Below are 53,404 nucleotides of genomic sequence, written 5' to 3'. Positions count from 1 at the left end.
TCTGAAATATATTATGTGTTATGATTTTATTTTTCATATTATTACTAAATTTGTATTGCAATATTAAAAATCATACTTACCATTATAACAGAGTGATTCTAAATAATTTATTAATATAATTACTAGCAATTAACACCAGCAATAGCTTGGTTTATTTTATAATGGAACACCCTGTATTTATTTATAAGAATCAGATGCACAATTTAATTTGTCTATCAAAAATTCGTATTATACTAATTTTACTTATCTCTTCAAGTTTCTCGTAGAAAAAATTGGCATTTCTTATAATTTAGAGCTCATTTATCAAGATACACCATGGAATATTGACATTTTAAGATATTTTTAAAGATGTAACAACATTCAGTTACAAATAAATCGTTAAAAGTATTACGTATTGTCGATTAGTTCGTTTCATTTTCATTAAAAAATTAAAAAAAAAAATACTGTTTTAAAAATTGTTAAAGAGTTAACGATAGCAGTAGTTCTAAGCTAAACTAACATTAATTGAAGTTTTGCGTTAATAAATAATTGCTAAAAAATGAATCCTTGTATTGTATCAGAACTCAGTGTGGTAAAAAGTAACACTCTACAATTTATATTTCATTTTTGGACGAATGCTTATTTATAACAATAGAGACGTTCATTTTCATAAATAATTATTATATTGATTTTCTGATTCTCATCTACATTTATTTAGATAATTTATTAACTAAACACAACTTAATATGCTAATTAAATTAATATTTGGGCGGAAATTTTTTTTTTTTTTTTAAAAAAATAAATTTTACAACTTTCTTAAGACCAATTGTGTAGTAAACCACCATTAAAAAATAAGTGCGGGCCAAGTAAATGACAACTAGGGCTTAACCTCGTCAAAATTACCACCGATTGTCAATCCTCAGCAGTCTTTGACACCGTTTTTTTTCGATAGTATTGATGCAATATTAACATTAACCTTTCTATAACCTTTCGGAATTCCCAGACTTGTGAATTTTTCAGGTTATAAACATTTTATAATAGGGACAAAATTTATAAATAAGTCGTAAAATTAGGTATGACAGTTTTAAAAATATAGTATTAGTAGTACGAAACTGACTATCACTATTTTGTTTGAATTTACAAGCTGTTGAATTCTTGGTATATACAGGGTGTTTTTTTTTTTTTTTCATTTTATGTTGTATAAAATAAAAGGTTTTTTTATACAAGGTTGTTTCAAAAAACATGTCATCTCTCGTGGGGATGATTCACGTAAAAATAGGATCTATTTTAAAATGATACAAACGAGGGGAAAGTAGAATAAATTAATATAAATTTTTTATATTTATATAATTTCTTAAAAAAAAAAAAAAAAAACAATTGAAATTTTGAGGGTAAAAGTTACTATTAAGTGTGGTAACATATTTTAATAAGTATAAAAATAAAACGAATGCGTCAAATATCTAAATTATGTTTATAAAAAAAATATTTTCCAAAAAAAAAACATGTTGCACCACTGACTTCTATTCACTTGATAGCAAAATTGTGTAAAGCCATTTTAATGCTGCAATAAAAAGTTGTGTCTTCATATTTTGTCAATTTCGATCTCCTTGAGATAAATGCAAATTTTATTAAATGCACAGATTAATAAAAATTATACAGGGTGAGTCTTAGAATTAGTGCAAATATTTTAGGGGTTAGTATATTTCGACCGAAGAACACGTTTATGAAGTTTTTTTGGGAAAAGAATGAAAATTTTGATTTTTTTTAGTTTTTGAGTTTAACAAACCAAATTTCTTGATAATTATGGCCCAACATAGGCAGTAAATTAAATTTACAAAAACCAGAAATGATCCAGTGGTTAAGTTAGGTTTGAAACACGGTAAAGAGAACATATGTTTCTTTTATCGAGGATCTTACCATGCCCTGAAAATATTTGACTTTTTAAAAAAAAAAAAAAAAAAAAAAAAAAAAAAATTATTTATTATTTAAATTTTATTTAAAACTTTAAACACTGATGTTCAGTGCTTTCTACAGCAAATTCAAAAAAATTAATGGATTTAAGTATAAAATAATTCGCAGAACTTTAAAACTATGCATTTTCCGCAGACTGATGAATCAATAAGCACTTATTTAAATATTGTTGCTATTGTAAATGAGGGCAATTTTTTTTAAAGGTTGTTATTAGACTTGGATTAATTCAAATTAATAAAATTGCGTCTCATTAAAGAGACCGTAATCAACAATAGGAATTACGGTCTACACAATGTTGAAAAAAAATCAGTGGCGCACATGTTTTTTGTAGTAAAATATTCCAGATATAACCATAGACTTAAAATAAAATATAGACTACACTATTTACATCTCAACGCGGTCAAACAATCTTTTTTGTACAAATGTTTACTTCTGGGTACAGTCGACCGAGCCTTCCTCATCCAGCCTATGTTGTCACGTCTTTAATATTTATCAATATTTTTTAAACCCCGAAACAAATGAAATAAAAATAATAAATTTAATAAAAGTAAGGTTTTAATTTCCATAGATTATTAAACAGTCTTATTATATAAATTTAAGTCGGATACTGTTTATTAAAAATAGGATAAGTTCTTTACAATATGGAAACACCGATTAGAGGCGAGGGAGCCTATTCATTCATTTATACCTTGTAGTACGCGTCGCACGTGTGAGGTAAAGCTTTTTTGCCGCTATGTCCCCGGCTGTATTAACGCATTTTCTTAGCTTTGTAGTCCTTAAGTGTTTTATTTTATTGACTTTTTCTGTTCAAGAACTATTAAATATGGTTCGCCAGTGGCAAATTTGCAAGAAATTTGACTTATATAATCCATTTAAGTCTTGAAATGACTTTCCACCGGTAGGCAACTCTCAAATTACCCATTGGGAATCAGTGGCGTTGTTGTTAGAAATGGCGCTTGATATAGATAATTATTTTTAGTAAAAATGTAAAATCTGAATTTTTCTTCTTAGCATTAACATTATTTAACTTAACTACATTGAAACAAAATCATAATTATAACCCTGTTTAATATTAATAATGTTATTAAAATATATTCCGGTTGATTCTAAAAAATTTATCTTTTCAGAATCTAAAATAACAGACAAGAATTTTTTAAAATGATTATTACATTATGAAACAATATTTTTTAATATACCGGGGTTCGTCTCAAAATGGCTCACCCCTATAACTTTTTTCTTTTTTAAAGATAAAAAAAAACAGATTGTATGGTTAGTAGGGGTATATGACATAAAATTAGGACTTTATTGACGTATCAATTGTTTTTGTCTCTTTCTTTTTTCACGAAATTGGTATTACATCTTTTGATTTTTAATGGCACCCTCGGTATATTGCTAGTTTATTCGCATAAAATATGACACTCTGAATAGATGACATATCATATGAAACTTTTGACTTTGTTCGCTAAAAACAAATCGTTATTTTTAAATTTCAATCCAGGGTGCCATAGTGTTGTTAAAACTAAAGTTTTAATCAAGGAGCCTGGAAAAATAGTTTTGATCATCTAATAGGTTCGTGTCTTGTCTAGGCCGGTTAAAAGAGGTACAAATCGTATTTTTAATCATACATATGTCAATTTTTCAAATGGAACAAGGGTGACTCATTAGCATTATTTGGAAAAAGCATTTTTTATGAATATATTTGATACCACACAATTTTGGTATTTCGAGTCAAATTGTCGTTATTTGAACGCGTGTTACAATTACAATTAAAACCATATGCGGAAAAATGTCAAAGTTGACATATGATATGTCACTTCTATTCAGAGTGTCATTTTCTATCGAATAAAGTAGGGAAATATACCGAGGTGCCCGTTTAAAAATTAAAAGTTTATAAAAAAAAAAAAAAAAAAAAACAGGAAGTGACCAAAAACAATTGAATGCGTCCAATCAATCCTAATTATGTCATATACTAACATACTAAATTCTTGTTTTTTTATTGAAAATATAAAAAAATTATGGGATGAGCCACTTTTGGGAGGCACCCGGTATAATAAGACTGTACCGAGTTAATAAATGAGTTTTCATTTTACCCCACTTCCTATCACCTTCCTTGCTTTAATGGAACAGATTTATTGTTTTCTTTTTTCTTTTCTAAAAAAAAAAAATTTAAACAAATTAAATAAGACATCACTTAACCAGGAAAAAAATTACAACAATTTTTTTTTTTTTTTCTCTCCCTGTCACCGATTCTATTATATCCATAGAATAGATCCTGTTTTGATTAATATTAGGGTTTGTAAATGTTTGACTAAATTTAATAAATTTATTATTTAATTTTCAAAATAATTACGGTAATTTCGATTATAAAATTTCTTCTATAACGTGTATTTTTATTATTTTTATTCCTTTTTGGACTCTAAAGACGTTTTTTCTAAACATTTATAAAACCTGTCCTAAATCTAAATAAAATAAAAAAAAAAATTAAAATTACTTAAATTCTCAGTCACTTTTGATTTAAAAATAAAAAAAAAAATATTTTTAATCGAGAAAATATATTTAATATAACTTTGAATATATCCATAAATTAATATTAAAAAAAAATACACCGACTATGATACGAGAGTTCAGGTGTACTTAAGAAACGAAAGACAGTGTTGTGTTTTTCGTCAGAGTCGTCAGGAACGACCGTTTTTACGGACAGAGACAACTTATCTATCGCTCGTGTCGCACTCGTTATAACCTAAAACAATTACACAACAATAACAAGACATTGCCTGACCGCATGTTCCAGCTATTTATGAATGAGATGCTCAGTCTATATTTTATTTTAAGTCTATGGATATAACCGATTTGCACGTCCCTGGTGAATCTGTCGACAATTTTCCAGCAATAAAATATGTCGGACTTATAGTAAATTTTACCCTGAAAATTTCATTAATTCACTAATAGCAATTGGAAGAAAATTATAATAAATCGAAAAAAAATATGAATCGGACCTTCGCTAATACATAAAATAAATCATATTTTTACGTGAGGAATCTCCCTACGAAATATGACACATATTTTTTGAATCACCCTGTATTAATTACCTATAAATATACTTACGTCTATTAAATAGTCATTCCAACGCCAGATCCTTCAGTTTATCCAAAAAGTTTTTCTTCAACACAGAACCCCGCATATTTTTCTCAATATTCAACCTATCTAACTCGAGATCTGCGCGATTTTTAAGCTTCTTAAGCCAATCACTTTCACTGACCTCCTCTTTGTCAGTTGAAGCTTCTGATGAGGACTGCACGCCACTGTCTTGTTGCTGTCCGTGACGGTGTTCTCCTCTTTGATGGGCCATACTTAGGCCATACCGGTACATCTTCGCCGGACAACCTTCCACGACACATAGGTACACACCAGGATTGCCAGGAGGGTTAAGCTGTAGTAGCTCGTATCGGTTTCTTTGATTATCCCATATGTACTTTGATGACATTATTTAAAAATTAAAGTAATACGAAGGGTAGAAAAAAATACTCGAACTATCGTTCGAACGACTGAAACCAACTAAAGTTCTAAAGGTCAGTATCTTAGTACCAGAGCAGGTACTTGTTCGCTAGACTATTATTTACAAGGGCTTTTCAGTAAAGGAGTTTTATAATACACTTGTTTGTCACGTTTTAACAGTGCAAATTTTAGTACTTTCGGGTCGCTCTCAGGGGTCGGGGGAAGCAGGTGTGTTGGCCAAAGGAAAATATATTATATTCAGAATCTGCCTAAGACTTATTCCAAACACACGTGCTTTTGATTAAGGCTTTATTAAGGTTTGCAGAACTCCAGCATTTGCCATAAAATAAAAAACAATAAAAAAAAAAAACCATATAAATTATACCGAGTGTTGCATCTTCGGACGGGACATAGGAAATCCAGTGTAAATTTTAATGGGGTCCAATTATTACCTTCCCTAAATTTTAGAGAATAATTCATTTAGGTTTATTGAAGAGCACAAAACCCATCACAAGATAACTTATGATATTTTTTGTTAGCCCGTTTACGAGTTATCGCCGATTTTCTTTTTTTAAATTTTCTCCTTTCTTATGGCCCGTATTTACTTATAGGCACCAGTCAAGGTAAAAGATAAACTGTCAAATAAAGAAAATAGAAAAAAAAAAAAAAAACTTTATTATTATTGAAAACTTCATTTCCTACATCGGAAACTTAAAGATGTATTTATAAAAACAAAATTAATATGAATAAAGTAAAAATAAAAAAACAAACAAGAAAAAAAAAAAAAAAATTTCCAATTTTTTCTATTTTTACCCATATTTTTAATACAAACGCAAAAATCATAGTTTGCCATGACAAAAACAAACTATTTATTACTTATCTTTAACAAGTAGCTTCATAATTATTTTAAAAAATAAAAAAAAAAAAAGTTTTTTAAAATTAATTAACTTTACTTTCAAATAAACTAAAATCGCAGTCGTGAATTTCTTGGTGTATTTCTATATTATGAAAAATTACACTTGGGGTGGATTTTCCGTCGGGGCGAATAGCGACAGATTAGGGTATTACTAAATTACTTAATTGTTGAAGACTATTGATATAGTGACTGACTATAATGTTTGACTGATTATAATTCATTTCGTAAAGCCCATATTACTCCTGCCGCCAAATCATCCCAATACACACTGAAGATGTTTTCTAGATAATCTACATCTATTCTTATAGTATTTAGCAAAGTACTATATAATATATAGTACTGAACCAAAAAATATGGTTTTCTTGGCTTGTTCGTGTATATCAGTCACATTGACTAATTCATTTCAGGAAAATATGTAACTATTATCTCTACCATTACCACCATACAACAAAATTCAAATTTTGTTCTTAACTTAACAGACATGAAATTTTGATAATTATTATTTTTTGTCATGGCATCTATGATGTTATAGCGTAACTGTATTAAAAATATGGGTAAAAATAGAAAAAATTGGAATAAATCGCAAACTATTAAAAATAGGTAAATGACATACTTAATAAAAGTTGAAGAGTTTTGTAAAATCTATCAGAAAAAATGATAATATATAGGGTGTACCATTTAAAAAATTTGAAATTTCTTAATTTTAAGTAGTCGAAATTCATAAATATATTTTGAACACTCTGTAGCATCTAACTAAAATATATTTACATAGATTTTTTTCTATATCTCTATAAAATTCTCCTACCAAATTTTAGTTGTCCAACTTCAGAAACAACGGCATCACTGACAATTTTTTATCACACTGCAATCTAACATTTGTTTAAACAAATTTAAATATTACAGAAACTTTTCATTTTAGGTATATACCATTATATATAAAAAAGTCATAAAATTTTACGCAGAATCTAAAAATGGAATAAAAAATAGGGTGTTGTATTTAAAAAAACATATGTTATATTCGCCACACTTTTTTGAAGCACCCTGTATACTCTATAATAATTTTAAAATATGTATCTTAACCGTCCCTATAACTTTTATATTTAATATTTTTTTCTAAACCTCGAAACAAATGAGATAATGGACTTTATCGTTGACTCACCCTGTACAGAATTGAACGCTCGACAAAAAGGTCTCTTACAATTTTTAGATAGACCTATAATCTTTCGAAAGTTAGTCACAGTTAAAGTTAACCACTCGGTAAATTGCTAAATTCTTTAACAAAATTATGATTATTTTTGGAAAATTTAATCTATTACCACCTATTACTGTAAAAATATACAATTATAATGGTGTTAAGGTTGAGAATTAAGAAATCTTCAAGTTTAATGAAGTTTAAACCATTTAAGTATAGATATACTTCAATCAGCTTAAATGGCTTTATACTGGCAGCTTAATAAACAATGTTTATTAAAATAAATCAGCTATACTTAAATCAGCTTTAAATGGTTTAAACTTCATTAGACTTGAAGATTTCTTAATTCCCAACCTTAACACCAATCGAATTGTATATTTTTACAGTAATAGATTAAATTTTTCAAAAATAATGATAATTTTGTCAAAAAAGTTGAAGAATTTAGGAATTTACTGAGTGGTTAACTTTATCGTGAATAACTTTTGAAGGAGTAGGTTTATCGAAAAATTGTAATTGAGACCTTTTTTGTAGAGCGTTCAATTCTGTACAAGAATTTGTGATTGTCATGACTGCGAGAGAACAAGATCGAGAGAAAAAGAAGTATTTGCAAAAAGTGGCAAATTCCCATGTAATTTAAATGGGAATTAATCGTCTTTGAGGCAAGGTTTATTGTGAATATTAAGGGCTTACAATGGTCTGTTATTTTTTTTAGACAATAAACTAAAACTTTAGAGGGCGTTTAAACTTTTTGAAAGAAAATTGATGAAATTTTCCAATAATTTCTTGTTTTTAAAGTATTATTAATTAGAATTATATTTAGAATGTATTCTTGTATTATACATATTCGTTTTTTGATAAATTCTTGCTAATAACGACTACAAATTATTAGTTATTATAATAGGTAATTTCTAGGTAACTCATAATTTATTTATTCTAATGGATATAATTATAAAAAAAATTACATAAAAATTAACACAGATAAAACAAAATAATTTGTATATGCTTAAAAATATTTTATTTATTAAAAGCGTAAATCTATTATAATTTTTAACAACTATTTAATCGAAAGTATTGTTATTATCTATATAAATACATACATAAGATAAGAATATACATGACCAGTTTAAAAATTGTATATTGTCTAAAATTAGAAAAATAAAATCATATCTACAAAACTTTTTATTTAAAAAAGAACAAATTCTCGTTTTATAAAAATAAAGTTCATTTATAATAAAAAAGCATTAAACAGAAAAATTATAATAGTTAATTTTTAAGTAACTTATCATTAATAACTAAAATTAAAAACTACAAGAAAATTAACACAAATAAAAGAAATAATACGTAGAAACTTAAAAACATTTTATTTATTAAAATTGCAAGTCTATTATAATTTTCAACAATAATTTTATTGTCGTTTTCTATTTAAATACATATATTAAAGTAAAAGTAAAAATATGCATAAACAGTCAAAAATTGTATAATCTCTACAATTAATTAAAAAATAATAATGCAAAAAATTAATAGACAATTAATTTAAAAAAAATAGACAATTAATTAAAAAACATAAGACAAAAAAATCACTAATAATAAATGGTACATCAAATGATAAAAAACTGTCTTTGAATCACTGGCCATCTTTTATCACAAAACCATTCTTTTAACTGTGATATAACTCTCTCTCTCTCTCTCTCTCTCTCTCTCTCTAACAGATCAAACACAATAATTAAACATACTTTTTCAACTTTCTCAAAAATATCCTGCGTAAAAATGTCTCCCTAAAGTGCCTTTTAGAATCCAGTTTTTTGACTTCGTTTTTCATGTTTTCCTTCAGTTTTTTTAATTTCTCTTCTTCCGGCTTAGCCTCTTTCTTCTTCTTCAGTTCTGCCAACAATGTCCCTCTTGGTGGCTGTTGTACTTTTGTTGATGGCTTTTTTCTTTTGTGATCATGTTTCCCAATTTGTTTGATTTCTTTCTTCTTGTTGACTACCAATTTCGTACGACAACAACAACTCTCCTCAGCACATATCCATACATGACCTCCATTGGTTTTTTTATACAAAAAACTATACCTATAATCTTGGTAAAGAACTTTCCTCCTCATTTTTATACCGTAGAGAACTTTAACTTAATGTGAACTTAACTTAAGAGCTCTAAATTCCTTTGCTGGCAAAGGCGATAGAGTAAGTGACACCGTAAGGTGTTGTGACACCTATTTATTGATATCTGCTCTTAAGGCGGGGCTAGGAAATTAATTATGGGGAGGGGGAGTTATTACAACCCTTAAATCCCACCCTCTATGACCAAGATGCTTACAGACTGAATCTTTGTACTTCGTTAGACATATTTTTAATATATTACTATTTATTAATCAGTGTTTTAAACTTTCTTGAAAGAAAATTTATGAGATTATCCAGTGATTTCTTATTTTCGGTGGGTATTATTAATATATATATAAGAATTATACACAGTATATCCCCGAATTGTCTTTACAAGAGGAAAAACTTTTTTATTATTGGCATTATGAGAAAAATTCCTTCTTTATTTTTATACTAAGAATATAATATAAAAATTAATCATTTGTAATGGTGATGATAAAGCAAAGCAAGAATTTCCATTAACATACAAACTGGATAAAATTTTCTCACATTTATGTCAGCATGAGAAAAAACAATATGGCGATATTATTATATAACTTGGTAATATTTGAGGGGTAGTTTCATCTCGTTGGAATTTGACTGAAAAAAATCCGTTTGTCAAAAATAAGCTTTTTACGTCAAGAAGTTTAAGCAGAATCGTGCATGGTTAATCAATTACCCAACTTTTTGGAACACCTTGTATGATTTTTTAAAAAAAATTCAAAATATGTCAAAAAACAAAATAAATTATGCGTGTCCAAGGGTTTTTCCGAAAGACTAACCGTTTTTTAAATAACAAATATTGTAATATTTGAGGGGCGTTTTCACCCTCTTGGAATTTGAGATTCGAAAAACCCCTCCTTATCGAACCTCTACACTCCACAGTCCATCCGTTTGCCAAAAATCAGTTTTAAACGTCAAGCAGTTTAAGCAGAATCGTGATTACTCAATGGTCATATTTTATGTAACACCCTGTATAATTTTTTTAAAAATCTTAAAATATGTAAAACAACAAAATAAAATATACGTGTTCAAGAGTGTTTCCGAAAAACTCACCGGTTTTTAAATAAAAAATATTCTAATATTTGAGGGGTGGTTTCACCCCCTTAGAATTCGAGTTTCGAAAAATCCCTTTTTATCGAACCTCTACACCCTAAAGTCAATCCGTTTTCCAAAAATCTGCTTTTTACGTCAAGCGCTTTAAGCAGAATCGTGATTAATCAATGACCAGATTTTTCGAAATTTTAAAAAAAAATTTAAAAAATCTTAAAATATGTAAAAAAAAGAAAATAAAATGTACGTGTTTAAGCGTTTTTTCGGAAACTTATATACTTATAAAAATGTTATTGTACATAAATTCTTTGTCCTTAAAGTTAGGTAACAAAAAAAATGGCAGACCCCCGACTATAAGTAAAATGAAAAAAGAACATAAAGGTTTTACTAGTCTATTAAGTATTAAAGAACATCTTTTATAATGACAAATAATGCAGTTAGGTAGAGGAACCATAAAGAAATATTTAATAATTACCATAATATATTTTTTGCATGCCTGAATAGAAGTTTGCATATTTTTATGGGGGTCAATAAAGATTTCTCAACGTATTAAAAAAATATTAGGTTGGAGGCAGGTATGTATTTATTGCTTTTTTTAAAGCTATGATGTCTATAAATTAAAAGATTTTATTTTACTTAAAAACTACAATCTGATTTACTAAAGATTATTGTCTTAAGTATTTCACGCTATTTGGTAATTTTGGTAGTTCGTGAAATCAGGAGTCCAAATCCGATTCTAATAATTCTAATTGCGGGAGGCAAATGCAGTTTTACCATGGCTAGTTTTATTTTTGTACTACTAACTTTAAAAGGAAACACAAAATATACGTAACTAGCGTGTACCCGCTACCTTCGTTCGCGTCGAATTAATCATTTGTTTAATTTTTTTTCATTAATCATCATAAAGCAAAGCAAGAATTTCCGTAGTTTCATCTCGTTGGAATTTGACTTTCGAAAAATCCGTTTTCCAAAAATAAGCTTTTTACGTCAAGCATTTTTTATTTTTTATTTTTTATATTGCAAAATAACAAAAAATAAAAAAAATACGTCAAGCAGTTTAAGCAGAATCGTGCTTAACCAATTATCCAAACACCCTGTATGATTTTTTAAAAAATATCAAATTATGTAAAAAACAAAATAAATTATGCGTGTCCAAAGCGTTTTTCCGAAAGACTAACCGTTTTTTAAATAACAAATATTGTAATATTTGAGGGGCGTTTTCACCCTCTTGGAATTTGAGATTCGAGAAACCCCTCCTTATTGAACCTCTACACTCCACAGTCAATCCGTTTGCCAAAAATCAGTTTTAAACGTCAAGCAGTTTATGCAGAATCGTGCTTACTCAATGGTCATATTTTATGAAACACCCATATAATTTTTTAAAAAATCTTAAAATATGTAAAACAACAAAATAAAATATACGTGTTTAAGAGTTTTTCCGAAAAACTCACCGGTTTTTAAATAAAAAATATTCTAATATTTGAGGGGTGGTTTCACCCCCTTAGAATTCGAGTTTCGAAAAATCCTTTCTTATCGAACCTCTACACTCTAAAGTCAATCCGTTTTCCAAAAATCAGCGTTTAACGTCAAGCGCTTTAAGCAGGATCGTGATTAATCAATGACCAGATTTTTCGAAACACCCTGTATACATTTTTAAAAAATCTTAAAATATGTAAAAAAAGAAAATAAAATATACGTGTTTAAGCGTTTTTTCGGAAACTTGACCGTTTTTTAAATAAAAAACATTGTAATATTGGAGGGGTGGTTTTCATCCTCGTGGAACCGGAATTTCGAAAAATCCCTTCTTATCGAATCTCTACACCCTAGAATCAACCTGGATGCCAAAATTGAGCTTCTTACGTTGAGTGGTTTGAACAGGATCGTGATTAATCAGTGAGTAAGTCACTTAAGTAATTTATATATTAGTATAGATTACACAAACCAAAATGCAAACACGCAAATATATCTCACTTTCCAGAACGCTTCTTATTTGACACAAACAATAACGATAGTAATATTTAAGCTTCATTGAGAACCTCGCAATTAGTGGAATAAATTATATTTCGTAAAATATATACGAAAAGAAAAAAAGAACAAAACATATACACTTTGATCTTTACTGCGGTTCTTGGCTGCAAATTGGGGCTTTGGGCTCCCGTTTGCTCCTTTTTTTTCCATCATTTATTTTCGTTTCTTCATCAATTTTCTTTATTTTTTTTTGCATCTCCTGGGTTGCACACGGTGCCTCGTTGCATCGTTTGCTTCCTGGTTTTTTGTGATTTGGGATCGGTTTCTTCGCTTCCTGAATCCTTACCGTACTGATGAAGCCTGAAGGCAGTTACATTAGTGTGCACTGGTGTAGGTGTGATTGTGTGGGTGTGTGAGTGTGCATATATATAATTGAATAATGTCGATTCGTCATGAGAAATTGAATCATGTGATTCGATTCACTAAAAATAATCGTAATGCCTATCTCTAGCACAGACGAAACATTAGTTAAGTCCTCTTTTTCTTTTGCAGATTTCGAGTGGTGTCAACCAGGGTGTTTTGAACGTGTCTCCCGAGAAAATCCAAGCCATCGACATGGACACGATCAATTCGCCAATCAAGTACTCGTTCGTCAGTGGCAGCCCGGAAACTTTTTCCGAATATTTTAAGATTAATCCGGATACAGGGGCGGTGCACCAAATTAAAGCGGTGGAGTCGTCGATTACCAAGAAATTTAGCATTATTATAAAGGTAAACAGTTTTATTGTTTTTATTTTATTTACAAGAAATAGAAACAGAAGAAGAAAAAAGTATATTTAACTTTGCTTATTTTTAATAGAATCCTATGATATATATCATGGCAAATAAACTTTTAGTCACGTTATTGAGCTTGACCGGTACAGCGTTGCCCACTTTTGCATATTTTCATTTAATGAAAATATTTTAGGAAACAAAAATAAATTAATTATAAATATACATATTAACAGTTATTATTTACATCAAGAAAACTCACCTCCTTAACAGCACTTAAGGGAAATGAAGGGCCATTACTACCGCTTTCCCGTTCAAAATATTCTAATAAGGTTGCGATAAGTTTTTTGCAACGACTATTAAGCTATCTTGTACACTTCGTACTAAAAGAGGTTCTAAAAAGAACAATGTTCGATTGCAAGGTTGTAAAGTTTTTAGTTCGTTACGTCTTTGTATATGATATATGATGTCTGGCGTATCATCACCGGGGAGTGATAACGTCCTTCCCTCTCGTTCAGGCCGAATAATTTATTTGACGCGCTTGGCGTAATTTTTACGTTCTCTAGTCTGCAACCCTTTTATGGTTTCACTGCTCTGTGGAGGCGCTGTCAACATCGCTCCAAGGCTTCCCTCTCCGCGTTTAACTTTGGGTTTGGCCTCGGCCATCTCAACAGTCCCTGATTAGAGAAATTGCAATTATTTAAATCTTGCTGTATAATTTGAATCAGCTGCTATTTCGAGGCACAGGTAAAGATGAGATATTATCTTTATTAGATTCGTTATTATTATTGAATATTTTTAGGGTAGAGTTTTGGATTGGCTCACCTCAACTCGTATTTGGTGTTTGCTGACACGTTGGTTTTATTTTGTCCTCCAGATTGTTAAATGGAAGAAAGGACAGTTTCTTTGTTTGTTATTGAACCCTCGGAGGTATTTCGAGGTACGTTTATTTTGTTTATTAGACCTTGTTTGGTTTTAAACAAGAGTTTCGTGTTTTTAGGGTCTTATGGTTGGATGTCCAAGGTGCAGGTGTCCCATATATATGTATTGATTCCAAGGTTATGGTCCAAGTTGCGGACATTATCTTTTGGTTGGATGTCCAAATTACGGACATTATTTTATGGTTGGATGTCCAAGGTACGGACATTATCCAAGGCCCTACTAGTGTTCCACGGTACGGGTAGTGTTCCTATGTACAGATGTCTTGTGGACGAGTGTCCTATGTAGGGATGGTTTATCCTATGTACAGAGTGCCCCAGCGTGGATGTGGCGTAGGCCCCATGCTGCTTTGTTTCTGTTTTTAAGCCTTGTTCACGTAGACGCGAATCGCCAAGAGATGCGAGCCCACCTCACGCTGCTACTCTTAAAAACAGGAACAAAGCAGCACGGGGCCTACGTCACATCCACGCTGGAGCACTCTGTACATAGGATAAACCATCCCTACATGGGACACTCGTCGACAGGACATCTGTACATAGGAACACTACCCGTACCTTGGAACACTACTAGGACCTTGGATAATGTCCGTACCTTGAACATCCAACCAAAAGATAATGTCCGTAACTTGGACCATAACCTTGGAATCAATATATATATGGGACACCTGCCCATACCTCGGACATCCAACCATAAGACCCTAAAAAGAATTTTGAAGAAACTCTTGTTTAAAACCAAACAAGGTCTAATAAACAAAATAAACCTACCTCGAAATACCTCCGAGGGCTCAATAATAAACAAAGAAACTCTGCTTTCTTCCATTTAACATTCTGGAGGACAAAATAAAACCAACGTGTCAGCAAACACCAAATATGAGTTGAGGTGGGCCAATCCAAAACTCTACCCTAAAAATATTCAATAATAATAACGAATCTAATAAAGATAATATCTCATCTTTACCTGTGCCCCAAAATAACAGCTGATTCAAATTATACAGCAAGATTTAAGTAATTGCAATTTCTCTAATCAGGGACTGTTCAGATGGCCGAGGCCAAACCCAAATTGAAGTTAAACGCGGAGAGGGAAACCTTGCAGCGATGTTGACAGCGCTTCCACAGAGCAGTGAAACCATAACAGAGTTGCAGACTAGAGAACGTAAAAATTACGCCAAGCGCATCAAATAAATTATTCGCCCGGAACGAGAGGGAAGGACGTTATCACTCCCCGGTAATGATACGCCAGACATCATATATCATATACAAAGACATGTAACGAACTAAAAACGTTACAAGGTCTGCTAGTAAACATTTTTAAGCTTAAAGTATCATACAATTCATATAAATCAAAAACTCGTTGATGTTTATTAGATTCAAAGAATTATTGATTTATTTTTAATGAAATATATAACTTTTCTATTGTTTAACAGGCTCAAGAAGTCTCAGAGGCGAAAAGATCAACGACAGCAAAACTGTTCATCACTGTCAAGCCTGTCGATGCTCATCCGCCTGAAATAGTTCTTTCCGCTAGAGAAGGTTACGTAAAAGAAAATTCTCCAATAGGAGAAGAAGTGTTTGATGGTAATGGCAAGCCGTTAGTTGTGACAGTTGAAGACAAAGATTTTGTAAGTAATAATACCACAATACACCAGAACACTTTGCTTTAACACTGGCTAGGATCTAGTACCAATAGGTTTTTTCGGAAGCCTGAATCGCCCTGTATAAATATAATAAATAATTGTTTATTTATTGTAGAGTGCCAACGATCCCAAACCACAATACACCTTTGAACTAACCAGTCCGTATTTCATTGTGGATAAAAACGGATACTTGGTGGTCAACGAGAACAATCTGGATAGAGATCCCCCCAATCCAGGAAAATTCAAATTCCAAATTGTCGCAAGAGAAAAGAACGGAGTGGCAGCTAGTGCCCCTGCCTCCGTCACTGTCAATTTGCTGGACGTCAATGACAATGCTCCTGTATTGCCTATTATTCCACCCGTATCAGTACCAGCAGGTAAGCCAGATAATTTTTCAGGTCTTTTATTTAATTTTACAATCTTATTAAGCACTCCATGTTCTCTTGAATTTTAAACTACACCGTTTAAAAATCATTTATACTCAATATAAAAATATATTACAACCTTCTTAGGGCCAACAGGCAGTAAGCGCCGTTGCAAAAAATAAAAAAGAGTACGGGCTAGGTAAATGACGTCTACGGCTTGACCTCGCCAAAATTATCATCCATTTTCATTCTCCAGCTGTCTTTGACACCGTTTTTTTTTCGACCGTACGGTATTATAGTAATCAAATTAAAAATATAACACATTTTTTTAAAGAAAATAATGAAACTAAAAGAAATAATAGTTATTTTTTATACAAGAAGATAAAATGGTATTTTATCGTCGAAAAGATTAGAAAATGAATGAATTTCGGGAGACGATAATGCAATTTTATCGTCGTGTATAAAACAATATTTTTTCCATAGCGAGTTACGTTTTAAAAAATATTCAGAAATTATTATTTCAAGGAATTTATTACGAGTAAAAAAAAATATTGTACTGGATTTGGCGTTGATTTCTATGTAATTTGACAAATAAAAATAAATAAAGCTGTCTCTTTAGTTGTCAGTTTTGAGTCAATATTTTTTAATTCTCTTTCGTGTCGATTGCTGATTGAATTGGAGCCAGAAATGGCTCAAAACGAAATAAGTAAATTACCAACAGATATTCAGGCTGAGGCGACAAAAGCAATATCCAAACTACTTCCATTTAAATCCCGAATAACTTATGAAAAGAAAAACAAAAATTTTCAAAAACGGAAGCAATTAAAAAACGTGCGAGAAGAAATAAAGTTTTTAACCTATCCTCGCTGTTAAAGTATCATTTAATCCACCCTTGCGGTTAAAGTACTATTTTATCTACTATTTTTGATAGATATATAAGGCACCAAAGATTTCTAAAATATGTTTATTCTTGAATAAATTTCTTAGGTGATGTGAAAAGAAAAGTTACCACAATCCATGCTACTGACAACGACGAAGACGAAAATGCAGAAATCAAGTACTCGATTTACCATGTTTCCAATAATGGAAACAATAAGTTTTCCATTGATGAAAATACTGGAGTTATTACTACCATCGGAAAACTAAATGCCGGAGATCAGTACAGTTTAACAGTGCAAGCTACAGATTCAGGTAATGTATCAAGAGATATAATAATAATAATAATAATAATGGAATAGAATTCGTAAAGCCTCTTAAGCATAAGAGGTTCAGCACGCCAAAATTGAACAATTGATCTTATGGTTTTAGTTATTATAATTTTTGTATTTTTAATTTTACAGGTGGTCTTTATAGCCAAGCCATAGTCGAAGTCACAGTGAGTCCAGGACCAAATACAGAAGCTCCGGTTTTCGAACAAGCAGTCTACGACATCGAAGTCAGTGAGGGTGCTACAATAAACTCCACGGTTGCCACACTTTTAGTAAGTTCTTCTTTCACTTTATAGCCAATATTTACATATCAAACTAAAACTGAAAACTATTATTGGTAATGATTCTAATAATGTAATCATTATAAAGAAAGAGATATCGACTATCTACTGTTTTGCATTTAATTATTGTAATGGATTGAATGAAAGTATGTTTTTTATTGACAGGCTGTTGATCCTGAAGGAGATCCCGTACTATATTCAATTGTTTCTGGAAACGATTTAAGACAATTCGCCATTGGCTCTAGATCAGGAGTAATATCCATTATTCGAATGCTAGACAGAGAAGATTTGAACAGATACCAATTGGTAAGTTATTAAACGTTATGCTCGCTGCGTTTAATGCTCGTTTCTGTTAGATAGTTGTACACCGTATAAAATATCTGCAATCACTCTTTACAAACAACCATAGAAATAAATATTCATTCTTTTTTCAGATTACTTCAGAAATCTGGCACTATTTCTTCTGAACTCATCTGAATAAAGCAATGAATATGTAATTCTATTTCGGATTTTGCGATTTGCGTTGTTTGTAATCGTACTTTAAGGTGTAAAGCTTTGTTCTAAAACTATGCAGCGTCACGGGCTACACGCCATAGAACCAATAAAATTTGGACTAAATTCAAACAGCTGTCAATTTTGACGTTAATTACTAAACAACGGTACTAAACTAACAACTATGATTCTTTCTGACACCGAGATTTAATAAGAAAAAATTATTGTATAAGTAACTGTGGAAATTAAAGATCCAACCCTAGATGCAACATGTTTCGAAAACGCTTAATTGGGTGGTTGGAAATTTTGACGCAAAATCCGGCAATATTGCATAAAAGAAATGTATCTACCCAAATGTTTTTCTATTTTTAATACATTTGATTTTTCATTAAGCTGTCTTGCCATCACTGTCTTACACGTTAAAATCTAGACCCGCTTCTACGATGACCAAATCTGTGTAACACAATATATTTTTAAATTCTAATATCTCGTAGACCAGGAGAGATTTGCTTTAGTAGTAGCCAAGAAACCACGAATTAGTGATGAAATAAAATCGAGTAATGAGTCCTCACTACCCAAGCAGCATTTGGACGTCGGGACAACGTTGTGTCACGCGACCAAACGTCGGGGCGCTACGTCGGCACAACCTCGTGCCAACCCTAGTCTGCACTAGTTTGGAGAATAATTTTTGGGTCGAAACGACGTTGGATACCGACATTGGCTAGAAGCCTAATTTAGTACAAACTGCAACGTTGTTTAAAATCCTAATTCACAGAAATACAAAACTAATATGGCGTCTAAGTCGCGTTTTATCCTAAATTGGGATAATTATAGTAAAAATATTATTTTTATGATTTAGGTAGAGACATATGTCAGATGGCAGTGAAGGAAGACAAAACAAAAGTATTTAAATGTGGAGGATGTTTGAAGATCATAATTATTGAAACACTTTAACCGACTCTGTAACTCGTTACCCAAGGCAAAAAAGTTAAACGCAAACAACTTTATTGATAAATGTATTGTTTCTACTTTGAAAAATACTAATGGGCCTTAAAATTAAAGAAGTTTTAAAAATTTTCTTGAATTTTTTTTTTAGTAAAATGAGAATAATTTATTCGCAGTCGAAAAAATTGTTTCCGCGTAATATTTAGGGTCAAATATTTCAAGTTAATGTATTCAAAAAGCAGGAATTGCTATTTTAGGAACGAAACATTTTCTTATTTAACAACATGGCGGTTTTCACTTTGTTGTTTTGGGAGATTAAGATGGAGTAGTTCGAGTAGTCGCATACTGGACTAATAAAGTCGCAGTTCGGCCTTAACAGGTAGTATACTAGTCGCAAGATTGCCTAATTTAGTCATCCTAGAATCTAGCTTGTGCCGCCTTCTATAATCTAAATAAACGAGGGAGTGGATAAACTATCGGTAATATATGTCGATGTACCTATATTTAAATTTAGTTTTATATGTACCTTTCTTATGTCCAATTTTAATGAAGTTTTTTTTATAAAACAAAAACAGCACTGAACTGTCTGACTGAACAGAACAATGAAGTGAAAATTTAAGATTTAAGGTTATGGTTCAATACAGTTGCAAAAAGGTAGTGACTCGACGTCCTACCAACGTAAGAATACGGAAATCTAAACAACGTTGGAATTAGTAAAACAGACGACGTTTGCATAACGTTGGAATAGGTCCTGAAACTGACGTCGGAAAACTCTATATTGTCCAACGTTGTAACTACGTTGTCCGAATCACCTAAAGATCACTTAAGCAAAAAAGGTTACAAGACAACGTTTATTCGACGTCGCAGAAGCTTCTACTTTGCTGTAGCACTAGTCCAACGTCGGCACAACGTTATAAAAACGTTTAAATTTATTTTAATACCCATGGTAGGGAGCTAACTATTTTTTGTAACTAATCCAACGTTGTGTTTAGTAAACATGTGGTCGCAAGTCGTGAAAATGCTACTTGAGATATTCTTGTGTGCAATAGGTTGGGAAACATTTATTTTGTATGTTCTCCATTTGTTAAGTCTCATTCAGAACCTCGAACTTAGTGAAATAAATTAGTGGTTTCAATTAGCAGAGAAGTTTGCTCCTCTAATTTCAAACTAGCATTCAGAGCTTCAAAATTAGTGGTAGTAATTTTACAGCTTCACTCAGAACCTCGACATTAGTGGTTTTAATTAGCGTAGAAGTTTGTTCCTTTAATTTTAATGTAACCATTCAGAACGTCAATTAGTGGTAGACATTTTCAATTACTTGATTCACTGAATCATTGAATTCACTTGAAAATTTGCGAAAAATATCATTTTGGCCTTTGATTATCTTCCGTCAAGAGAAATTGTGGTTAAAAATCAGAAATCACTAGTCAAAAGTTGATTGTTTTATAAGCTAAATATTAGGCTTTTTCTCTGGATACAACTGACTAATGCAAGCTGTTGCTAGGATATCCTATTAATTTTAATTGTGTTTTTTAGACATTGTGGATGATCGTAAACTAAAAAGTATAAAGTGTAATTGAAACCACTAATTTATTCCACTAATTGCGGGGTTTTGAGTGAAGCTTAAAGTATAATAATTATACTTTAAAGAAATTAGTGGTTTCGATTATTAAAACCACTAATTTGGAGGTTCTGAATGAAGTTTTACACAGAATATAGTGTCTGTTACCCAATTAGTTGCATAAATAAGTACTTTATTTTGTAGATTTCTCTTCCAGTGACAAAAAAACACAGACTTTTTAACAAACTATTAACGATGATAGTACAAAATGCTTGTATTGTTCTTTTACAGATGATAAAAGCGGAGGATACCGGCAAACTGTCCAGCACCGCCACCGTCAACATCAAAGTGACCGACATCAACGATAAGAACCCGGAGTTCGAGGGCGATCCCTACTTGTTCCGCGTCAGAGAGGGCCTGGAAAAAACGTCAGTCGGTTTCGTGAAGGCCGTGGACGCGGACGAGGGCATCAACGCCAGGATAACCTACTCTATTCCCACGGGACTACCGTTCAACATCGACAACGAGACGGGGGAGATCAGGACGAATCGGCCGCTGGATTACGAGACGCAAAAAGTAAGTGAATTTTTATTTAATAGCAGTAATTTGAAAAAAAAGACTATCGAAGGTGTCTAATATTATTTTTACACTCTCCAAAAAATCCTTTATGAGTATTTCGCCACTGCACTGCAAGAAAATCTACAAAATAAAATAGTTATTTTTTGTAAACACGTCTGGCGTTAAACCTAAACGGACACCGCTTGTCAGAAGTTATGTTTACAGTTATACAAATTTGCCTAACAAAGAGAAAAATATTTAACGTTTCGGAAAGTTTCTCTCTTTCCGTCGTCGGAAGCAAAAAAAATTACAAAGAATAAGAAAAAAACTATTTAAAATATTTAAATTCAGCTATTCGAGAACACTTTACTTTTTTAAAACAACGTAATAAGTTAGAATAATTATATTTCTTTCCTAACTAAGTGGTTTTATCGCTAAATTTAACTAAAGCTAAGTACAACACAAATCTTAAATACGTGGACTATTGTAACGACAAATACATCGTAAAAGACTATTTTGATAGCATTCTGAACGAGGATTCAAGTTAAACTTTTTAGAAAATAATTTAAAGAAAAAATGAACCTGCTCAGATGCTTGTTCCGAGTAAAATCCTAGAGCTCTATGATTTGCTTTTATAAACTCTGGCACAAGATGCAGAATTGCATGAATCGTTCCATATTGTACAATGCAAAAAAATGCACAATCATCTGCCATCTGAAATTAATTCCATTTCATCCTTTCCTGCATTTCGCAGAGCCTTGAGATCATACTTACAGGAGAAAGCCTTTTACGCGGTTAACGATTTTTTTATTAATATCTAGGGTTCTAAATTTAACACACATTCACTAAATTTAAGAAATGATTTGTTTTCTATCCATTTAAATTTAGTATTGACATTATATACAGTTGTTTATTTACATGTATGTTTATATTTTATTTATATTTAATTAAATAAATTTTTGACAATGTACAATTTCTAGTAAAATCCCTAGAGCTCTATGATTTGCTTTTTATAAACTCTGGCACGAGATGCAGAATTGCATGAATCTTTGGAGTTATCTTAATACCTAAGTTGAGTATTTCCAATCTAAATTGTTCGATGTCATGTTCAAAATGTTTGTTTAGTGCTTGAACAAAACAACTCGAAACTACTTGATTGAATGCAGAAAACACTGCAATATATTTATTTCCTAAAAAAATGTTTAGGTTTTTGCTTGTCAAAACTTTGAATAGGATTCTTTACCGGGCGATATCGTCTTCAAAATATCCACTTTCTTTAAAAGTTGTCTGGCGTTATTTCCGTTACATTTTCCATAATGATCTAGTTTCAATCCCGCTTTTTTTTATCCATTTTGTTGCAACATTGGTATTCTCCAATTCAAGACAATCAAATAGTTTTTGAACCACACCTAACAAAAGGTGAAGCTCAGGAGGGGGAATATACTTTAAGACAAGTGTTTCTTCGTCGCCAATGATTAAAGGTATGTTTATACAGTTTTCTAAAAAATAATTGCCCTTTTTTATATGGTTCATTGAACAACAGTTTAAAAAATACAAAAAAATATATCAAACAAAAACGCTTACTAAAATCTTTGGCTTTTGTTATATTTCCTCCAGATTGTTCCCATAAATTTATATTTTCTGTAATACTTTTTATAGTTCTGAATGGTCGTTTAATTTCCATTTCCTTTACATTTACATCATACCATGGGCAAGTGTGAGTGGATGAATTTGACTGAAGACCAAGGAGAATCATAATAAGCTTAAAGTCGGCGGCAAAAGTATAGGAACAAATTCCACATATGGACTGCAGATCTAACGTCTCAAAGAGGCTTTTAATGTTAGCATAAGATTCAGACAACTTTGGTCCTAAGCCAATTATGAATAGTTTATTAATTCCAGCACTTTTATATTTCTTGAAATATTCGAGATCATTTTCAGGGAGCACAAACTTTAAGTGATCCACCACCACTATCAATGCCAATTTTTACATGAAAATCTTCAGATAATTCTCTAATTTCCAAAATATATGATAGAAGACCAGATAAATCTGAGCAGTATACAAAAATTAATATTAACTGAATTAACATTTTTCCTTTAAATTATTTTCTAAAAAGTTTAACTTGAATTCTCGTTCAGAATGCTACCAAAATAGTCTTTTACGATGTATTTGTTGTTATAATAGTCCACGTATTTAAGATTTGTGTTGTACTTAGCTTTAGATAAATTTAGCGATAAAACCACTTAGTTAGGGAAGAATTATAATTATTCTAACTTATTAGTTAACATTTTTATGCAAAATAAAACATATAGCTGTAATATGATTTTTTTGACAAATTATTGTTTCAGTTTTTAGTCTCAAAATTCAAAGTCACGGTACGTCACTGGATCTATGGAAATGATTTGTTCGATGATTTTGAACGCATTATGGCCATTAAAAAATTACTAATTTTGGAATTTATATATTTTTTATTTTGAATCATATAAAAACCGAACAGTGTATACTTGAGTATTACACATGTTTTCTCTAATATCGTTAGTTTTGTTATCGTTATGAATGTTTATTAAAACCAGGACTGTATCGTTAGTCTTTAACGTTTTTTTCATTAATATGACTTTTCGACAATGGTCACCAAAACCATCTCGTCATATTAAAAAAATACATCAAAAAGTAATGATAATTGCAAAAACTGCGAATTGATCGTGATCAATTCATTTCGCTCTTAAAAATTAACCGAAGCGTATTGCAATATGTAATGCGAATATGTATTGCCATGAATCAAAAAACAAAATGCTCAGGAGTCATGGTTCTGTCCATAAAACTATATTTTAGGAAAATTTACAAACGAAATTATTGCACAGAGTGTTTAAAAGTTAGGGTAAAAAAATATCCTCGATAAACCCTGTATAATATGCCAAATACTAAAGTTTATAAAAAGTTGAGTTTACGAATAAAGGGTGATATAATTATATACAGTTTGCTGAAAAAATCATGAAAATAGGGCTAAAAATAACAAAAATATAACACTTTAAATTTGACTATATCTGAGTGTATAATCAAGTCGATATTATTATATTGTCAAGGTATATTAGTTTCTGTCAATTTTTAGATGTCATCTATTCGCATCTACCCTTGCTTTCGTGGTACAGACTTCACTGTATTTTTGTCACAATTCAAGAATATATGATTAGCACGTACTAATATCAAATCAACCTTTAAAATAAAAAGACTTAGGTTGACTGCAAGCGACGTTCCGTATTCCTGCTGTTAAAACATAACAGCTGATTTTTATAAATGGAAACCAGTTGTTGCTAGGATATTCTATTAATTCAATAGTGTTTTTTAGACATTGTGAATGATCGTAAACCACAATGTATGACGTGTAATTGAAACCGAGACCACTAATTGCGAGCTGAATGAAGCTTAATAATAGCAATATTTAAAAAAAATTAATGTCATTAACTGGGGGTCAGAGTGTTAAATAAGTACTCATTGATTCCTCATCAAAATTCACATCAGTACTTTTTAACCAGTAGTAGACTTAAAATAATTTTATTTTAAATCTATGGAAAGAAGCATTTTTGTTCTGATTTTGTTTTTGACTGTGTTTTTTGAACTGTAAAATTCACTTTTAAAGACTTTTTTCTCGTTCTAGGGATATCAGTTCGTGGTAACAGCAAAAGATGGCGCTCCTGATCCGAGAATCGCCACAGCGACTGTAGCGGTTGAAGTTGAAGATGTTGAAGATGAAGTCCCAGTTTTCAGAGACGAAAAATATGAGGCACTGATCCCGGAAAATATGGCTGATCATTACGTCACAACGGTCGAGGTTGGTACCTTAACAGATTTTTGAAAATTGGTTATTGTTGGAAATTATAAATTTAATTTTGAAATATACGGAAGTGGGGGGGGGACGTAGTACGAATATCATGACAGTTAATAATTGTCAGTTTTGGTTAACCGAGAGTTAGAAAAAAGGAATCTTAACCGATAGGATTTTTTGAACCGGTGATAGGATTTTTTGAAGATTTTAATTTTTACATAAAGGCACCTGCTTCATCTATCTTCGATGAAAGAATTCGATTTTTTTAATTTTGGCACTCTGTAGCTCAGAAAGCAAGTACTTTAGTTCCTATATTTGTATATACTTTCTTTCTTAAAAACAATTTAGGAATTACAACCTGAAATATTTTAGACTATTTACGAAACACCCTGTACGTTATCCTATTTTTCTAGGCTTTTGATCCGGATACCATCAAGAAAATAACCTACGTCATTCACCAAGGTCCAACGGACTTGTTCAGAATCGATGAGAAAACCGGCGCCATCTACACCACCAGGGGATTGGATTTCGAAAAGGATGACCGACACGTACTGATCATCGGCACTTTGGAAAACATGTCCAACGAGAAGAACAGTACGACAAAAGTTATCGTGGATGTGGAGGTTAGCTAGGAAATTTTATAAGTGTATTTAAGGAAGTTTGACTTAAATACTGTGTTTTTTGCAGGATCGAAATGATATACCTCCTGTTTTTACCATTATCCCACATCCGATTAGTTTAGAGGATGACGTAGCAATAGGAACGACAGTAACTACATTAGTGGCTACTGATTCGGATGGTACTGCTCCAGGAAATAAGGTAATAAGTAATGCACAATAAAAAAAAATTACGAAATTTCTCTGATATTTGTCTTTATTATGAATATTTAATCTGATCTCTTCCATACTTTATATATTTTTTCACATTTTTTAGCATTATTTCAATAAAAATATAAATTTCTCAAAGGCTTTGCAAATGCTACGGTTCAGAAAATCGGTTGCCAAAGTCGTACCACTAGGTTTGCTATATCGAATCTCTCATGTGAAATATTTCTAAAACATATCTACATATTCATACTTAAACTTATTAGAGTGGTTTTCAAGAATCACGTCAGGCTTCAACTTGTTAGTAAATATAATAAACTCATCTTCAGAACCATTATTTTTATCTTTTTTTCTCAACTACTACAAAGTTTGCGGGTCATTTTGTACCTCAAATCATCATCTCTTTAAACATTTATGTCTTTGATTCATTTAAAGCAATGGCTATACTTAACCAACACCCATACAGAGAAACTGTCTAGGCAACATCATTAAAAGTATTTAACGGTTTTTTTAGAAGTAAATTGATGTTTAACCATGTGATATATAAGAAAATCTCTTGTAGTTTGAGAAAAAAAAAACGTACTTCAATTACATTCCTTCAGGCCATACAAAATTACTTACCATAAAGAATCTTTGATGGAATTATTTCTACAAGTACTCGTGCTACTTGAAAAAAATCTTAGATATAGCTAGACAGACGTCTTAGGTATAGCAAGAGAGTCTAATAAGACAATTAGACTAAATATACCATAATATGCCTTAATCGGATATTGAAAAGGTACATTTTACGAACTGGTGACTTTCTCACCATCTATTGCGTAAATTAAATTTATATTATATATATTTACCTGTATTTCGTTTATTAGGTGAGATACGAAATCATTGGGCGTGGAAAGGCGATGAAATACTTCCAAATCGATCCAGACACCGGTACGCTGAAAGTAACGAACGATTTGAAGAAAGAAGTAGATACTGAGTATCAGGTAAGAAGATAATCAAGAACGTTGTCTATCAATTTAATTTTAAGATATATTATTTTTTCTGTCAATTTTTAGATGTCGTTTATCGGTTTCTATATTTTATTTTTCTTAATTCAAGAATGTATGATACTCACATACTAATATCAGATCAATCTCTAGATAAGAAGACTGAATGGAAGGAGTCTAATATTATTTATATATTCATGCATTAAGCAGAATCGACATCACCGCACCCATGGTTGACAATTTTATTTGACGTTTAAGTTGACACATTTGAAATTTTACTAACTGTACAACTGTACATGTCGGACTTTACTGATATTTAAAATAGATTATATATTCTACTACATATATATTTTCTGATTCTGATTGGGTCTGATTTTCCCTTCTAATACCGATCTCATGCCCTAAGTATTTATATATATGCACTTGTTCCAAAGGTATGTTATTAATGTTTAAATTTCCACTCAGTACTAGGTTTGTCATGTTGTATTGTGTCTTTGACAAGTTAATTTTCAAACCGACTTTTTCCGAAGCATCATTCAGCATATCCAGCATATTCTGTGCCTCCTGTATGTTGTCTGTTATTAAAATAATGTCATCTGCAAAACAGAGATGATTTATCAATTTGCCATCGATGTTAATTCCTGTTGAATCCCAGTTTATCATTTTTAACATACTTTCTAGCACAGCAACGAATAGTTTAGGGGACAGTGTGTCGCCTTGTCTTACCCCTCGATCGATATTGAATTTATCTGTGCATTGATTTGTCGATATTCTGACGTTTGCCGTGGCATTATCATATATATATATATATATATATATATATATATATATATATATATATATATATATATATATATATATATATATATATATATATATATATATATATATATATATATATATGTCTTATGATTGAGGAGTATCGATGATCGATGCGACTCTCACTTAGTGTCTCTAGAAGCTTCCGGTGGTCTACCGAATCGAAGGCCTTGTCGAAATCCACGAAGACAAGCATTAGTGGTCTATTATACTCAATGCATTTCTCGATAAGGATCTTGACTGTTAGAAGATGGTCATTTGTTCCGTAACCTGATCGGAAACCTGCTTGTTCGCTCGAAAGAAAAAAGTCTATTTTATTTGTCAAACGCTTGGTGAGTATTTTAGTAAATAATTTGTATACGTGGCTAAGAAGGCTAATGGGCCTATAGTTTTTAAGGTCTGTAACGTCACCTTTCTTGTGTACAATAATGATGGTTGCGTTGTTCCACTGTGATGGGGTTATTTCTTCTTCAATGCATTTTTAAATAGGACATTTAAAGCTTTGATGATTTCTGGTCCTCCTTCTTGGATTGACTCTATTACCAGTCCATCGTCGCCGGCAGCTCTATTGTTTTTCATATCTCTAAGGGCACTGATAATTTCTTCCTCGGTTATTTCTGGAATTTCTTCCGACCCCTGATTTATTACCTTTCGGATGTCGGTTCTGATCCCCTGCTGTTTTGATGTGTAAGTCTATGTTGGGTGTTACAGTCTATGTTGGGAGTTACACTCGGAAATAAAATACCCAATCATACCATACGAAATCGAACAGGAGTAAGAAAAAAAAATTAAAGTGTCAAAACGAATAACAATGTTAGGAAATAAATAAATAAATGTGGCAACTTGACATTTTTTACAGCAGAGCTACCACCTGAATCCTCAACATAAAATTTAAATTCCAGTTAGTTGTCCATGGTTGGCAACAATGAATTTAAAAATCGCGCCCTTGATTACGTAACTAAAAGTTTAATTGATATCAAATATAGCTATGACATCATGTAATTATTGAGTCAAAATGGTAGCCAAGTAAATTTAATGAAATATAAGGTTTATATTTCAACAGCACAACAACGAGAACTCGTTTAATAATTATATCGTTTTTTTTTAAATTATTCTTGTTTGTTAGGTTGATGTTCGAGCCTACGATTTAGGCGAGCCACAACTATCCTCCGTAATCACTGTTGAAGTATTTATTCAACACGTGGCAACAGTGGCTCCTGAAGTAGGACTTCGTTTTGCCGACACTTCCTATACCGTACAGTTACCAGAAAATGCCACAGTTGGAGAAAAAATCAAGACACTAACTATAGTCAATGCCAAAACGCACGGCACGAGTATTCCACTTAAATGTCAGATAATCAGTGGCAACAAAGAGGGTAAGTTTACAGTATATTTAATGAAAATTATTCTCCTTCGAAGAATCTATCAAAGTCAGCCTGAAGATTGTTGTTTTGTTTTCTTCGGTCATATGAACTTAAAGCAGAATTTCCCATACTTGTAGGGGTCAAGGCCTGTTACTTCTCTGTATATTATTTTATTTTATGTATAACACTACTTTGCTTTCAGCTCCATCTACATTTATGTACATACATTTGGGTATTTCTAATAATTCGTTGGCTTTTTCGTCAAATCTTGATTTACCGTTTAATAATAATATAGAATATTAAATTGTGATAAAAAATAATTAAGCAACTATAGGTCAACACAAAATCAAGGCCTGCTTCGATACAAAGATAAAAAACGTAATATTTCTCTCATTTATAGAAGTAAATACACATAACCTTATATCGTTAGAAAGGGTTAAACGCCAGCATTTTTATAAGTTTATAGCCAACTATGATTGCCATTTAAAAAAATATATTTTATATTATTTCTGACCAAAAGAGGAAGCATAGAAAAAAACTGACTACGCCACTGGATTGTGCTTAAAAAAGTGCCTTAAGAACGTTTTTACAGAATTTTATTATTCCGCGAAATACAAAAGTTATGAGCAATTTTCCAAATGGTACAAAATTAAAAAAGACCCCGTATCTCAGTCAGCAGTGAGAATATCAACAGGCGGTTTACGCCATTAAACGTGTCTCAGAAATCAAGCCCATGACATCTATATCGGTTTTGCTCTATCTAGTCAGGAAATAGGTTTTCTCTGTTAAAACAGACCAATTTCGACCACCCTGTACATCGTAATAGACTCCTAAGTGCCGCATAAGCATATATTGACCAGCTGAATACCTGGTTAGTCCATGCTGAAGGAATATTCTATGAGTCTAAATTCTTCGATCCATTTTCTTCATCTCAAATGGTTTGTGGTTGTGATAAAGAGGAATAATTATTTGGCCCCCCCGTTAAATAGTTATTAATCTGTTGGAAATAGTGATGTGTCGGTATTTGAGTAACGCGATTTTGGAGCGGTATTTTTTTGTAACGTCGTGTCGCGCTCCACAACGAATCAGGAACCTGTTATTGAAGAACGACGATCATAATGACGACAAAATTATAAATTATTTATATAATTTGCAAATAAATTATTTATAATCGCTCTTGAAGTTAGCTCGAACCGTAGTAACCGCATAGCGACGTGTTTAGCTCCAGCCGCGATTTCGTCGGTCGCCAACAGTTGTGTCTGGAATTGATATGTCCGTAGCGCTGCGCGATCTCGATCGGGACGTGTTCCACTCGCTCCAGCCGTCGCGCTCCTAGAATTGTAGTTCCGTGTCGCGAACAGAAGTTACTGCAGTAAGTGGGCATCGACGCTCGACCTCGGAGGCGACCTACTTCGCTCCAGCCGTCGCGCTCCTAGAGTTTTAGTTCCCTGTCGCGAACAGAAGCAACTGCTGTAACTGATTATCGACGCTCGACCTCGGCGGCCGCGGCGACGTACTTCGTTCCAGCAGTCGCTGGAGCGCTCCTAGGGTTCCGGTTTTGCCTGTCGCGATTTGGTCGGTTACTATTGGCGTTGGTGCTCCCGTCGCTACGTTACTTTCGAAATAGCGATTTTTGGTATGTACTAGGCATTGTATAAAATAGCGTTGTTAGAAAGATGAAAAGTAATAGCAAATAAAATAAAAATGTTACTTGCTTTTATACATTTATGTAAGTTTTATTGTTTATATCACGGGGGTGTCACTTGTATGGGAAAACAGGCAACAGTCAAATTTAAACGTGCCAGGATAAACGACAAAGAAAGCAACATCTGCCAGGCATTGGCTTTCTTTGACACTCACATTGCTTAAATCATGATACCGCGGCCATTTTGCCAACAAAGTCGGCCGGCTGTCCTGGCAAGTGATTTAAAACAATTTTGTTTTTTTACAATATTAAGTTACCATGTATTTAATGCGATTATTCAGTTAACTGGTAAGTCATAAATTACACACAAATTCTTTATTCGTAAATACAACTAAGATGTAAACGTATTTTTGTATTTTTAGATTTCAACTTTTGCAAAGACCCGCCGATAGAACTTGCCTGGCAGCGTACCTGTTTAACTAAACGTATTATTTCCTGATAATACATAATATCAAAACACGTAAGTACCTCTATAATTTATGATGAAAAATGATTTTGATTATGTTTTATGTTATTTAAATACTTTCTAACCTCAAATAATAGTAAGATCCTTGTTTATATCGCACAGCCCGTTCAAAACTGTATTGTCTTCAAAAAATGTTTACAAAACAAACAATTATTACAAAAACAATGCCCTTTTAATCTGATTTATACCTCAGAAGGATGCCAGTAAAATTTTATTAAATCAACATTATATTATTTGGCCATTAATATGCAAAAAGGAGCATATTGCCTTAACTTAAATTTTCTTTTACTTCTCTTGACAATGTTCTCTATATTCTCTATTTTGAATTAGTAAACTTTTGAACGGGATGTGCGATATATAAAATACATAATATATCCAAGGATTTGATCTGATAAAAGTATTTTTTGATGCATTTTTTTGGTTGTTTATGCACGTTGGCTTGGTTTATGTTTTATTCAGCTTATATTTATTTGGTATAATAGTTTTTTTTACCTTTGGAATGGCATGCATTGAGGCAAGATAGTGTTTCATTAAATCATTAAAGGAATTTAAATTACCACATATTTTTTGTGATATTAGTGTGTTATTATGATACAACTATTAGGTAGTTGTATCATAGTGCCTTATGCATGTTATTTACCTATTATATACTTATGTATTATCAGTAAATAGATGATAGCATACTACTAAAATGTATTTTTAATATTATATGTTTATCTTTCCAATTCACTAGTTATTTGCAAAATGTATTTTGAACTAATTTAAGTCATTAATTGATCATCTTTCTTTTTCAGATTCCGGGATATTCTTTTTCATTGTTAAATAAATATATATATTTCAATATTATTGTAATATAAATCGCAGCTCTAAAAAATAAATGATATTGTTTACTAAATGTGTAATTTATTTACTATGAATTTTCTCTGAAAATAATAAGTCTTTAATAATATCATTGATTTGCTGTGTAAAGTTAATAGACATATTTTTTAATACTTTAAATTATATTAAAGTAATAAAAAATATGTTTATTAACTTTAAACAGTAAATCAATGATACTGATAAAAATATTTTTTTTTAAATTTCCCCTCTTTTAAGCCCCGCCCCTCCGATTCCCCTCAATTTAGCTAGTACTGCCAGGCTGCACCAGGTGGCGTCTGTTTCCATTTTTTAACATGAAGGTAGCATTTCTTTAATGTACCTATTCTCTGGTTTATATCTATTTTTAAGGTCTAATGATGGCTGGAATTGCCGAAACCGCTCACCAATAAAGAATTTTTTTGACAGTGGTTTGGACTTTGTTCTTGATTAAATATATTATGTTGCAATACACATAAATATGAGCCGTTAAAGACAATACGTCATTCCTAGATATTTCTTTAAAAATTAAAATATAATGCTACTTCCCGCAATATAATGAACAAAAGCATTATAGCGATAGGTAATCAATTTCGCAAGCAACTAACTATAGTTAAACTAACTTATTTTATTTTTGTATTTCTCAGCATCGAAAATTTTAAAAAATATAGGGCCATTTTCTTGAAAGTAAACACCGCTCTCCATAGGCGTTCTATTAAGTTCATTATCTAAGTTCATGGCACGAATGGTAATGTAACAGCTGGTACAATTGTAAGAACCTGACAACACTGGATTAGATAACTAATGCCAGAAATACTGCATAAGCGAGGACCGCGGAAGGAAGTCGGAACCTCGATTACAAAATAGCGGTATTTTGTCGCGGTATTTTTCTGGGACGGTCGTTACTGTAACGCGACTCATGTGGAACCGGTATTCCCATTACTAGTTGGAAATAGAAAAATGAGTACTGGGTGTTGATGTAAAAATTCGAATTATAAAAATAGTTATTTTTTTAATTTAATTATAGTAAATTGTCTTTTTCAGGAAAATTTGTTCTCAATATTACCGAGGATCGCAACTGCGCCATCTATCTCAACAATTCCCTGGATTTCGAAACCCAAGAACAGTACATTTTCGACGTTGAAATCATGTCACTGCAGGGTTTCATCAACAAGGACTTCGCCGTCACCCAAATCACTATCAACGTCCAGGATGTCAACGACAACAAGCCAATGTTCATCTATCCTGTAGAAGTCGAGTCGAGGATGAATGACAAAAAGGTTAACCGAAGTAGAATCGATGATGTTGGTGATAATGACATTGAAACTGAATCAAACGGGGATAGATCCAAGATAAAGTATTACGCGGCCATTCCCATAGATTCAGCTATTAACTCGGCAGTGACTCAGATTAAAGCTGAGGACATGGATAGTGGAAAGTTTGGTAGAGTTGTGTATAATCTTGCAGGTGAGTAGGTAGCTAAGAAATAAGAAGTTATAGTTTTTCTAATAATATACAGGGTGTTTTATAAAACATGTGCCATCTCTCGTGGGGAGATTCCTCGCATAAAAATAAGATTTATTTTTTATATCAACATAGGTCCGATTCCGCTTTGTTTCGTAGTATTGTTTCGAGTACATTTAATAGATCTTTATTATTTGAAAAAATCTAGGTGGCTGTGATATACCTTTTGTTAATTTAACACAAATTAAAGGATGTAGAGTAAAATACACAAAGGTAATAAAAAGATACACGTTTAAAACATATTTTAATTATTACCGAATTAAAACTAGATATAAACCCATCATTATGTGACAAAAATTAGCTAGATGAAATCAAATGCGCAAAATGCTTCCTTGTCTGTTAACTGCATAAAATGATTGTCTTTTCAAAAGGATCTTTTCATTTTAAAAGGCATATGTGGAGTTCTACTTCGAAAAGCAGCTATATACAATCATTTCTCTCATGTTGTCAACAATAGTTGGTCGAGTTTTGTAAACACTGTCTTTAACATATCCCCGTAAAAAAGTCCGGACTAGATCAAATCAGGAGCATTTAAGTACGTTTAAGTATTCTAATAATTGGTGAATGTACACTGCAATCACTACTGCAATCACTTTTTGTTTGCATTTTCGGCAAATTTCTGAGATTTTTTTTAACTGACACAAAATGCTAGCTAGTTTTTAAAGTTGGACTGATTAGACAGATTTTACAGACAAGATTTTATCAAATAATAAAGATCCACTGAGACTAAATCATAAAAATGAAAATATCTAGGAAAATCTTTGTTTGAGGGATAGGCAACCTTAATAGTATTTTGAAGAGACATGAATTCCCCATTAAATATTGGAATAATATACTGGGTGTTCCATTTAAAATAAAACAGTAACTTGCTTTTAAAAGTGAGCAATGTTCAATATTAATTTTGTCTCACCCTGTATAACTTTTTGGATGAAGTTTTAATTTGATTTAATGTGCAAAATAGTTAATTTACCTATATAACCGGGTAAATTCCAATTTAGGTAGCTTTTATTGTAATTTACAAATTGTTCTTTATTCTTAGAAAATGTTAAATATGTCAAAAAGCTTACATTTTAGTCATAAAAACTCACTTTTATTTTTCTCCCAGAATCCGAAAATCATTTAATATATAGGGTGTTCCATTACAAGAAAACACAACTTTGATATGTAACTTTTTGGTGGGACACCCTGTAGAACTCTCTATATTTTTAAAAACTGCTCTAAATTAACCTACATATGCTCACAAAATTTCATTTCAATACAAACTGTCGTTCTCCTTAGAGCCTCCGCGTCGTATGAGAGGCGCCAACCTGTATATTTTTTAATAATATCTTACTTTTATTGTTGCATTCCATCCCTCACATTTTATTACAGGAAATTTCAGTGAAGATTTCTTCGCTATCGACCCATCCTCGGGAATAATCAGAACGAAGAAAACGTTCGACTACATCAACGAAGAGCAACTTCCATTTAAACTGACAGCTCTAGCTAGAGACAATCCTAATGCGACAAGTAACTATTTTCAAATCAGTACACCACTGATCGTCAACTTGATTACGCCACTGAACCGACTGATACTAGTGGTGGGGGATGCGACGCCCAGTGCCGTGCAGAAGAAACTTGACGATATTTTAAGGATCGTGCAGGACCAATCAGGATTAATTGCAGGTGAGACATTCAATCTATGTATTATACAGGGTCGCTTTTATGTATGGAAACGGTCGATTATTAGGTAAAATATAGGAGGTACCGCAAAAAGTTAAATACACAAGTTATAGGATTCTTAAATATCTATTAGCGAGTAATAAATTTAAGTATACAGGGTCGTTCATAAAGTCGTGCACATCAAATTTTCATTTTTTTTAATAGAACCCCCTGTATATTATTACAGGGGGTTCAAACCAACCGTTTCCGAGTTATTGACTTTTGAACATATCACTAAACCATTCGATTTAATTAATTTCGATGTGTTTGATTTGATTTAATGACGCCATTCTGCCGAAACTGTGATACTGTTGTAAAGGATTTTTAAATTCCTAGTAGCTACTAGTAAATTTAAGTATACAGGGTCGGGTCATAAAGTTGTGTCACATCAACCTTTATTTTTTTTTAATGAAACCCCCTGTATATTTTTGCATATTTCAATTTTTCCTCCAATTTTAAGCAATAATCGTAATACACAATAATGTACATAAATTGAAGAATTGAAATCTTAAACGAAAATTTTGTAATTTCCAGACTTGATATACTCTCATTATATACATCTATCCATGCTAACTTGAGAATTAGTATCAAATATTATTAAGTATCACAGTTTCGGCAGAATGGAATCGTTAAATGAAACTGAACATATCGAACTTCATTAAACCAAATTTTTAAGTGATATTTTCAAAAGTCAATAACTCGGAAACGGTTGGTTTGAGGTATATTGTGTGTATTTCGATTTTTGCTTAGAATTGAAGGAAGAACCGAAATATACAATAATATACAGAGGGTTCTATTTAAAAAAATGAAACTTTGATGTGCCACGACTTTATGAACGACCCTGTATACTTAAATGTATTACTCTCTAATAGATATTTAAAATCCCTATTACTTTTAGATTTAACTTTTTGCGGTACCTTTTATATTTTACCTAATAATCGACTGTTCCTATACATTTTAACGACCCTGTGTTCACATTAATGACTTTTTAAAATTAAGAAACTCTTTTTTAAAAAATTTCTTCACATTTTATTAAAATAATTTTGTTTCTACTTTATCGTCTACACTCACCGGCAAAAAAACCGGCCACTAAAAACTAGTCCCAAATTCAAAGTTGGTTTTCTCGCGAACCACTCATTAGATTTTGATGATTTTTTTTTTTAAATTGTAAATTAATTCCTTCTTAACGGATGCTTCGTCAGAAATTTTTATTCTCAATTTATTTTGAGCATATATATACAGGGCACAACAATAAGACGAAGTTTTATGCCCGAACTTTGTAACACCCTGTAGAGTGCAGCAGCTGTAGTAGCTATTGCTAAATCAAATCAAATTGCAGCCTCATCTTTTGTGAGCATTTTGTTTTTTTAATCACGACATTATCTCTAATAAATAAATAAATGCCTTTATTGTCAAAAAATTTTTCAATTTGTAGACAAAGGTAAACTAACAAACAAAGTAAAAAAAAACAAGGTACACAAACAAACAAACAAAAGATAATACAAAACATTATACAAATAATATTGTCAGTCTTATTGTTAAAATAAACATTTATAAATGTTTACAATGTCAAAGAACAAAAAAAATAAAAATAATATTCAAAAATATTTATCCAGTTTATAGCAAAATATCAATGACCTCTAAATAAATTAATTTCGATGTCATTAGTAAATATAGCAATAGCAAACATTGGACCAGTGTTTTCAAGATCAAATTCGATTTTCAATTCAAATATAATTCATTTACGGCGTAGAAAGCCTTGTCTAGTAAATAAGAGTTCAATGCTTTGCGAAATGAAAAAAATGATCTTATGGATTTGATTTCAAATGGCAGGTGATTGTGCATTTTTTTCGAGTTGTATAATATTGAACTTTTAACTAACTCTGAGCGTGGGGTAGGTAGATAAAGATCTTGCTCCGCGTTCCTGAGTGGATAAGTGTGAGATGGCCTTTCTTGAAAAGCTGATACATGTTTACGTATTAGGCAAACGGATTCAAATATAAATAAGGAAGGAAGAGTCAATATTCTTAATTCCTTAAAAAAGTCCCGGCAATGAGTTCTTGAAAATGCGGTCAAATTGAGTCGCACAACACATACCCCAGAAGGGCATACCTGAGGTGCGACTCGAAAAGTGCATAATAAACAGTTCTAGCCACTGACAAGTTAAACTCCTTAGAAACAGACCTTAATGCAAAACAAGCAGAGCTCAATTTTTTCGACAAAGCTTCGATATGTATGTCCCATTTCAAAGAATTGTCCACAACAAGCTCTAAGAATTTTACAGATTTTACGACGTCAATGGTGTTGTTGTTAAGTACAAAAGGCTGCAACGAGTTTTTATACGACAAAGCTTTAGTTTTAGAAATGTTGAGACTCAGGAGGTTCGAATCGCACCAAGATTTAATGGTGATTAAGTCATTTGATATAATCCTATGAAGTGCCGCGATGTCCTTGTTGCTCCAAGTGAAGCTAGTGTCGTCCGCAAAAAGACATATTTTGCCACTGATGTTTATGTTAGCAATGTCGTTAATAAAAAGGAGAAACAAAATAGGGCCTAGTACTGAGCCTTGTGGTACTCCACATTCTATTGGCTTGCTAGAAGACAACGTGGTATCCACCCTCACAAGTTGACTTCTGTTGCTCAGATACGACTTAAACCATTCGAGAGATGATCCCCTGAACCCATAGTGCTGCAGTTTATTAATTACTTATGATTTACACAATCGAACGCCTTAGAAAAATCACAGAAAATTGTTGCTGTAGAATGATGGTTGTTTAGGCTGGAGTAAACTTTATTAAGGAGGGAAAACATAGCGTCATTTGTGGACTTGTTGCTTAGAAATCCAAATTGGTATTCAGTAAGTATTTTGTACTTAAACAGAAAAGATACCAGCCTTCTTTTAACCAACCTTTCTATGATCTTAGATAGCGTTGGAAGGAGTGCAATTAGGCGATAGTTAGAAGCTTCATCTTTGTCTCCTCCTTTATGCAGAGGAATGATTATTGCCGTCTTAAGACATTTTGGAAAAATACCATTTTGGAACGACATGTTTATTAAAGTTGTTGGGTGATTCAGAGTGCTTTCTGGCAGATTCGAAAACATTTTTAAATTAGCCCGTCGGTCCCAGAAGAGGATTTATTTTTGATGGTATTAATTGTACTGCGAAGCTCTTCAAGAACTACGGGCGAAAAAAAGAAACTGTGTAAGTTTACATTATTATTAGAGAGATAAGAAAGTGGATCATTGTTGAAAGTGGATCTGTTTGTATTGGAACTACGCTGCTTTAAAACAAACGCCTCGAAAAAAGATTTAGTCCATTACTCAATATCCCAATTCACATGTAAACGCGCAAACTGAAGACGTGCTCGACGATGTCTTGGAAGTAGTTGAGGTGGCAGACAAGCTATTTTCTTTGAGTCTTCGTCGGATTGTTCTCTCACTGACTTGAGTTCTACGCACGGCTTGTAGCAGATGTTGATTCTGTAACGCTGTAATTCTACGATTTCATAAAGTGTTCAGAATAATAAAGCGGTCGTCAATTGCATTTGTCTTCCGTTTTCTTCCAAGAACCCACTTGCCTGGTAAAATTTCCCGTTTCCATATACCGATTCCAGGCATCCTGGACTGTTGTTCGAGGTATACCCAGGGTATCGGACACAACGTTTGACTTCGGCCATCCTCAATTAAAGCCACAATAGTAGCAACATCCGTCACAGATAATGGCATTTTTGAATTTGACAACCGTCGTTGTCATATTGCAAATATTCATAAATCCCTTTTCGTCTATATCGCCTTGATTATTTATAGATAAAACTTTCTGCCTGTGAAGCATTTTTCCGAGACGTTCGTTTTAAAGCAGCGTATCTCCAATAAAAACAGAGATAATGTAGTGATTAAAAAAACTAACTGCTCACAAAAGATGAGGCTACAATGTGGTTTGATTTAGCAATAGCTGCTACACCCAACAGCTGCTACACCCTACAGAGTGTTACAAAGTTCGGGCAAAAAACTTCGTCTTATTGTTGTGCCCTGTATGTGCTCAAAATAAATTCGGAATAGAAATTTCTGACGTAGCATCCGTTAAGAAGGAATTAATTTACAATTTAAAAAAAAATCATCAAAATCTAATGAGCGGTTCGCGAGTAATCCAACTTTGAAATTGGGACTAATTTTTAGCGGCCGAGTTTTTTTTTGCCGGTGAGTTTATTTTGTGAAATGTTTTCTTTCAAAAAATTTACAATGTAAATAATTCATGATTTTTATTTATTTTTTTCAATACAGGTGTTGAAAAATTAGGCTTCAGGGAGTTCATAGGAGCTAACGGAACCTTAGAGATAGACCAAGAAGGAACTGATATTTGGTTCTACGTCATTGATCCAGAAACTGACAAAATCCTACCCCGAAACCATTCATTGGTTAAAAGGTAAGATACCTGAGATATAGAACAAAATAGAATACTAATTAACCACAGTACACCAGAACACTTTACTGTAGCACTGAACTTATTATTTCGCTAACCATATTAGCATCATTATTAACAGATGATTAAAACTGGTATATTTCTAGTTTCATAAAAGACAAATTATTTGTTTAAAAATTGATATACTTTCTTTTTCAGGATGATACTGGATAAATCATCAATGGACAATATCACCTTCGACATAACAGCTCAAGTAAAGAACACGGCTTTCAACATTCACGAACCTCTTGTACTGTCCAAAATAAAATCGGCCTCAATAGCTTCCTTTAACGGGGAAGTTTTCCCATATGCTTTGATCATTATTGCCTGTATTATTTTTGTGTTGGGCAGTGTAGGAATTATTTACATATGCGTTTCCTGGTCCAGGTAAGACATTTGCTGTAATAGATGCTTTATTTTTAGTGCTTAATTTGTACACTCAGTTGCAAAAAAAACGCAATGAAAAAAATTTTGGTCAAATTTATAGTGTTATATTTTTGTTATTTTTAGCCCTGTTTTCATGATTTTTTTTAGCAAGCTGTATATAATTAGATCATCTTTAATTCGTAAACTCAGTTCTTCTATAAACTTTAGTATTAACACGTATTAAGCATATTATACAGGGTTAATCGAGGGGTTATTTTTTACCCTAACTTTAAAACACCCTGTGCAATAATTTTGTGTGTAAATTTTCCTAAAATTCAATTTTACGGTCTGAGCCTTACGGTCTGTCTCCTGGGCATTTTGTTTTTTGGATCATGTCAATACATGCCTTGGTTAATTTTTATGAGCAAAATGAACTAGCCACCAACAATTTGCAATTTTTTCAATTATTATTTCTTTTTTGAAGTTATTTTTCAATGTGACAAGGCGGCTTTGATGATTATTGTGAACTATATATTACTATAAACTGCACGTCATGTTCGATGTTTAGGAAATGCATGGCAGAAGAGTTAGAGGTCGCGAAGCAGTAGCAGCTTCATTAAATTAACTTCGCTTGGTCCTTAAAGAAGAACGGGAAAACATAACGCAATATGGTATATGCAGCCTCAATGACAGTGTGAAGTGAACGTATACAGGCAGTTATATGTTATGTTTCAGAATGCTCAGGAGTCATGGTTCTGACCGTAAAATTATATTTTAGGGAAATTTTTTAAAGTTAAGATAAAAAATAACTCCTCGGTTAACCCTGTATAATATGCCGAATACTAAAAGTTTATAAAAGACTTAGTTTAACGAATTAAAATTGATTTAATTATATTTAAAATTCATAAAAATAACAAAAACATAACACTTTAAATTTTTGACTAAAATTTTCTTCATTGCGTTTTTTGTGTCGGAATGTATCTCTCAATTTTTTTTAATGAACCACACTAATCATAATAAATTTTCACCGAAAGTTTTTTTTAACTTACCTAGAGCAACCTTTCAAATTTCATACCTGGTATATTATTTTAGATACAAGTCATTCAAGGACAATTACTCGAACGGACGACAGTATGTCATACCGGCCAGTCCGGCCAGGTACGACACCGTATATGTCGAACCAAACTTGAAAGAATATGAGACGCAAGTACTCCAAATGGTGGTACCTGTGGACGACCAAGAGGACTACAACGACCTGCAGATCGATTTCAGCAACAAGAACCACGCTTTCAGCTTGGAAAATGTCAGCTATATTGGGAAGGATACGAACTTGAAGAATTACGGTAAGCAAGATCTTAATTTCTGTTTAAAAAATGATAGGAGTATTTAGTTATGTTAATGTTTGGGGTGTTTCTAACTTTATTTTTGCTATACTGAGTGTTTTTCAAATGTAGTGGCAAACCCCTATAAAACTGTTTTATTTTTTCAGATAAAAAAATGGTAATTTGAGATTGTATATGACATAAATCAAGATTGATTGACGTATTTAGTTAGTTTTGATCAATTTCTGTTTCACGGGAAATGACTGCAATTTTTGTTTTTTAAATGACACCCTCTGTATTTTTTTACTTTTTTCCATAGCAAGATTGCCTTATATCTATCAAAAATAGTAGATAAAATAATACTTTAACCGCAAGGGTAGATTAAATGATACTTTAACAGCGAGGATAGGTTAAAAACTTTTTAAACAGTTATTTCTTCTCGCACGTTTCTTAATTAATCTTTTCGGTCGGCTATAAAATACCATTTTATCGTCTTGTATAAAAAATAACTATTATTTGATAGAAAATGACATTCTGACTAGAATTGCATATCAATGTCAACTTTTGATATTTTCGCTTAAAAACTGTATTTTAAATTTCAATTTAGAGTACCAAGATAATAAATACACGACAATCGAAATACCCAGTATGTGGTACCAAATTATTCGTAAAAAAAGCTTTTTCGAAATATGCTAATGAGCTACTCTTGTTCAATTTGAAAAATTCAGTTATGGTTAAAAATATGACTTGGACAACTTTTAACCGGCCAGAATAAGACACGAAAAAGATTAGAGATTCAAATATATTTTTCCAAGGCTCCTTGATTAAAAATTAGTAGTTATAACACAGCAATGGAACTCTAGATTGAAATTTAAAATAGTATATTTTTATAATTGAAAATGTTAAAAGTTGATATATGATACAGCATTTCTATTCCTATTCAGACTGTTATTTTTTATCGAATAAAGTAAAAGAACGCCGAGGGTACCAAGCTGACCTGCGCAAGTCCATTTGCTCAAATTAACTGAGAAAACATTAAAACATTTAGTGTTTTAACCAAACCAAACAACTTTTTAATATTTTGCTTTATTTTATAAGAAAAATCTAACGTAATAACAATGTCACAAATAGATACTATAACCTTCATAAGCTTTCATCTGTACGTGGACCTATGTTATATTTCAGATAAGGCGAGCCCAGTAAGTAGCGAGTCAGCCACGACAGCTAGAGCATCTAGCGTGGGCGATAACCATCTAATTAAAAATACTAACAATACTTTAAGGAGGGATAACATATACAGGTAACATTCATTCTAATTCAGCTTTCTTACTAATTACCATTTATAAATAACATCGATACTCTACCTCGAAACCATTCATTGGTTAAAAGGTAAGATAATACCAAAGGTATAGAATAAAATAAAACACTAATAATTCACAACAATACACCAAAACACTTTTACTATTACACTGGACGCGCGTTTCGCTAACCATGTTAGTATCATCGTAACAACAGATATTTCAGAAACGTCTAGGTTTACTTATTTTTAAATTACACTGAAATTTATGAAAAAAAGTCCTTTGTCTCGGGTATAGTAACCGACACGTCGCAGTGATGCAGAAGTTCCCAATAGTGGCAAAAAATCAAAATATCAGAAGTATTTTTTTTTAATTATAATTTCACTCATATACTTTCTAATAGTCCATATTTTCAGAATCGTGAAGATTTTTGAATAAAAACGGGCCCATTGTTAATCCCTGGTAAGAAATGTTCGAGCTTATAAGATTATTAGCTGAAGCTAAAATATTTTGATTAATTAAAATTAGTGCGTTCAACATTGATGATAAATTAGCTAAAAACTGATGGTACTCTGAGAAAGTACAATGTTTTCAACTGTTTTACCTCTTGGTAATTCTAGTTTTGACTTCCCTGGTACCATAAAAAAAATCAATAAAGACCTTGATATAATAATTATTAAGAACTGTTTAATTTAAAATCACATTTTAGGTAAGCTAATACAAAATGCTCCAAATTTTTAAAAAAAAATATGATGTAGATTACAATTATTAGCCTTTTTTCTTCATAACTACGAAGTTTCATGACCAGCATTAACCCACAAATACTCTTTAGGTTGCCTAACTCTCCCGAAAACCATGATTTAGTTTCCCAAAATAAATTACATATGACAGTATATTACTGGGTGTTTCTTAGGTGCTGTAAAATATTGTTGTTGGTTATTTTTAATTAGTTTTAGAAAGGAAACTGTAATATATTTTCTCTTATTCAATTTAATTTTCGATATACAAGGTATTCATATTTAAAAATAATTTTTAATGTAAATTTTACTAGCTTTTCCCAGTTAAGCCTAAGTTTTTATTCGTTTTGTGCTTATATGACATTAAATTTAATATTATTAGAAATAATATCATTAATTTTGCATAATTATTGTTAATATAAACTACAAAGATGTATCAATGTGTCTATGATGCATCAACATTCAGTCAACAACTTTTATCAACAATCTCATGCACCTTCTACTAATTTTCTCGGATATAGTAAGAGATCACCACGACTTCTTCTGTCAAGTAAAATAAAACAGCATCCTGAGGCTCTAAAACTTATTATAGATTAAATTATTCTATTTTTTTAGCCATTTGCTAAATCCAATTTAAAATATATTATCCATCTTATCTAGAAGCTTTAGGATAATTTTTAGTTTGTTTTTCTTGCGTATTAAGTTCTTGTAACTAAGTTCTAATTATAATCTAAGTATAATATTTATACCACAGGTAATTACAGATATTTATAAATTATAGAATATTTAAAAATATAACTAAAATTAAATGGTTGTAAATGAACAACTGTGTTTAGATCTAATGCGAAAAGAGCGCTCAATCTTTTAGATGTCTTGGTGTTATTTTCATTAATAGGTAACTACATAAAATATACAGATGTATTTAGTTTCTTTTTTCGCATGGATATGAATATAAATATATTTTTTAAGTTGAATTTATGTAATACTTTATTGGTAACTAGTTCTGAAAAAAGGATTAATTATATTAAAAACAAAATGCTGATTCTATTGTAAGGGGCTGAAAATAAAACGTTGTATATTTATTTGTGTTTACACAATCTAAGGTTTACACAGACTTTTTTTTGATTTTTTAAACTTTACAATGAATAGAGTATTAAATTAATATGCTATTAAAGACAAAATAATATGATTAACAAAAACATTTAACAAAAATAATTTAAAAAATGTAGTAGTAAGTTGAGAAATTATTTTTGCCACTTTTCGCGTTTTCGGCATCACTGTGGCGTCGTGGAAGTGGTTCGAGACAAAACTAAATTAATCGAGACAACAGAAGACATCCGAAAGTCGCTAAAAAAATCCCCCACGCCCTTCGCCACAATTTCGCGAGTTGTTTCGAGGCGCTTTTAAGAAATAAAAGTATTATCTGGCTTCTATTAAAAATCTATATTGTAATACATGCTTATGGTTTTTGTTCTATAATTTTGATTGCTATTATGGCTTTGATGATGGAAAATATAGTGCAAATCGGCTCTAATAATTTCTCTTGACGTTTGTTTCAGATCGTCAGACGAGGATGACATGAACACCAGTCCTACCAACGACAACGTCATGTTCAAAGAAAAGAAAGACTACAACAACATACATTTAGGGTTTCCGTACGGTGACCGATCTCCTATAGAAACCACAACGGAATTGTAAATAAATATTAACTAATCTAATTTTAATTAGAACCACGATTCACATACAGCCGGTACATATAGTCTAAGCATAGTATAAGGAACTATTACGGTTACCGAGATACCAATGCTCGTACCTCGAATTTGTAGCACCCTCTATATCGATATTCATCAATATAATATGACACATGTCATGACATACTTTAGACCGTAGGTACCGGCTATATGTGTATCGTTATTAGAACAAATTTTATGATATGTGTAAAAATGATTAGCTCAAAATTGTTACTCAACTAGCATAATCATTACCTACTCCAATCTCAACTTGATAATATCAGATTCCTAAAAAAACAGCGTCATATAGCTTTCAAAATATAATAGACCTATCAGCAACTAACATTAAAATGAGTCAAAAGTTTTTGCTTGGAATGATTGACGTAGCTGAAAAATTTTAACTTTTTTTCAAGTAAGTAATAATTTTTTACAAGCCCAAGAGGTCGTCCCAACGGAAATTATCATTAAATGTTACTGCAGAGGCTACCGTGACGCTGTTTTTTTTTTACCGTATGGTATACTAAAATCATATTTCATATTTGTTACACCTCATGTAATTAGCAAATAAAGAGATAACTAACAGATAAAATTATAACAGAGTGATGATAATACTGTATGATCCAAAAAAAACAGCGTCAAAGACGGCTGGGGAATGATAATCGATGGTAATTTTGGCCAGATCATTCTCTAGACATCGCTTACTAAAAATTGGGATAAAGCTTGTCAAAATTAACACTAGTTATAGAACTATAAACTACACCATTTAAAAAGAATTTTACTCAATATAAAAATAAATTAGTCTTCCTAAAGCCAACTGGCAGTAGGCGCCATTCAGAAATAAAGAAGAGCACGGGCCAAGTAAATGACGTCTAGGGCCTGACCTCCTCAACATTATCATCGATTGTCATTCCCCAGCCGTCTCTGACGCCGTTTTTTTTTCTAATTTTCAATAAGTTATCCTCGTATTCGTCTCTATAAATTTAAACTAACAATGTACCAATGTCCAAAATATAGAATATTTAATATGTAACAATATTATTAAAATAAAATAATGTGGAGGTAAAATAATGATCTTAAGGCAAGCTAAAATTTTTCAAGTAACTAATAAAAGTGTAGTATATAATATACCATGTCAATTTTAAGATAAAAATAAAATATAATAAATATGCACATAATATTCTCTTTAGTTATTAAGTAATTAAAACAACCTTAAGATCATTTATCTACCTATATCTGACTTTTTTTTGATTTTACTAATATTTTTGTGATTGTAACGATCAATACTCTGTATAATAAGCCATACATAAAAATTAGACCCAATATAGCGGGTGTGAATGAATAAGTGCCAAAAATACAAAAATTTCTTTTAGGAAATTAGTTTTACTGTGAGGCTCCCCCGTTTTTGAGAGAGGAGTCACGGACGCCGAGTTGCCTTGTTTCGGTTCCTCGGGCGCCACCCCCAAGTTTAAAGTGTTTGAGAGACCACTAGTGCCAATACGGGTAGCTTTTATACAGTGGTGATACCAGGGAGTGATGAGATGAAAAGAAAATAAAACACACAATTAACTATAACGTAACACTAGGTTTTTATTTAACTAATTAATTATGTACCAAAATAATCCAGGAAAGTTCGCGTTCTTTAATTGTAACAATAATAAAAATAAAATAAATATTTAGTACCTCGCAGAACAAAATTTACACTAACAACCGTGTACCTCTAGAGTTTTGATCGATTATTCCCGATATGTAACTCTCTGACTGATTCTATCCCGTGAATTCAAAACGCGTTCCCGCAATGACGTTCTGTTAAATAAAACGACGCGAGTTCCTAATCGACGTCAAATCTAGCGGCGTCCTAATGAACACAGACACGTAAGTACCGGAGTAACACACTCTACTATGACGCGACTCTCTAAACGGCGGCGACGTCGTTACAGGCGTCCTGATGGTCACAGCTAAATATTTCTCGGAACGGCGTCCGTTTTGACAACGAAACACGGACCTCGGATAGGCGTCGAAGTTAAAAGCGCCCCGGAATACACAAACGCGAGTCCTGGATCGATCGCGAAATTAACAGCGTCCTGTGGGACACAAACGCGAGCCCTGTATCGATCGCGAAGTTAACAGCGTCCCGTGGGATACACAAACGCGAGCCCTGGATCGATCGCGAAATTAACAGCGTCCTGTGGGATACGCAAACGCGACTCCTGGATCGATCGCGAAGTTAATAGCGTCCTGTGGGATACGCAAACGCGAGTCCTGGATCGATCGCAAAGTTAACAGCGTCCTGTGGGATACGCAAACGCGAGTCCTGGATCGATCGCGAAGTTAACAGGGTCCCGAGGGATACACAAACGCGAGCCCTGGATCGACGCAGACGTTAGCGACGTCTCGGCGAGTTGTACGTCGTTTGGCTAAGCGCAGCCCGCACACACACCGCCCGGTCAGGACAATCTCGGGATTTCGTCGAAATCCCGTCCAGCGTCACTGATGCAGGGTGCCGTCCGGACGACACACCTAGAAAAATACGGGAGCTACAAAACCAGCCTCGGGATTTGGGCGAAGTCTTGTTTTAGCTCCGTGAACATTCGCGATCCGTGCGTTTACTGAACTACCCTGACTGTCCCTTAAGAAGATGAATTAATTATTAGCCCGTAATTAGCTTTCCCCGAGAGGTACACTGAGCCGGAGAAGATGTCAGACAACCTTTAAAAGAAAAGGACATCATTCCTGGCGACCTGCCCGTAGCACAGCGTAGTCCCTTTTTGCCTGCTCGGCAATCCTGACAATTTTAATATTAATGAAGAAAACTACGAACTCCCGTCTCATCAACCGAAGGACACGTCAGACCGGAGCAGATGTCAGACAACCTTTAAAAGAAAAGAACATCATTCCTGGCGACCTGCCCGTAGCACAACGTTGTCCCTCCTTGCCTGGTCGGCAACCGTTGTTCTCCGGCGCTTTTAATATCCTAACAATTCCGTCAACTAACTCCCTTATCCCTATAACGCGTCCAGGTAGTCGAGTAAATGCTTAATAACAATAAAAATAATACGACCTACCATCGATCACTTTGGCGGTGGGTGCTTACCTTATACAGTGCGGCGACAGGCGGCTGGCAGCAGGACACTTGGCAGGGCACTCCGGACTCGAACCTCGCTGTTTCGCGTGCGACCACAAACCGTCTCTCTAGAGCTGCTGTAGCCGAGGTACTCGACTGACGCTCCCCTCCACCCAACCTGCACTGGTAGGGAGAGCGGCGCAAACGTCTCGGTTTCTCGCACCGAACCACAGCGACCAAAACCGATCAAAACTCTCTTACAAAAAGGCAATTAAATATTTAACTTATTTAATTCAACAATAGAAACACTAATGAAGTTCATTACAATAATGAGTTAACAATAAAATACATTGCCTGTCATTATTAAAAGAGAATCAAGTCTCTATTATTCTAGTATAATATTAACACAATATACAGGGTGTTCTAGAAATTTTTATGAACTTCATTACATTACTTATCCTTGACTTTTTTTGCACTTATTAATTTACACCCTGTAGATGTGTATATATAATTTTAGATTTAATAATTAAATTAAATATAATTATTAGATAAATAAATTCGAAGATGACTTGAACATAGATTAGGAAATTAATTATAAAATACATTTTGATATTATAATTATTGTTTTGTATAAAAATAGATTTATATGTTAAATTTTATATAAAGACGGATAGATCTAGTCTGATATTTTTGTACTTATCTTGCCTAAACAACGAAATAAATAAATTTTGTTTTATTATTTGTTGGTTTTTGTTATATTTTAGTTATTATCAATATCTTACACGTTTAAACCCAAAGACATCAAATAAAAGGGATACAGAACATTCGTATCCTATTTAAAATCCATCAACATTTCTGGAATGAGCAGACTTGTCGCCCCCATTATAATCAGTTGAAAAGAGTTCCATCTATTCATCAGTTAAAAGTACAGGGTGTCCTACTAAGAATAGCTCTCGGCTGTATCTCGGAAAGTATTAGCCGTAGGGCCTACGGAAGAAAATACTTATAACTAAAGGGGCTATGAGAAATTGCTGGAAATGATTTTCAAGTTTGTAAAACGGCCGCTAGAGGGCGCTATGGAAAATAAGGAAATAGAATTTTTACAGAATTTTACCTAAATAATGGGTACTATAAATAATAGCTTCATAATCTTCAGTAAATTTTGGATTTTTTTTGTTAGAACCATTTTCCCCTATCTACTAAAATAAAGTGGTGGGGGAAGGTTAGATCTATCTTTATTTAAATGTTAATAACTCCGGACTGGATGATCAGAATCCAACAAACGAGGGCTCGTTTAAAAGAGCGTTTCTTACTCTATATTATACCATAAAAATAATAATAATCAGGTTTTGAACGTAGACGCTAGGGGACGCTTTCTTACAATTTAACAAACATAGCGCGTTTCTTCAAAAAAATTAATATTAAAAAGTCAGCGAAAACCACATCTTCATGTCTTCTTTCAAACCGAAGATATTAGCAAAATTATCATAAATACCAAAAAATAAGCCCTTAATTTACCTTATTTTTACAACACGGTATCAGTAGCCCTCTTGATTATGCCCATTCTAACAAAAAAATAAGATAGAAACAGTTAGTTTATTTTAAAATCGACGAAATACCAGAATATGTACATTAATACAAGATGTATTAATGTCTAATGATTCAGATATTAATAACGATAATTCAGTAAAGTCATCTTGGCTTTGGAAAAAACTTGCTTTGACGTAATAGTATAAACGTCAAATTGTTATTAGATCAACATTTTGATAGTTTTAGCACCGTTTTTTTATCTTTTAATGGCCTTTTCAAAATGCCTTTATTATTTAAAGTAGTTGAAGTTGTTGGCATTTTGAATTTCTAATGAAAAAAATCCAAAATTTAGTGAAGATTATGAAGCTATTATTTATAGGACCCATTATCTAGGCAAAATTCTGGAAAAATTCTATTTTCTTATTTTTAATAGCAGTTGCGCCCTCTAGCGGCCGCTCTACAAACTTGAAAATAATTTCCAGCAATTTCTCATGCTCTCTTTAGTCATAAATCTTTTTTTCCGCAAGCTCTACGACTAATACTTTCTGAGATACAGCCGAGAGCTATTCTTAGTGGGACACCCTGTACAATAAAAAGTATGGAACTGATACAGAACGGAAACTTACGTATAGCGCCAATACAATAAAAAGTATGGAACTGATACAGAACGGAAACTTACGTATAGCGCCAATACAATAAAAAGTATGGAACGGATATGGAATGGAAACGGAAGGTTTAGTGAGAATCAACCTGTAATTGACCAGCATCGAATTTTGTTGAAAATCATGTTTGATCGTGATAAAATGTAAATAATTTTGTCTCATCACCACTTCTAAAATGAGCAGGCTTGTATACCCCATTATATCAGTTGAAAAGTGCCATCTATTCATCAGTTACAAGTATTTTATATACAAAACTAATCCCGACAATAACAGCACACACCACCCTATTTGTCTACTTTCTATAGAGATTCGATGCCTAATTGGCTGGAAATTATCCCCAAATTAAGGGTCGCACACAGACATTCTGGTGCCAGTGGCGTAACTACTAAGGTATTTAATGCAGCACTTACTACCCTCCTCAAGCCAGGTTAAAGTTTCAATTAGTGTTGGGAAAATTCAAATTAAATAATACGACTAATTCGATAGTAAATTAAAACTAACTAATTCGAATTATCTTTTTCGATATAATCGAGATAAAAATTAGTAGTATTTTATATTATATCTGTGGTTAACCGAATTACAAATGAACATAAAACATAACCTCTTATGGACGAATACGAATATTAGTAATTAGTATAGTACTATTAGTAGTCTTCTTTCGTTCTGAACGAACTGAAAATTTTCACTTAAACTGATTTATAAAGGGAATCGACAAAGAAAGGAACGATCCGATATAGAAAAATCCAGAAATCATTGTTATTTCCTATACCACGTAATAATCAGTTTAAGTGAAAATTAAATCAGTTTAAGTAAAAATTTTCATTTCGTTCAGAACGAAAGAATACTACTATTATTTGGTTCATTTCCATCTCACCCAAATTTCACCGAACACCTGCCGAACACTAAAATTAATTTTCTTCTTTTATCTAAATAATTATTGATTGCAACTGATAAAATAAAAAGAAATACGAAAAAATACGATACTCGGCAATTTTAAATTTGTAACTTTAAATTATGGTTTAATTTATTAAACGGCTTCGGCACAGTTAATAGAATACATTGAATAAAGAATTTTTTTTTATTTTTTATTCAGTGATAGAATATAGGTATGGCAATGGTTCAGATTTGTTTAAAATAGCCCCTAGACGAGCACTAGCTGGGACGAATTTATTTTTAGGTTAAATTTATAATACTACTAAATAATTCGAATTATTAATTCGATTGTGAAATATGAATTATTACTAATTATTCGATGGTGAAAATAATTCGATTATTTCCATCACTAGTTTCAATACATCTAGATTGGGAATGTCCGGTCAGAAATGTGTCGGTTGCCTACCGGCCGAAAGTCGTTTCAAGATTTAAACGGATTATTTAAGTCAATTTTTTTGCAAATTTGGCACTGGCGAACCATATTTTATAGTTCTTGAATAGAAAAAGTAAATAAAATAAAAACTTAAGGACTGCAAACTAAGAAAATGCGTTAATACAGCGAGAGGGAAGTAGTGGCAATAATGGTTTACTACCTGTTTCCTACACACGTGCGACGCGTACTACAAGATAATAATAGAAGAATGAATAGGCGACCTTGCGTCTAATTGGTGTTGCCATATTTTAAAGAATCTATCCTTTTTAAATAGTACCCGACTTATAATTTAGTAGTATAAGGGGTATTTAATACATCTATGGAATATTAAAACCTACTTTATTAAAATGCAGTATTAATATCTCAATATATGTGTATAATAAGAAAAAAAATATTGATAATGTTAAAGACGTGACAACATAGGCTCGATGAGGAAGGCTAGGTTGACTGCGGTCGACTGTACCCAGAAGTAAACACGTGTACAAAAAAGATTATTTGACCGCATTTAGATGTAAATGTGTAGTCTATATTTTATTTTAAGTCTATGGTTCTGGCCCAGTTAGTGGAGTGTTCGCTCCTTTTCTACCTAGAAGGTTGCTTTCTAATTAATTTCTATCACGTGATGGGCTGGAACCCAGAGTAAGAGGACTTTATTTTCTTTGCTTAATTTGTTCAGTTTCTCTAGGCATTCTTAAGAGCGATCAACTCAATAACTATAAATGATGATATCCGGTGCCTAGGTCAACCTAGTTACGCCACTGAGACGCTATATAATTGAAAGCAACCGAGTGCTATTCAAAGCAAATTTAAATGTTTTCGCTGTGTAACTACTTCCCTACTAACTAGTAGGGGTGAAGCTTCAATTTCCCTTTAATTGGTGATAGGGGTGTTTAAATTTCACAGTTAGTTGATAATGATGATAGAGAGTGTTCATACTAAATAAAGACCAGATATGTTTCTGATTTATTTATTTAAGTAGGTTTATATGATGATTATTACTTATTTATGTTATATATATATATATAAACTGGCGGAAACACACTGGCTAGGGGAGGCCTACATCAAAACCTCTAATGGAAATTATGTCTATTTCTCTGGCAATGACAAACAAACATTGGCGTAGCCATTTTGATATCAGCCAGAATCCATAAATCCGTCATAGAATTTAGAGCTGTAAACGACAGAATAGTTCTCCTTAGACTAGACGGCAAACCTCATAAATTCAACATCATTCAAATATATGCACCGACAGCAACGGCAGAGGACAATAAAATCGAAGAATTCTACAATAAATTAGAACTTACCATCAGGAATATACCAAACAAAGAACTGACATTAATTT

At 32.2% G+C, this 53,404-nt stretch overlaps 1 protein-coding gene across 1 annotated transcript; it reads left to right on the top strand.

The window, feature by feature from the left end:
• Positions 1–13,262: 13,262 nt before the first annotated feature.
• On the top strand, positions 13,263–46,940 carry LOC115878479 (cadherin-99C-like). Its single transcript, XM_030894996.1, has 19 exons — positions 13,263–13,480; positions 15,843–16,037; positions 16,168–16,429; positions 17,405–17,608; positions 17,758–17,897; positions 18,072–18,212; positions 21,196–21,480; positions 25,119–25,292; positions 25,700–25,909; positions 25,974–26,105; positions 26,977–27,093; positions 29,042–29,291; positions 33,350–33,772; positions 35,201–35,494; positions 39,813–39,954; positions 40,150–40,377; positions 41,449–41,699; positions 42,864–42,978; positions 45,273–46,940. Exons 1-19 carry the CDS (start codon positions 13,325–13,327, stop codon positions 45,409–45,411), a joined length of 3,858 nt encoding a protein of 1,285 aa, XP_030750856.1. The 5' UTR covers positions 13,263–13,324; the 3' UTR covers positions 45,412–46,940.
• Positions 46,941–53,404: the final 6,464 nt, after the last annotated feature.

The sequence above is a fragment of the Sitophilus oryzae genome, unplaced genomic scaffold (genome assembly GCF_002938485.1).
Source record: "Sitophilus oryzae breed Bouriz unplaced genomic scaffold, Soryzae_2.0 scaffold_1514_pilon_pilon, whole genome shotgun sequence".
Classification (NCBI taxonomy): domain Eukaryota; kingdom Metazoa; phylum Arthropoda; class Insecta; order Coleoptera; family Curculionidae; genus Sitophilus; species Sitophilus oryzae.
This window is presented reverse-complemented; position numbering and strand designations above follow the sequence as displayed.

Coding starts and splice junctions, on each gene's coding strand:
- LOC115878479 (XM_030894996.1), top strand. CDS start 13,325: ATGGACACGATCAATTCGCCAATCAAGTACTCGTTCGTCAGTGGCAGC. Junction 21,481..25,118: donor TGGATTACGAGACGCAAAAA/GTAAGTGAATTT, acceptor TTCTCGTTCTAG/GGATATCAGTTCGTGGTAAC. Junction 29,292..33,349: donor AATCAGTGGCAACAAAGAGG/GTAAGTTTACAG, acceptor TGTCTTTTTCAG/GAAAATTTGTTCTCAATATT.